General features: G+C 36.2%; 3 protein-coding genes and 2 long non-coding RNA genes across 5 annotated transcripts in view; 3 read left to right on the top strand and 2 right to left on the bottom strand.

Moving 5' to 3' along the window:
• Positions 1-12,884: 12,884 nt before the first annotated feature.
• LOC126719438 (uncharacterized) lies at positions 12,885-13,670 on the top strand. Its single transcript, XM_050421988.1, has one exon. The coding sequence runs from the start codon at positions 12,885-12,887 to the stop codon at positions 13,668-13,670; it is 786 nt and encodes a 261-aa protein (XP_050277945.1).
• A 21,823-nt stretch (positions 13,671-35,493) lies between these two features.
• On the top strand, positions 35,494-36,092 carry LOC126717580 (uncharacterized). Its single transcript, XR_007652657.1, has 2 exons — positions 35,494-35,660; positions 35,718-36,092. It is a non-coding gene; the product is annotated as an uncharacterized LOC126717580 (long non-coding RNA).
• Positions 35,568-37,162, bottom strand: LOC126717579 (uncharacterized). The gene is made up of 2 exons (XR_007652656.1): positions 36,724-37,162; positions 35,568-36,490 (listed from the first exon to the last, which is right to left on the bottom strand). It is a non-coding gene; the product is annotated as an uncharacterized LOC126717579 (long non-coding RNA).
• Positions 37,163-55,569: 18,407 nt separating this feature from the next.
• On the bottom strand, positions 55,570-64,489 carry LOC126717578 (uncharacterized). The gene is made up of 7 exons (XM_050419392.1): positions 64,154-64,489; positions 62,754-62,897; positions 62,419-62,486; positions 62,278-62,328; positions 62,139-62,198; positions 61,600-62,049; positions 55,570-55,899 (listed from the first exon to the last, which is right to left on the bottom strand). Exons 1-7 carry the CDS (start codon positions 64,296-64,298, stop codon positions 55,861-55,863), a joined length of 957 nt encoding a protein of 318 aa, XP_050275349.1. The 5' UTR covers positions 64,299-64,489; the 3' UTR covers positions 55,570-55,860.
• Positions 64,490-68,994: 4,505 nt separating this feature from the next.
• LOC126717577 (serine/threonine-protein phosphatase PP1 isozyme 2-like) overlaps positions 68,995-72,089 on the top strand; it is a 12,789-nt gene continuing 9,694 nt past the window's right edge. Inside the window, exon 1 of the mRNA XM_050419391.1 lies at positions 68,995-69,584. Within this exon, the coding sequence (XP_050275348.1) occupies positions 69,410-69,584 (175 nt within the window). The 5' untranslated portion in view covers positions 68,995-69,409. The remainder of the gene's footprint in view (positions 69,585-72,089) is intronic.

Raw genomic sequence — 72,089 nt, 5'->3', positions numbered from 1 at the left:
TTTTTTTTTTTTTTTTTTTTTTTTTTTTTTTTTTTTTGGTTTACTTACCTTTGAAGCTTCCTTCCAATGGATAAGATATTTAGCATCACGACGATATATTAAATTTCTTATGGACCTAATTCCTTATGAGAAAGATATGATATATAACTATGACAAAATAAGAATTTCTCCCAATGCACCTCAAGTTCTATGCATTTTTTTTTTTTTTTTTTTGTTGGGTAGTATGACTTGCAGTTATTCACTCGGAATAGTGCTTGTTTTGAGTCTAATAACTTTCAATTTCCTTAATAAATTTGATTTTTTTAAGGAGAATATAAATTTGTTTACTTTTTTGTGATGTGAACTTCAATTTTAATTTAAATAATTTTGTAATATAATTTATTTTTTAAGATGATTGAGAGTAAATTGATAAAGTGATTAACCGATGAAACTCAACTGAACCTTGTTTAGCACTCTTAGATCAGCATGAAGTTTTTTTTTTTTTTTAAGAAACAAACACAAACGCACACAAAGAAGATAAAATAAGATTCTAATACAATAATACACCACAACATGGAAATATATGCCAGAGCTTTTATAGACAAGACAAAAAAGTCTTCTACACTTAAAATATCATAATGCTTAAGTGACATTGATTTATGCAATAGCAAGCTTATAGGAGCAATGCTACACTAAAAATTAATTGATGTATTATTCTGATGATAAAAGCAATTATCGTAGATGCCATAAGTGAAAGTCCTATTATAAAAATAAATAAAAATAAAAACTTATTTGAGCAATGGACCATAGTTCCCAATAACTTCTACGTTTCCATTAATCTCTGCTCAAGTCAAGTCGTCTCTGTATACAAACTTTAAAGGATCAGAAGATTCAGAACTTTTAATGAGCGGTCCCATTATGAGATGCTATTATCATTTGATCATTTTTGTCCGATATTTTGGAAATGTAATATGCATGATTATTAAATATGATCAGACGCGTTTCCCATGTAACTAAAATGAGATAGTAGCAGTCCATGGATCAAAACCAACGTGAGCAAGTATGATATAAGTAACACCCATTTCTTACCACGAATTGTGAAACTTTGCTTGGGGTATATATGATTCTAAATATATACACGTATATTGCATGTGATGAATGGTTTTGATTTGTGACTGTTGATAATATGGCAGCCTTAATCGTGGTAGTTAAACTAAAACGTCAAGGTGGTTGGGTGCTAAAGCAATTAGTCTACGGACGAAGCTTCTCACAGAGAGAGAGAGAGAGAGAGAGAGAGAGAGCAAAAAGTTTGAACAGAAGTTTATAAATTTTGGAGACACCTGATTATCTTTTCTTCTGCTTCCTTTCTTAGATTATCCAATTTGTCAATTTTTTCACCTTGTTGTATTTAGAAGAGAAAATATTGTTACATAAAAACTAATCCACACACTCTTACACACATGCCAGAAATTAACTGAAATCAATTTCAGTACATTTCTGGTGTATGTGTAAGAGTATGTGGATTAATGTATATGTAATAAACACTACTTGTAGTCAGAATTTATTGTGACACAAAATTATTTCCTGTACGTAGTCCTGTACATGCACCAAGGAGCAGACCTATGAAATAATTTTTGACCAAAATATCAACATAACCTAATAAAGCGTGCAAGAAACTCCTGACTCATGGAAATCTTTGTAGAAATTATCACCAAACATTTTGCCTGTATTCTTTGCATGTTAGTAGGTTGAATTTCACATTCAAATTTCGATGAAAGGAACAACGAGGAGAAAGAGTTCCAATGGAAGAAGAGTTGCTTTTGTTGACTCTTCTTCCTTTGAATTCAACACAACTTTAGCATAGTTTTCTTCCGTCCTTTACATTATACCTATTTAATGCAATGTATTTCATTTGTCTCCTTTGTGTAGCATAGGTTAGTATTGATCAATTTAATACCCATTCCTTCAAAACACCTAGGTGCGAGACACCACATTATATGGATTTGGTCCTAGATACAATTTAAGGAAAAAGTTATGTGGCTTTGATTCTAGTTACATTTTAAATATTGAAAATTACATAGATAAGTACTAATCTATAAACCATTGATCTAAGTCTAAAGGATAAGTTACAGGGTGTGAAAGGGTTAATCACCCACCTTACCTGGTGAAACTGATCTTCTAGGTTATGTTTGCCAATATATGATTATGTCCACATCTCCCATACAAACAATATGTTATGCATTAGATTGTAATCATTACTTGAGATAGATCAAAAGCAATTGAAATAAGAGAAACAAGTGATTGTGTGTACTTGGTGTCAATCCTAGATCTAACATGTGACTAGATCATGAAATTCAAAAGGTAATCACAGTGGTTGTGTGTGATTAGTGACAATCCAAAATCTAACATGTGACCATTTTATTGAATTTGAAGGATGAACATCATGATTGTGTATGATTGGTGTTAACCCTGAATCTATCTTTTGAGCATGATGAAGGGAATTTGAAAGCTAGCATGTTTTTTCATGGATTTAACAAAATATAGGATCAAAACCTAGTGGGATGCATGAACATGTAAAAAATAACCAAGAACATACGAAGAATAGTCAAGAACATAGCAACAAACTAGCATGCTTTGATCCTAATTATCATCACACAACACAAACAAACATGTTTCTAACAAATATCTAAACTAACCTGTATACAAATCTAATAACAAAAAAAATGGGTTGGGGATTCCTCCAAAATCTTAAAGGGGTGGCATTAAAATAAAGTCGTATTCCGAGACACAAGAAGACTAGATTCATGACAATTTTTTTTTTTTTTTTGGTTCCTCTATAACCCTAAGTTAATTACTATAGAATTCTAAAGAGAAGTACAAAAGTATTCACTCAATACGCTAAATCTCAAGAGGACTATGATATGACAAGCATTCTTTACTCTATTTCTCTTTAGAATTCCAAGGGAGTGAGGTGCTTTGGAAGGAGAATGTCTCCCCTTTTTATAGTAAAGGGAGATTGAGAGTTGACATATGTGGGGATCAAGCAAAGCAAAAAATGAGTAGGGGCCAAGTAAATCTTGGTTATTCTCAAAGCTTCCTATAACAAACAATAGTGCTAACTTTAAAAAATCACATCTCATTTCTTTCTTATTGACAACAATTCTTTCTTAGGCTCACATTGAAACTCGAGATGTCTACTTTCCAGTTAAAAATATATCATTTAAAAATTTGTAGTGGCATAAGAGATATTAACAAAAGAGTGAGTAGAGATTATTTCTTGAGGATGAGTTTTAGCACAATTAACATTAATAGTCTCCAAATTAACTCCATTTTCGTATTAATAGGACTCAATTAACTCCATTTCAGCATTACTAAGCCCCAATTATTATTAAATCAACCCCTTTAAAAGAGTAATTTCACCATAAATTCAAGGATCATATTAGTGCATGACGACCAAATTAATCTAGCATGCTCATTATTGCCATTAGTTTTAGTCCAAGCCAATAGGAAATTATGACACGTCATTGGTTTTAAATTAAATCCTCATGGAACCAATCAAAATCAATTGTGTGGATGCATTTTAGCCATTAAATTTCATTTCATAATGTCTTTTAATTCAATGGTCTGATTAAGGCCTGTGAATTTTTGCTTTGGTCTTAAATACTTCAAGATTAGTTTTACATGAAGCAATGGGAAATCTAATGGCCAAAATTATGACTTTATCCCTAAGGATTGAAATTATCTATTTTAACCCCTGAACAAGCAGGTTAAATACAAGTTGCAAAATATAGTATTTATACTAGATATAAGCCAAAATCAAGAAAGGAACTCCGGCCTTTATGCATGTTAATAAGAATATATATGTTGGTCAAAGGACTCAAGAAACCAGCTCATCAACATAAAATCGCACATCCGTCCATTGGAACTATCCAACATCAAAGCATAACCTCCAACAAAATTATTACATTAATTAATAACTCTTTTTTTTAACTAAAATACAAATTACTTCATTGACTCTTCCCATTAGTAAGTTTCATGCAATCAAAATCAGGTTTTATTTAATTTTAATGTTAAAGTACCCCAACAATCTATGATATTCATCTATATCAATTGATATAGTTGTTCAGGATTGTTGAATATATTTAATGAGCCTGGTTTTTGAAAACAGCCCAGTCAGCCGGGGAGGACCTAAAAGATGTAGACAACATGTCCCGAGCTTAAGGATCAGAACTCATGAAGTTAAGACATATTATACTAGTGACTACCAAAAATTCTTTGTTCTAAACATTTGTTCTTTAAGGAATTTATTTTAGAGTAGCCACTGATATTTTTACAATTCATCTCTTAATAAAAGTCTAAAAATTAATTCTTTATGATTATATAGTACAGAATCGTCTAAATGGCCAATAAACTTGGTAAGTGGAATATTGCAATGGACAAAATTAACAAGCTGAAATTCTTACGCTTTGGGATCTCTTCAGAGCATGTCTTTGACGGACCACAGTATTGTTCCCAAAAGTTGAACGCTTGATAGGGTTAAACTTAAACCCCCTATTAAGGGAGAGATAGAGAGAATTGTAATGAATTATCTTAACATAAAGTACTCGATTAATGAAACACAATAGTAGAATAATATTCAAGGAAATTCAAATTTCCGTACTTCTTTTCTCTTTTTTAATCAACATGAATAGAATACAGGTAGTAGTAAACAAACATGGGAACTTATATTCTTTATAATCAACAGAGATATAAGTAAGCGTGTACTACAGTGATGGTGGCGGTGATCTCGGCCCTGGTGGTGGTGGTGGCGGTGGTGTCACTGGACGAGGAGGAGGACTTTTGAATTGAGTAGGAGTATTGATAGCAGGAGGTGGTGGTGCAGGAGCAGATTCCTTGTGAGACACTACCTTCAATTTATAATAAAAATCGTTGGATCTCACAGAAGCAGCTTGAACGGTGTTGGCCTGGTAACTAAACTGAGATAGTAGCAATCCATGGATCAAAACCAACGTGACCAAGTATGATATGACACCCATTTCTTACCTTCAATTGTGAAACAATTCTTGGGTATCTTCTTTTATATATACGTGTAGTGTGTAGATATTACTAGACGAATAGTCATAATCGTGGTAGTTAAACTAAAGCAATAAGTCTATGGATGAAGCTTCCCAGGGAGGGAGACTTTGAACAGATCCTTATAATTAAATTTCAGATACCTTGATTGTCTTTTCTTTTGCTTCTTTTATTAGGGGAAAAACTTAAGGGACCGTGGCATTTCCATATTTCTAGTCAGAATACATTACTTAATACGTTAGAATTTACTTCCTTCATAGCATGTGCACATCACATACCTACTACAAGGATATTATAGTATAGCGAGAAATTCTTACACGTTTTGGAAATCTTTTTTCTAAGCTAATTAATTAATGGATGTAAACTAGTTTAAAAGAATATCTTGTCTTAATTATGTGTCTTGTGATGAACGCCAACTATAAACTCGATAATGTGAAAACAAAGCTGTTATCCGACATCAAGCTTTCTTTTTAATTAATGGAAATTTATGAAATCTAAACTTAAGACCTATCTCGTCATTAAAAATCCTTTGAAAAAAAAAATTATACTGTATGTATGGACTCCCTTCTCCTTTCCCTCTAGCTCCCTCTATTCCAAACAGACTATATAGCGTTATACATACTTCTGGTAATTAATCAAACCTTATACTTTTAATCATGACCATTTGAACCCCACATTTTCATTAATTTGATAATCAAAACCTCCTAGTCTCATTCCATTAAATTTTATCCAAAGAGAGAGAAATTCGACAACAATACATAGTTATATATACAAAAAGGTAATGTTCTTAATTCCCTTTTTATTTTTCAGTAGGAAAATCTCGTACTAGTATGCAACTTGGAACATTAACACCCTTTGCTCCGTCTCGAATAGAATTTCAGCCCATTCCAGTGTGTTTCAAGCGTTCTAGCCTTCTAGGACTAATTTCGGCCAAAATAGAAGATTCAGCCAGTATTAGAATTTGTCGTTATGGGTCTAAATATGAGAGAGAGAGAGAGAGAGAGAGAGAGAGAGAGACTTTAACACTACAAAAAAACTGGTTCTAAAGCCGCATTTTTTTTCCCAACAGTTTTGAAAACCGCCACTATAGGAGACCTAAAACAGCACTTTTAAAAACTACCATAATAGGTTGACCTATTACGGCAATTTAAAGCCGGTGTTTTTTAAACTGCTGTTATAGATAGCCTATTGCGGCACTTTAAAAAACTGCCACAATAAGTAGAGCTATTACGATGTTTTAAAACTGCCACCATAGGTTTGAATTATTTTTTTTTTAAATGACCTATTACAGCGGTTTTATTTTATTTTATTTTATTTTATTGTGTATTTTAAATGACCTATTGTGCGTCTAACTAAAAAGAGAGTGAGGGGAAGGGGAATAAAAGCAAGAGCTATTGCCAATAGTCCCAATGACTAAAGAGAAAGTGAGCTTGAGCAGACTAGTCTTGGTCCTCTTGGAGGGATTTTTTTTGGCATTTAGCATTATTTTTCGAATATTTTAATTAGTAAGTTTTCAAGTTTGCAAACTATTAGTAAACTAGCATCTCAAAGCTCTGAAACTCAAGATCAGTATGGAACTCAGGTCTCTAAAACTCGAGTTTCAAGTGGTGGTAATATGATGTGGATGAAAAAATCCACGTGGAACTCAAGTATCTAAAACCCGAGTCTATAAAACTCGTGCCTCACGTGGAAACATTGTTCTATGTCTGTTGTGTGCCAATCTTGGAACTCGAGTCTAAAATGATCAAGTTTTGTCACCAAATTTGAATCTCTAAGACTCGAGATGCTAATTTATAAAATAATTTCAAAAACTTGACAACTAATAAAATTGTTAAAAAAAAATTGGTGCTAAATGCCAAAAATTCCCCCCTTGGAGGGTATGCTGAAAGAAGAGAGAAAAAAAGACAAATGAGATTGAGAGAATGATAGACTTTGGAAAGAAAAGGTGATAAGTAATCACGTGGGTACATGGGAATCGTGGGATACTTCTTGGAAGTATCCTATGTTAGAAATGCCGCACATCTCTATTATTTGCCCAAAACAAAACCAAATTATTTTTGCTTTTAATTAACTAATGTTAGTAATCTGATCAGTTTATTGGTAAAAAAAAAATCAGTTTATTAGAAAATTGATTGAAAGTTAAAACTCTACATTAAATTCATTAACTTATATTATTATTTAACCAAATAATAGTAATAAATAATAAATAATAAGTTTATTACAAATAAATAAATCAGTATCGAAATATTACGTAGACAAACCGAAATGAATGCCAAAATGGTATTCATAACTTAGCAAAGAAGCACTGATTTTTTTTTTTTTTTTTTTCTGAAAATAGTGGTGGTTTTTTCGGTTGGAGAGAAAGAAAATGATTTCTCGATGAATTTTTGCCTTTTTGTGAAGTCTCCCCCTCTCAAATGTTCAAATGTAAAGAAATAAAACGATGAGCAATATGGATTGAAACATTGCTTTTTTTATTTTTTATTTATTATTTTTTTTTTTTAGAGCTCTCGCATAGAATTTAACATGGAGGAATGGTAAATGGACACCGCGCAAGTGTTCACACGTATAAAACTAATTGGCTGTTTTTTTTCGGATTTTCCCCAAATCCTTTTTATAAACGCCAAAGTCCAAACGCTGTTAAAATATAAAAAAGAAAAACCTATATATGAACTTGGTTCTTATGCATATGGGAGCTTAATTTATTGAATCAATATATATATGAAACCATGCCCGCAGAGGGTGAGAGAGAGAGAGAGAAAGAGCTTCTTGTATTAGATTCATGACATGGGGAGTAAGCAAAGAAAGTAGGAATTTTAGCCATATCGATCCCTTGCAAGTTACAATCAAGTAAAGGTAGTAGGCACACAACAATCATGTTGATCGAGACCGTGATGAATCTGTTGATGGCATGGTTGTCTTGACCGTGTTGGTGTTGATCATGATGACAGTATTCGTTGTGTGTTGATGAGGAATTTTGAAATAACTCTCAACAACATTGGAACTAGCCGTTGGAGGATGGAGCTGCTGGTGGTGGTGGTGGCGGCTTGGGTTTACGAGATGGTGGTCGAATAGGATGTTTACCCATATTGACTCGAGGTGGTGGGGGTGGAGAAGCACTAACCTTATGGTATACGACCTTAAGTTTATGAGAAAAATCATGAGAGGCATCGCCCATGTAACTAAAATGTGATATATAGTAGGAGTCCATGGATCAAAACCAAAGCGAGCAAAGATGATATTACTCTCATTCTTACTGCCTATATTGTGTTACGGTGTACGTTTGGGTATGCTTTTATACTTGTAGATGCTAGATGGATGGTCTTTGAGACCATTGATATGCTGAAACGTGTAGGTTTGGTTCTAAATCAATTAGTCCATGGATGAAGCTTCCTAGATAGACAAAGAGAGAGACGCATAGGAATATGGATTTAACTATTAAAGTCAAAGCGGTGGCTACAGAATTTTTTTTGGTAAAGAAAAAGGAACTTCAACCTTTATGCAGCTCAATGAGAATACGGTGGTCAAGGACTCAACAGCATCATCAAAGCGTAGTATACAAAAAAATTATTGCATCAATAACTTTTTTTTTTTAACTAACCTACAAATTACTTCATTGACACTCCTCCCTTTAGTAAGTTTCATGCAATCAAAATCAAGTTGTATTTATTTTTAATGTTATACTACCCCCAACAATCTAGCCATGATGTTCAACAATCCTGAACAACCATATCAAACCTGGATCATGAAACAGCAAGTCCAGCATCACGGTCAGATTATTTAAATTTACCTTTCAATAATTGAATATGTTTAACGAGCCTGGTTTTTGAAAACGGCCCCCTCTGCCGCGATAGACTTAAAAAATGTAGACAACATGTCCCGAACTTAAGGATCAGAACCCATGAAATTAAGACTTATTAGTTGTGACTACCAAGAATTCTTTGTTCTAAACATTTTTTTCTTTAAGGAATTTATTTTAGAGCAGCCACTGATATTATCACAATTCATCTCCAATTTAAAATCTGAAAATTCTCTATAATTATAGAGTCCAGAACCGTCCAAATGGCCAATCTCAAACTAGGCACACGGAAAATTGTGGACAAAATCAACAAACTGAAATTCTTAAACTCTGGGATCTGATCAGAGGCAGAGCTCGTCTTTATTTGACCACTTTATTGTTCCCAAAAGTTGAACACTGCCTTATTTGAAGTACCTGATGGGGCTTAGTAGGGTGTGTTTGGTTGGGGTGAAAATAGGGAGGATGGAAAATAGGGAAAGGAAAATATGGTGAAAAATACTATTTCTACTGTTTGGTTAAGGAAAGAAAATAGGAGAGATAGAAAATAGGGGAGAAAGTTTTTCCTCCTAAGCTCACTTTTTTTATCCTCTTAAATTGGGAGGAAAATGAGGGAAAAGTGATGAAAAATGTATTTTACACAAATATCCTCACTTTATTATACTCACCTACCCCTCTCACTTTCCCACTATTATATAACAAGGACATAATAGTCAATTTATATAAACTACATTTTCCATCCTTCCATTTTTCTCTCCAATCAAACAAAAAAGTTTTCCATCCTCCCACTTTTCCACCCCTCCAACCAAACACACATGAGGGAAAACCGAATCTTTTCCATCCTCCCACTAATTTTCCATTCTCCCACTTTTCCACTCCTCCAACCACTTGGACCCTTAAAGAGAGAGGGGACTGTAGTGACTAGTGAATTATCATAACATATAAAGTACTCGATTTATGAAACACAATAGTGGAATCATATTCAAGGAAATTAAACTTTACATATTTGTTTATTCCTTTTTAATCAACATGAATAGAGCATGGTAACTTAACTATAATCTTTACAATCAACTAAAGATATAGTAAAGCATTCACTAGGGTCATGACACTAGTGATGGTGGCGGTGATAGCAGGCCCTGGTCATGGTGGTGGTGACAGGTTGTTCCTGATGTTCGTGGCAATGACCGTGGCGGTGTCACCAGTCGAGGAGGAATTTTGAAATGAGTAGGAATATTGATAACAGGAGGTGGTGGTGCAGAGCTAGCACTAGGTTCCTTCTAAGACACTACCTTTAATTTATAATAAAAATCGTTGGATAACGCAAAAGCAACTTACTGCGATAGTAGCAATCCATGGATCGAAAAACAACGTGACCAAGTATGATGTGACACCCATTTCTTAGAGCATTCACATCTGGACTTCTACAATGCTACAATTGCAAAAATATAGCATAAAAGCTCAAAACAGCCCCTGCATCCAGACTTCTACAATGCTAGAATTGCAAAAAAATTTGGATTTGTGCTACAGTGCAATTCTACCTTTAGAATTGCACTATAGCACAATTCTAAACTTAAATATTATTATTTAATTCCCTCTTTCTCCTACTTTTTATTAAACTATTCCAAATTAGTTCTCTCTCTCTCTCTCTCTCTCTCTCTCTCTCTCTCTCGTGATTTCTCTGCAGCCCTGCTCTCTTCGTTCTTTCTTTAGACCCAAAACCCATAGCCCCCACACCATGGCGAGCCACCACTCTCGTTGCAGATCGGCCTGGCTGACGGCAGCGACGTGGCTTGCGTTCTCTCTCTCTCTGGTTGACGGCAACTACATGGATCGGTGCAGTTGTGGGTTTGGGTTCGGCGTGGATCGGCGGGCTAGGTTTGCTGTTGATGGCTCCGATGAATGGGTTTGCTAGGTTTTGAATGGGTTTTGTTGGGTTCAAACATTTTTTTTTAATGGGTTTTGCTGGGTTCAAACATATTTTTTGAATGTGTTTGCTAGTGATGGCTCCGATGGGTTTGAATGGGTTTGACAAAGGTTTGAATCGGAGCTCCGATGACTCCGATAGTGATTTTTTTTTAATGGGTTTGACCGTGGGTTACTCTTATGTGTGTGTGTGTGTGTGTGTGTGTGTGTGTGTGTGTTGACAGTAGATTATGGGTTGCTGGTGGTGGTGGTGTCAGGTGTGTGTAGTGTAGTGGTGGGCTTGTGGTGATGGTGGTTTTGTATTGTAAATTATGGTGATTGTGGGATATATTATTTTGTTGTGTAGAAATATTATTTTAATGAGTAGAATAGGAAAATAAAAGTTGGGATGCTGGGAGTATTGTAAAATTGTATTGTATAATTGATAAAGTGCCTTTTTGGGATAGTAAAATAGGATAGAGTATTATTCAAATATGTGAATGCTCTTACTATGCAATAGTGAAACAATTCTTGCGTATCTTATTTTCTACATGCATAGTGTGTATGTAGTTAACACTAGATGAATAGTCATGATAGTTATAATTGTGGTAGTTAATTTAAGGGTCCATTTGGATACCACTTATTTTGCTGAAAATTGAAAACACTATAGCAAAATAATTTTCAAATATGTGAATATTGCTGTGAGACCCATTTTTAATAAAAATTTTGTTGAAAAAAAAGATTTGTGGGTCCCGTGAACAGTGTACGGGACCCACTAAAACTCCCACCACAGCCACAAAATGCTAAAAAAAAAAGAAGGAAATGCAGACGTAGATGCATATGGTTTCATCAGTACCCAAACATACTAAAGCAATTAGTCTATGGTTGAAGCTTCCTAAGACGAATACAAATCTCATGTACCACACTTGTATTTTATTTTATGTTCCACCAATTACAATTTGTCATATATTTATTTAACTTTTCTTATAAAATAGCCAAAGTTTAAAATGAAAAAAAAATAATAATGTGGGGCCAAAGAATTTGACAACCTCAACCCATTTTATACTAAGCCCAAGGCCCACGCCGAGGAGGAAGAAATGGCCGAGGACGAACAAAGAAAGCCCAAATAGCCTAGAAATATTACCAAGGATGATCCTGTTCTCGGCATTCCAGATCCCAAAAGGAAAGAACGACACGCTGTCAAAGGCAGCCTCCCAGAGCGCCTCTAGAAAAAGGACAAGTACAGTAGGACACCCATGGGGGTATGGTATAGGAGCAATTCAAGGAGAAACTGTCACCTTCGCATTAAATGCACCCAACTAACATTCTGGCCACATTAATGAGGAAATGACCCCTGAACAGTGCGGTCTTGGTTGCCGTAACTCACAGAGGGTTTGGGAAGGTGGCTGATGGGACAAGCACTTGAGTAAGGACCTGCATGATCAACAGATGGAGGGCCAAGATCGATTGGAATGAGATATATAATGTAAGAGATCCTCCAAGAATGGGGGATCGAAAATCAGGAGGAAGAGAAAAAAAGAGAATACGGGAGCAATTTGCATGATCATGGAAACTTTTGTAACCTAGTATTGAAGAAAGAATAAGAACACTAAGTTCCTTGGACGAAGTGCCCGAGGACAGAATTTCATACTTTAGTCTATATCCTTGTTATTCAATCCATATATAACAGTGTCTAGTTGTGTAATCCTGACTAAGTCTTAGTTCTTAAACTCATTCTCTATAAATTTATTGTATTGGGCTAGTTAGGCTTGAGCCTACACATCCAATAGAAGAAGTGCTCGAACTCAGGCCCTACAATTGGCACCGTCTGTGGGGAGAACTTGTGTGTTAGTAAGAGCAACAATCAAGCATGGTAGGATCAGACCCTCATCAAGCGGACTCCCATTAGCCTAAACCGACTAGATCCCAACAACAGGGCAACTTTCCTAACCTTGAGCATGATCAAAATGAAGAGAATGGAAGGTTCCGAGAGTGAATTGCGCACACCACTCAAACCAGCAAAAGCTATTCTCGTGTGGGCAGTCATGTGCTCCAAAGATGAAATAACAACCAGGTCGTGCAACCAGAAGAAGTTAGGAGTCATGTATCCCAAAGTCAGAATGATAAGCAGGCCATGCAGCAAGAGATAGATGATTTGAAGAGAAGGCTGCGCCATGCACAACGAGGGCGATCTCATTCTAGGCTTAACATACCCTCCAATGATGAAAGTAACGATGACTATAGGCAAAGATCGAGAACTCCCCTAAGTGAGACCTTTTCTCACGAAGAAGAGCACTACCAAAGGCGTAAGCGTAAAAACCCATCTCCTAAGGGCTTGGGAAACAACGCCATGAGCAGGGCACTGGATCAACTCTCCAAGTCACCTTTCACACACCACATAGAAAGGGCTAAACTTCCTCAACGATTCCAGCAGCCAACCTTCACCATTTACAACGGTAAAACAGACCCCGCGGAGCACGTGAGCCAGTTTAACCAGAGGATGGCTGTCCATTCTAAAAACGAGGCGCTGAAGTGCAAGGTTTTCCCGTCTAGTTTGGGACTAGTGGCGATGAGGTGGTTCAATGGCTTAAAGATGAATTCCATAGATTCTTATAGGCAGCTAACCCAAACTTTTGGCTCCCGTTTCGTCACAAACATCAAAGCTCCTCAACCCTTAAGCGCTTTATTGTTGTTACTCATGCATGATGGAGAAACTCTAAAGGCCTACTCTGACAGATATTGGGAGATGTATAATGAAATAGGCGACAATTTTGACGATGTCACCATCAGCACCTTCAAAAACAGTCTCCCAGCCGAGCACGGCTTGAAGAAGTCTCTGACTGGCAAGCCGGCCACCAGTGTGTGCCAACTGATGAATCGGATCAACAAGTATAAACGAGTAGAGGAAGACCAGCTGTAAGGTAAGGGAAAAGAGAAGATTATCCCTCAAGAGAAGAGGGATTTCAGGTCGGACCGATATAACAGCAGTCGCCCGAGGAGAGATTTCATAGGGTAATCCGAAGCAGCCAACACATAGACTGTCAATACTGTATTCCGAGAACAAGTATATCGGGTGTTGGAGAAAATCAAGAACGAGCCCTACTTCAAGTGACCGAATAAAATGGCGGGAGAGTCTATGAGGCGCAATCAGAAATTTTATTACTAATACCACCAAGACCACAGACACACCATGGAGAACTGCAGGAACCTCTGGAACTACCTAAACCAGCTAGTCCGAGAAGGAAAGCTGAAGCACATTCTACATCATTCCGGGGGTCATCAAGGCCAAACCCACTAGGAACCCCAGAAAGATACTGCCCTAAGGCCACTCGTCAGGACGATCAATGTAATCCTAGCCACGCTAGGAAGAACAAGCACGCGCCCTTCACGAGTGTTGTTCGTTACTCAGCTACCTGCCGAGGAGTCCTAGCCAGGGCCGAAGAGGGCTAGAATGAATTTTCGCCCAATCTTGAGTTTTTCAGAAAAGGACAAGATCAGAACCACCTAGCCCCATGATGATGCGCTATTGATCACTCTTAGAATTGGGGACTACGATGTGAAAAGAGTGATGGTGGATGGCGGCAATGCGGCCGAGGTTATGTACCCCGACCTCTATAAGGGGCTGAGGTTAAAACCGGAGGATTTGATGCCCTATAACTCTCCTCTAATGAGCTTCGATGGGAAGCTGGTCATTCCAAAAGGCATGATTAGGTTACCCATCCAGACCGGCCTAGAAATAGTGGAGGTGAACTTGATCGTGGTGGACACCTACTCTCCCTACACAGCCATCGTCGATAGGCCCTGACTCCATACCTTAGGGGTTGTTACTTCCTCATTGCATCAGAAGGTGAAATTCCCGTCAGGGGACTAAATTCTCGAAATCCGTGGCTGCCAATCCACGGCAAGGTAGTGTGTGGTGGCTGCCATCTCACATTGGCTTGATGTAGAGTCCTCGACCTCTGCTGAAAAGAATTTATAGCAATCAAGGGCCTCAGTTTCACCTCCTGATACAGCTGCCGAGGAGGCTAAATGCGAAGATCTAAAGGAGGTGGTTATTGGTGGTGACCCAGAGAAGTTCTTTCAGGTAGGGGCTCAGCTGCCGCTTTAGGAGAAAGAGGAGTTAATTGAGTTTCTCAAAAGGAATATTGACGTATTTGCATGGGATGCCTGCGATGCTCTCGAGATTAATCCAGCCTTCATCTGTCACCATCTCAATGTCAACCCGTCCATCACTCCCAAGAAGTAGCCGCCCCGTCGCCCATCAAAAGAGCACGCCGATGTGATTAGGGACGAAGTGGCGAAGCTTAAGCGTGCGGGTGCTATCAAAGAGGTTTTTTATCTTGAATGATTGGCCAACACCGTGGTGGTCAAGAAGAAAAGTGGGAAATGGCGGGTTTGTGTGGACTTCACAAACCTAAATAAAGCATGCCCAAAAGACTCGTTCCCTATGCCTCAAATAGACCAGCTGGTGGATGCAATAGCAAGCCATCCTCGGATGAGCTTCTTAGATGCCTTTCAAGGCTATTATCAAATACTAGCCCTAGAGGATCAGGAGAAGACAGTCTTCGTAACACCAACTGAGAACTATCACTACAAGGTAATGCCATTCGGACTGAAGAACGCAGGGCCCACTTATCAAAGGATGATGACGACGAGAATGTTTGAGCCGCAGTTAGGCAAGAGCATCGAAATCTATGTCGATGATATGGTGGTGAAGAGTAAAGTGGTGTCCAAGCATTTAGGAGACCTCAGAAGCACCTTTGGTGTCTTAAGGAAGCATAAGCTACGCCTAAATGCTTCCAAATGCTCATTTGGTGTGGGATCAAGCAAGTTTCTAGGCTACATGGTTACTCATAGGGGAATTAAGGTTAACCCCGACCAGATCAAGGCTATAAATGATCTAAAACCACCGCAAAACGCCAAGGAGGTTCAAAAACTTACTGGGATGATCGCAGCCCTGAATTGATTCATTTCCAGGTCGGTGGATAAATGTAGACCATTCTATCTCTTGATCAACAAGTGGAAATGGTTTGAGTGGTCCGAGGACTGTATTGTGGCCTTCCATCAACTCAAAGAATACTTATCCCATCCACCTATCATGTCCAGTCCTAAGGCCAATGAGGTCCTATACGCGTATATTGCTATGGCCCCCCATGCTGTGAACTTGGTGCTAATACGAGATGACAATGGCCTTCAAAAGCCAGTCTATTACGTGAGCAAGTCGCTACATGAAGCTGAGGTCAGATACTTACCCCTAGAGAATGTCATACTGGCTGTGGTCCATGCTACGCGAAAGCTTCCCTATTATTTCCAAGCCCACACAGTGGTTATTCTAACCCAACTACCCTTGAAGTCCGTACTTCAGACCGCTGATTACATTGGAAGGATTGCCATATGGAGCACAATCCTCGGAGTCTTTAACATCAAGTACATGCCTCGGACCGTCATAAAGGGCCAAGTCCTGGCTGACTTGGTGGTCGAATTTACTGAACCACCAGTAGAAACAGTAGCAAAGGAGCGCAACATGTATGGGAAATCGGTTGGGGTAATCTCTATGCCAGGACCCCGATGTTGGAAGGCGTATGTCGATGGCGCAGCAAATCAAAGGGGGTTCGGAGTGGGGCTAGTCCTAATATCCCCTGAGAAGACTATCATAGAGAAATCTCTAAGACTTGGGTTCTCGGCCACGAATAACGAAGCCAAGAATGAGGCCTTGTTGCAAGGAATGGTCATGGTGCAAAAAATGAGGGGGAAAGCAGTGGGGATGTTCTCGGACTAGAGACTAGTAGTGGACCAGGTAAAGGGAGAGTTAGAAGCCAGAGACGCAAGGATGCAAGAGTACTTAAGCCAGGTAAAACACTTGCAGTCAGACTTCAATCTTTTCAACTTGTCACACGTCTCCAAAAGTGGAAACACTCATACAGATTCATTGGCCACGCTTGCTACCTCCTTGGCAAGGGGTCTGCCTCGAATTGTTCTTGTTGAGCATCTAGATAGAGTAAATGAAGTAGCAAAGGGCACGGTCCATATCCATGAGGTTAGAGTGGGTCCTAGCTGGATGGACCCTATAGTGAGGTTCCTTAAAGATGATGTCCTGCCCGAGGAGAAATTAGAAGCTGAAAAAATACGGAGAAACCCCCCTTGGTTCTGGTTGTCCGAGGATCACAAATTGTATAAGCGCTTCTATTCTGGGCTGTATTTACTGTGTATTCACCTAGAAGTATCAGAATTACTACTTGAAGAGCTACATGAAGAGATTTGTGGGAGTCACACAGGAGGAAGATCTCTGTCGCACCGAGCCATTACCCAAGGATATTGGTGACCGGGGATGCAGAAGGAAGCCTTGGAATATGTTAAGAAGTGTGACCAGTACCAAAGGTTCGCCCCAAATATTCATCAGCCAGGAGGGGTCCTCAACCTTTTGTCTAGTCCATGGTCGTTTATCCAGTGGGGCCTGGATATTGTAGGCCCTTTCCCAAAGGTAACAGGAAATAAAAGATATCTGCTGGTCGGCACAAATTACTTCACCAAATGGATTGAAGCTAAGCCATTGGCAAACATCAAAGATGTGGATGCTAAATCTGGAGAAATATTCTTACACGATTCGGGGTCCCTCATACCCTTATTTCAGATAATAGACTCCAATTTGACAACAAGGCCTTCAGAAGATACTACTGCGAGCTGGGGATCACTAACAGGTACTTAACCCCAACTTATCCTCAAGGAAATGGGCAAGCCGAGGTTGTCAACAAGGTTATAGTCAATGGGCTTAAAAAGAGGCTGGATGACGCCAAGGGAAGATGGGTAAAAGAGCTGCCGCACGTCTTATGGACTTATCGAACTACACCACGGCGGTCAATAGGGGAGACACCTTTTGCCATGACCTATGGGGCCGAGGCTATTATCCCTCTGGAGGCAAACTTCCCAACTCTAAGGATGAACTCCTTCACCCCAGACAGTAATGATGAACTACTAGGGAAGAACCTAGATCTGATCGACAAACAAAGAGAAAAGGCAATGATCCAGTTGGCCTATTACCACTAGAAGTTCAAGAAGGGATATAATACCAATGTGAAGCTTAGACCACTAGCACCAGGGGACTTAGTGTTAAGGAATGTTGTGGGTGCTGCCAAGAACCCATCTTGGGGAAAGCTTGGACCCAATTGGGAAGGACCATACCAAATTACTTCGGTAGCAGGAATAAGAACATACTACTGAGAAGACTTAGATGAAAAAGCTGTACCTCATCCATGGAATGTAAATAACCTGAGAAGGTATTATTATTAATAGAAGCATTTCTCTAGTTCAAATTTTAAGTCTATCATGATTATATGTCTTGCATTTTGGCAACCGTCTTAGTACTAGACAGAACCAAGATCTTGCATGGTCCTCGGACTCAAACCTATGAGAAAACTAGCTACTTCAAGAAAAATCTAAGTACTAGACAGAACCAAGGTCTTGCATGGTCTTTGGACTCAAACCTATGGGGAAACTAGCTACTTCAATAAAAATCTAAGTACTAGACAGAACCAAGGTCTTGCATGGTTCTCGGACTCAAACCTGTGGAGAAACTAGCTACTTCAAGAAAAATCTAAGTACTAGATAGAATCAAGGTCTTGCATGGTTCTCGGACTCAAACCTATGGGGAAACTAACTACTTCAAGAAGAATTTAGGTACTAGACAAAACCAAGGCCTCGCATGGTCCTCGGACTCGGACCTATGGGGAAACTAGCTACTTCGAGATTCATAAAAGTTGCGAATATGGCCTAAGTACACACTCGGTACCTCGGATCATATACTCGGCCCCTGCCCCCTAAAAATGTGCGTAGACACAAGCTAAGCGTCCCCTTAGTGCCAGTGAGTTAGAATTTAAAGTTTTAATTTCAAATGTAATACGTACATAGCCATTCTTACCCATTAGAATAACCAATTCATGAGACACAAGGTTCACAGTAATAACAATAGCATTAATGACAATAAACACATAATGCCAAAAAAAAAAAAAAAAAAAAAAAAAAAAAAAAAAAAAGAAGAAGAGAAAAGGAAGAAAGGAATTTCATACATTTAGTCTAAAAATTTAATTACAATGATTCCAATGTCCTTAAAACAAACAAAAAAAAAAAAAAAAACAGTAACTAAAAAAAAAAAACTAAATTAGAACTAATACAAAAGTTAGCCGGGTCGCCTAATTCTTCAACTTTATCTTGACCCCTTCCTTGGAGAGCTGAGCAGGAGTGACCTCAGGACTCTTGGAGATATCACCCGATGGAATAGTCTGAAAGGGCTAAACCAAGAGAGCTGTCTCCTCGGCATGAAGAGCCTGAGCACCGGCTGTAGACTCGACAGCCTCCTGGGGCACTTCAGGATTCAAACTTCCATGTGTTTCTGTCGCCCCAGGAAGCTCACCCTCCTCGACTGGCTCATTAGGAGTGGTTATGGCCAGAGCAGCCTCAGGCCAAGCAGTCTCAGCCTCCTCTAGAGCACTCTCAGCCTCGGAGCTGACAATGGCGGTCTCCCGGATGGCCGGAAGGTAGTATACATTCTCCACCATCCACAGATCGGATGAAGCCTCAACCCCAGATTTTTTGAGGGCTTCATTCCAAACCTGGGAGCAGTAAAGCCTGCATACCCCAAGGGCTTGAGCCTTGAGAATGGCCTGGGTCTCAGCCACTCCCAAGTCGTAAGCCTCCTCCTCGACTTTCTCCTTAGAGCTCTCGGCCTCCATCCTGGCGAATTCCGCCTCTGTCTTAGCCCTCAGAGCTTCGTCCCTGGCCCACTCTGCAACATTCTTGGCTCCCTCTGCCTCAGCCAGCTTCTTCTTTAGATCAACGATTTGCTCCTAAGCAATTTTCAGCTGATCTTCAGTCTCAAGTAGGCGCTTTGTCTGGCTTTCGACTTGTCTCTGAGCACTGGCTAGGCCTGATTTGGCACTGTCCCTGGCCCTGGTCACCTCTTTCAGCTCCTCCCTTGCCTTTGAGAAACCAGCCTCGGAGTTTTGAGGGCCCATACAGCATCCAAGTGCTTGTCACACTGGAGCTCCAGGGACCTGCTCTGCTCCTTAGCATCCTCCTCTAGCCTGTAAGTGGCCTGGACGGCCTGCCAATTGGAACAAACACACGGTAAGTTGGAAACCAAGGAATAAAGATCAACGGAGTCACGTGCGCTAGAAACCTTACCATGCCTAGGTATCTTTTGATGCTGAGAAAGAGCTCCTGCCTCCTTAAATTCCCCAGCTCGGCTATATCAGTGGGGAGCAATAGGGACCTCTCTAGTGCGTCGGCCACATAAGTGCCTTCACCCCTTTGGAAGTCCCTAAGGGAGGCGTTGTCCATCAACGGCTCCCTGTGGAGCATTGGGGCAGGAAGCCAAGCCTGGGGCACGGATTGAGCGTCGACCTCTTTTTCCTAGCCGTGGTGCCCAACCTTTAATTGCTTTGAAGCTCATGGAGCTTCATCTTCCTCCCGAGCGGAGCGAGATTTCCCCCCATCCATGGGCTTCTTGCCTTTGGCAGCCCTCTTCCTTTTTGGGTCGGTGGGCTCGGGCCGAGGAGGCAGAGTCGATTGGGGGGGAGGAGGAAGTCTGGATCGTGGAGACGATGGCTGTAGTTGGGCGGAAGACAACCTGGTCTGGGCAGGCTGAGGCTAGGGTGGAGAAGGAGGAAGCTTGGATTGTGACTTCCCCGGTGCATCCTTCCCTGGTTAGCTCTCAATTAGGTCGAACAAGCTGGTCGGGGGTTTTCTCTTAAAGCCCATTTCAGCCTACGAAGATGTTCCAACTGATAGGAGATCCACTTCAGTCAAATCGGGGTCGCCCAAGTCACCAGAGGGATCCTCGGATAGACTAACTTGGTTAAATACACCAAATTCTTCCTCGGACGGACCCAAATCACCCTCAGCCTCCGTTGCTTGGTGGGATGAAGAAGGGCCTGCCAACGGGATACCTTCCGGGATAAGAGATCCTTCGAGAAGCAAAAACTTGTGCTCTACTACGGTGATTTGTTAAAGTCGAGGATCGTTAGCTCTGATCACGTGCTTCGGAGCGAGGAATGATTTCTGGATTGGATCGTACCCTAGGATCTTGTAAGCGGCCTTAACTTGGTTGTCAACTTCGTTTACAAAAACCGCTGCTTTGAGAATAGTTTCTAAATCTCCCCGGTTGACCAGGTGAAAGTGTCGTTCAAAGGCGTGTGGATCTGCAAAAAGAAAACATGTTCATATTAGTAATCGAACAGCGCGAATTATGATGGCACAAAAGATTAGCCCTCTCCTACTCTCGATACCCCACCTGGTTCCCCCTCCTCTGTTGGGCAATGAAGGCCGTCATGCCACTCCCCAGACATAATGAGAAAGTCCTTGTTTAACCCTTTGCTGATCTCGGGGAGGCACTGAATAAGCCAAACCTTATCATCCCTCGTCTTCATATAGTAGGATTTACCCCTCAAGTGTTGGAGGTTGTAGCACCAGTTTACGTCGTGATGGGTTAACCTTAGTCCCATTTTCTCGTTTAAAGCATCCACACAACCCAAGATCCTAAACACGTTGGCAGCGCACTGGGTGAGAGCTAAACGGAAATGCCTAAGGTAATCCCTCATCACTGGCCCCATAGGGATCCTCACACCACCTTCTATAAAGGTGATTAGGGGAATCACCACTTCACCCTCTTGCCTCCTAAAATGCCACTCCCCTTCCTCACAATACCTCAAACCTACATTAGGGGGTATCCTATAATCGGCAATGAATTTTTCCATTGTCTCTTCAGACTCAACCAACTTTTTGAATTTACCCATCCCTAGAAATGGCTAAAAAGACTCAGGGAAGGACGAAAGAAGGAGAGGAGTAAGAGGAAAAGAAACTTAGAAGAGAGAGAACATGAGTTAGAGAGAGATCAAAAATTACAGAAATGAGGAAAAGCTCCTCGGACAGGCTTTTTATGCTGGAAAGAGACTTGAGTGTGGCTGGAGGTTTGACTGAACTCAAGATATGTGCACAAGAACTCTTAAGTGCAAAAGTAAAGAGACGAATCAGTTCAAATGGGTATTTATACCTCCCATTAAAAGTAACTGTGCAGGTTTTCCCGCCCATAAAGTTAAGGAAATCCCTACCGTTAGATTATCATCGCATCGTTGAACGTGGGGAGCATAGAGCCGCCAGAATTTAATGAAGACACGCTCCGTATACCAAGGCGCCAGGAACGTGCCTTAGATAAGTGAAGAAGCTCTGGCATTGATGGAGGACAAGACTTGATAAGCCATGATAAAGGCCCGAGGACACCAAAACCCTCATCTCCGTCCGAGGAGCCGGACAGCAAGATTTTGAGGGGCTATTGTGGGGCCAAAGAATTTGACAATCCCGGCCCACTTTATACTAAGCCCAAGGCCCATGCCGAGGAGGAAGAAATGGCTGAGGACGAACAAAGAAAGCCTAAATAGCCTAGAAACGTTGCCGAGGATGATCCTGTTCTTAGCATTCCAGATCCCAGAAGGAAAGAATGGCACGCCGTCAAAGGCAGCCTCCCAGAGCGCCCCTAGAAAAAGGACAAGTACAGTAGACACCCATAGGGGTATGGTGTAGGAGCAATTCAAGGAAAAACTATCACCTCTACATTAAATGCACCTAACTAACGTTCTGCCCGCATTAATGAAGAAATGACCCCTGAACAGTGTGGTCTTGGTTGCCGCAACTCACAGAGGGTTTGGGAAGGTGGCTGATGGGATGAGCACTCGAGTAAGGACCTGCATGATCAACAGATGGAGGGCCAAGATTGATTGGAAGGAGATATATAATGTGAGAGATCCTCCAAGAATGGGGGATTGAAAATCAGGAGGAAAAGAAAAAAGGAGAATACGGGAGCAATTTGCATGATCTTGGAAACCTTTGTAACCTAGCATTGAAGAAAGAAGAAGAACGCTAAGTTCCTCGAACGAAGTGTCCGAGGACAGAATTTCATACTTTAGTCTATATCCTTGTTATTCAATCCATATATAACCGTGTCTAGATCCTGACTAAAACCTAGTTCTTAAAACCATTCTCTATAAATTTATTGTATTGGGCTAGTTGGACTTGAGCCTACACATCTAATAGAAGAAGTGCTCGAACCCAGGCCCTACAAATAAATAAACACATGACAAGTTATGATTTGTAGAACATAAAGTGAAACACAAAAAGTGGTACAAAAGATTTTTATTCTCCCGAGACAAAGTATGAACAACAACTTCGTTTAATAAAATTACACGTAATAATATCGTTGATCATTTTAAGAGTAATGCTACAACTAGAAACTTATTTACAATATTTTTACAAACTATTAAGGTAATAAATTCTAACTTGATTATATCAAGACCCACCGCTTACATCACTTTTTTATTTACAAATAACCACACATTACATTAGCAATTTGTAAAAATAAATAAATTAATAAATTAAAAAAAAATTGGAGCTCTTGCATTTTCTAATTAGCCCAAAATATACAAGTCTAAAGAAATTAGCTCAACAATAAAATTTAGCAATAGCAAAATTAGAAGGAAAAAACATTAAGCACAATCAACCAATTTTACCCAAAATAAATAACCCACCCTTTAAAAAATTTTAAACAAAATAATTATAACCCTACCAACAGAAAATGCAAGCTACACACAACAACAACAACCAAAAAAAAAAAAAAGCCCAGAAGCTAAAGCCACCGCACGCTACCAACAGCTAGCAAAATCGCTCCTCCTTAAACTCAAGTCCTGTCTCCAGCCCTGCTATGGATAGATCCTTATCCTTATCAATAATTTCAAAGACCTTGATTGACTTTGGGACTTCTAATAAGTTAGAATACATTACCTAATAAGTTTGAATTTTTTTTTTTTTTTTTTTTTTTTTTTTTTTATACAGGATAGAAATTCTACTCTAGCCTAATCTAAGTATATATGTGTGTGAAACTCCCTACTAAAGACTTGAACCCTGGTCCTTTCCCTCCCTCCCCTACACCCCACAAGTACTTATACTTATGGAGTAACCATCGCACCAAGAGTATACGGTGGTAATAAGTTTGAAAATTGATGACCTCTTGTGTCAAACTATTTCATCATTGTTGTATTAGAATTTACTGCATGCATGGCATTTACACACCGCATACCTAGCAACTACAATGATATTATAATGAGAAATGCTATATTTACAATATTTTCATAACAAATCTTAAGTGATAGGTTATCACAATTTTTTATTGGTGGGGGAAAAAAGTAATTTTAATGATAAATTCAAATTATAATCAATAATAACTAACCACTTATAATTTGTTGAAAAAATGTTGTGAAAATATTGTGAATGTAGCACTTCTCATTTATAATATAGTGAAAAGCTCTTATTATTTTCGGAAATAGTTTCTAAGCTAATTAATTAATGGATGTATACGAGTACAAAATAATATTGTCTTATTAATTTATGTGTCCTTCAAATGCAATAAAGGCCGACTAAACTTGATAGTGAGAAAATGAAGTTGTAAACCGACATAAATTAATATTCACTTTATAGTAATCTTTCTTATTATCTCGATCGTCGTTAAAAATCCTTGGGTGAAAAAAAAAATTAAAAATTAAAAAATAATAATAATAATCCAATGTTTGTACTCCCTTCTCCTCTAACTCTCTTCATCTCCCTTCGTTCCAAATAGACCAATAATGTTTATATATATTTATGGTAAATCAAACCTTATACTTTTAACATGGCTCATTTGAACCCCACGTTTTCATTAGCATGATAACCACAACCTCCCAATCTCACTCAGTTATTCTGCCGTAAGATAGAGAAATTTGGCACCAATACACACACAAAAAAGGCACTAATTTTTCCAAAAATAATGGTGGTTTTTCTGTTGAACTCAAAGAGATAGAGAGAGGCCAATAGTGGTTTCTATATGAGATTTTGCTTTTTTGTGTAGCTTCTCCCTCTCTAAGGCTGTGTTTGTTTCATGTAAAATATTTTCCGGAAAATACTTATTTTCCGAAAATGCCATTTTCAAGAAAGGAAAATATTTTTAAGTGTTTGGTTGCATTTTAGAAAATATTGTGAAAAATATTTTCTGGTGTTTGGTTGTGTTCTTGAAAATACCATAGAAAACACATTTTCTATTTATTGCTCACATTTTCTCAGCTGCCAAACAAATATATAATTTCATTCCTCAATCCAGAAACACAAATAAAACCCAGAAAAAAAAAATTCATAATCCGGTCAAATTGAGAGAAGAAGGAAGAGAGAGAGGCGATTGGGTTCAACGAGAGGCGAGATTACGCGGCGGAGGCGAAGGTGAGATCGCGCGACGCGGTGCTGCAATCGCGATTGGCGCGATGCTGCGATCACAATCGGCGCGAAGGCGAGATCGCGATCGGGGACGACGAATCTAGGTCGAGGACGATCGGTTTTGGGGCGCGACGAGAACAATCGGTTTTGGGTGGATCGGTGCTGGGGTGCGACGATCTCGCCGATGGTGCGATTGACGCGACGAACGAGCTCGGTCTTGGGTTTTCTGGGTTCGTCGGAGTCGGTTTCTGGGTTCGGTCTCTTCTTCCTCTCTCTCTCTCTCTCTCTCTCTGCGCGCAGGCGCGATCTCCCTCTCACTCAGCTCTCTCTCTGTTTTCCGAAAAATGGTATTTGAAGGTAAAATAAAAACGGAAATCAATTTACACCCCAACACAGGTCAACTGAAAAGCATTTTCGAAAAATGCATTTTCCATGCGCAACCAAACACCCGTAAATACGAAAAAGCATTTCCGAAAGTGATTTTCACCCAAAACAAACACAGCCTAAGAGAACTAGCACCAGAAGCACACCAAATAAATATAATAAAAAAAACCCACTAACATTAGATGTGTCAAATGCTAAAAAAAATTGGCACATGTTAGGGCCCATTTGTTACTATTATTTAAACAAAAATTTTCAGTATTTAAAAAGTATTACACGTATTTTCATATACTTTTTTATCCACACGTATTTTCAAAAAATACAAACAACGTTATTATAAATTTTTTACCAAATAGGCCTTTACAATAATATTCTACTTTTAGGAGGGTACAGTTAATGTGCTAAAAAATTTTAGTACTATTTTATTACTTTCTTTCTCTCTCTTCTATTAATAAAGAAAGAATTAAAAATAAAAATTTAATAAAATGGTAAAAGAGTAAAAGATGATCAAAGCATGTTTTGACAACAATATTGTTACCAAAGGTTCAACACTTGATAGGGTTAAACTTAAACCCCTACTTGAGAGAGAGAGAGAAACACGAATAGACTAGAGGAACATGGGAACTTCCAAACTTAACTATATTCTTTATAATCAACTAAAGATATGTATACTGTGCTACAGTGATGGTGGTGGTGATATCATTCCTGAAGATGTACGTAGACGGTGGTGTCACTGGTCGAGGAAGAGGACATTTGAAATGAGTAGGAATATTGATAGCAGTATCAGAAATTTGGTAAAACTGATTTCATTAATAAATTCGTTCACTGACTGATTACAAGGCTTATATATATATATACATAAGCTGTGCAAAGAAGGAAACAGATCGAGTAAACTCACTAACTCACGTGCTATACTAATCCTAATTAACATACACACGTGTAGAACTAATAACAGAAACAACAATAGCAAAACTACAAGTTGTATAGCTAATTCACTAAGGGAAGCTACTGTCGTTTTGTCTCTGGTGTAGAAGCGCTGCTGCTCTTGTCTTCTTGATAAGCTTCACATCTCTCTAATTTCTTCTTATCTTGATAAGGAGGTGGTGGTGCATCAACAGATTTCCGATTAGAGTCGACACTACCTTCAATTTATAATGAAAATCGTTGGATAACACAGAAGCAGCTTGAACGATGTTGGCCTCGGTATCTAAACTGTGACAGTAGCAATCCATAAATCAAAACCAACTTGACCAAGAATGATATGACACCCATTTCTTACCTTCAATTGTGAAACAATTCTTGGGTATCTTCGTGCCGAGACTGTGATGGTGTTAACGTTCATGCCGTTATTCATTGTTGACTAGCAACATGCAGGTGGTTTCTTCCAAGGAATTCTAGGCTGATTGAGTTTTGGTGGTGGGGGTGGAGATGCACTACCCTTATGTGATACAACCTTAAGTTTATGAGAAAAATCATGGGTGGTAACTTTATCCCAGCTGGATAACATAGAAGCATCACGAGAGGCATCGCCCATGTAACCAAAATTTGATACTAGTAGCCCATAGATCAAAACCAAAGAGAGCAAATATGATATGACTCTCATTTCTGACTCCCTATATTGTGGAAAGGGGTTTGGGTATGCTTTTTATGGTTGTAGTCTTGTAGGTGCTAGATATGGATGGTCCTTGAGAGTTGAGACCGTTGATATCCTGAAACGTGTAGATTGGGCATTATAAAGGTCAATTAGTCCGGGGATGAAGCTTCACAGAGAGAGAGTAAGAGGAAATATCATAGTGATTGGTTTTAGAAATATGGATTTAAGTCAAAAGTGGTAGCTCTATGGCCCAGGGCCGGCCCTTCCACTAGGTCAATTAGGCAATTGCCTAAGTCCCAAGTGGAATGAGGCCCTAAAATTTTGGAAAAAAATGGGCTAGCAGGAAAAAAAAATTGGAAAAGAAGTTGGTAGCAGGAAAAAAAATTAAAAATTTTGGCTTGCAAATGAAATTCCAAAAAACCGTTTCATCTTTTTTACCAAAGAACAAAGAAGAAAATTCTTTGGTTTAAACAAAATTAATTATCTAAAAAATAACATCATTAAATCTCTAGACAAACTAAAATTCAACCAGATAAAATACAAATTCATTTTAAAAATATTACACACAAAACAATCACAAATCAAAATAAATCAAAAATCTCAAATCCCTAAAATTTACCCATTATCTCTCTCTCTCTCTCTCTCTCTCTCTCTCTCTCTCTCTCTCTCTCTCTCTCTCTCTCTCTCTATAGTTTGTTTCACTCTTTCCCTCTTTAAAATCTGATTTTTCAGTTTACCTCAATGCATTGTGAATCTTCATGTGTGCTCTTTTTTTTTTTTTTCTTTATGGTGGACTTTTGTGGACTGTGGCTGTGCTGTGGGCTTACTTTACTTATGGGCTTGTGAAGTTTTCGTGATTTTTTTTTTAATCCTGCGTTTTTAGCTTTTTTTATATTATCATATTATGTTTTATTATTGGATCCCGTTCAACTTTTACTATGTATTAGTAGAATAGTAGTACTATACTTAGTATACTATATATACTAGTGTCACATAAAGAAGCAAAGAAATACTTTTAAAAAAAAATCAATCCAAAAAACAAAATATTGTAAGTTATAACTGAGAATAAATATATATAATTTTTATTAGTGTTAATTCATTGAATAATATAATAAGTATGTCTTTATTTATGTAGTTGCTTCTGTAGATTGAAGTTTTTCAAAATCAAAATTAATAAAATCATATCTAAAATAGATAGTCCTAAGAAAGATTAAGTAAATTAGTTTTATTATTGATTAAAAAGATGTTAAAAGAAATTGAATACGAAAATTTAATTAGTCAATTTGCATCTCAAAAGACAAGAAAAATATATTTTAAATAAAATATATTATAATTTAAAAATATTGAATAAATATTAATTTAATTAATACATAAATATAAAAAATGTCTCATTTCAGTTGTTGCTTAAAACCCCAAAATGTGTAGGGCCAACCTCACTATAGCCTATAGAGATGAAATATCCTGGTGATTGGTTTTAGAAATATGGATTTATGTCAAAAGTAGTGGCTATAGCCTATAGGAATTGTTTATAAAGAAACCATTAAAAATTTGAAATTACACAAAATCTAATAGTTTCATAGTTTATCATATATACCAGTTAAAATATACCAAATAATACTCTCTTTTTTTGCTGCAGCTAAAAAAAACACTCTCTTTTTTTTTGGAATAGACGTCTTCTATATATTTAAAAAAAAAAATACACTAATAAAAATTCAAGAGTCAAGCAAAAGCCAAAAGCCAAAAGCCAAAAGTGGTTAAAATTAAAACTAACGAAATGGAAAAAGCAAAAAACGATTGATTGCAAACTGAGCCAAGGAGAACTCATAGCCCTAATATCTCTTTGATACTTTATTTTAGGAAAAATAAATTTAGTGATTTTATGGAATGGATTGAATGAGCTATAAATATGAATGATTAGAGATTTTAACTTTGTGTTTGAACGGGATTTTTGTTAAATGTTTTGTCCATTATAATGCATTGTGTTAAAACGGAGAAAATTGGCCTCTGCCCTTTTTAAAAAAACAATCCAGAGTTTTACCCTCTTTCCCATGCAAACTAATTAGGGAAATACCCTTCTTTTAAAACTCGACTTTCTAAAAATTGAATTTCAATTTAAAACTCGATTTTTGGACAATCGAGTTATAATAAACTGAAATTTAAAATATATATATATATATATATTCTGGAGCCCTATAGTGGTGTTTTAAGGAGCCCTATAGTGACGTTTTAAGACCTTATAGCTACGTTTTGGAACTCGAGCTCGATGAACTCGAGTTCCATGCAATTATTATTATTTTTTTTTTAGTTTAATTGCCCCATACCTATAATGACGTTTTAAGAACCTTATAGTGGAGTTTTGAAACTCGATTTTTGAACAATTGAATTATAACAAAAGCATTTTCCTAATTAGTTTGAAAAATGGAGCAAAGTGCTAGATTTTTTTTTTTGAAAGGGACATTTGCCCATTTTCTCCGTGTTAAAACTAAACATATAGTTATCAAAGGTTTTCCTCTTAGAAATAGGCCATCGTTAAACCAAATCATCTAAATTCCTTCTCTTTCTTTCACCTCACTTTGCCTCTCTATATATTTTTTCTTTTTTCTTTTCTATCAAGATATAATTTGGAAAAATTGAACCCATAAATGATCATTTCGGATGACCACTGCACAAGAGTTAGGAATTTAGCAATGTAAGTGTCGTCCATGAGTCAACTTTCAATCTCCAGGTGACAATTTCCAGGCCAATTCACAGGCCCTCCAGGTAGCCAGATGAAGATTAATGGGGAAGAACTTACCTAGCTAGAAGAGTAAGGATATATTACATTTTCAAAACTTTTATTAAAAGGAAAGTAAAAAAGTGTCAAGAGTCTTGTTAATTCAATAGTACTATTAGTCTTTCTTTATAAAGGGAAATTAGTAACAGACTCGTGTGTCGCACTCTTTTTTTATAATGTTTTTTATAAAGGGAAACTAGTAATAGCTAGGCCCGAAGTTATCTGTAAATTAATTGGTGTTAACGCTATTGATACCAGAACCTTTGTTGCCCCACTTGAGAGACTGAAGCTGGAATATATGGTTCGTGGTGAACAAAAGAATCTGTTTGAACTTGTCAAGACCATTGCAGTTTCTCAGGGTTTGAGGGGATTTTGGAGGGGGAACCTTGTCAATATTCTTCGTAACAGCCACTAGCACCGCAATGAAAACCCATTTCCACAATTTAAGTTATATCCGAAAAAAAAAAAAATCAATGATAGAGCAGCAAATAGACCAAGGAAAAAAAGTAGTTTTGAAATTGAAAAAAAAAAAAAAAAAAACTTTTTTGAAAGGAACTCACCTACACTGCACTTGGATGTTGATTGCCTTAGTTCTCTCAGTTGCAAACAGAAAAGAGAAAAAAAAAAAATAATGTTAGTGTGAAATGTGAGATTGGGGTGGCTCTTTATGGTTGTTGGACCAAGAATTCTTAAGTATTGCAGCGGTGCAGTGGAGGGGGAGGATGAAAGAAAGAAAGCGAGGATAAGCGGTGCGATGGCGTAATTGGGTGGTGCCGGTTTGGAGTGATAAGAAATGTGTGTAAGAGCATGGCGGAGGTTTGAATTGAAAATTTGGGACAAATGGGTTTCAAATTCCAGGGAGAAGAAACTAGAAAGGGAGAAAGAAATTTGATTTTGGAGAAATGGGATTTCAGAGAGAAGAAAGAGAGAGTGTGGCGGGATTTCAAAATTTTTGAGGACAAATTTGTCTTTTGGTTATATAAAAGGCTGAAGTGTTGATGTGTTTTCTTTGTTACACGTCATTTTTTCATTGGACTTAGAAACACCACATGGAGGCTGACTTAGAGCATTCTTATCAAGGTTTGCAAAAAATTTAGCATTTACCCTCTCAAAACCCAATTTTATAACATATAACACACCACTTTACAACATCATTTCCATCAAAACTTCTATTTTTTTTAACATTCCATTTAAATATTCTTTCTTTTATCATTTTTTATTTTTCCTTCTCTCACCTCTGTCTCTCTCTTTCTCAACCCAATTATTCTCAGCACCGCCGGCCACCGCATCCACCCACACATACCACAACCACCACATCCACCCACCATCGCCGCCACCAGCCACCAGCCAGATCCACCGCAACCACAAACAACAGCAGAGAAAAAAGAAGAAGAAAAACCTCCACATCCACATCCACCGTTGGACCAAAAAAAAAAATCAACAGCAACTAGACCAAATCACCACCAACCACAGCAAGAAAAAAAGAAAAAAAACCCACAAACCACGGCCAAATCGGACCACAACCCACAGCCAAAAAAAACCCACAAACCAAATCAACCAAATCGGACCACGACTCCTTCGATCCACACTCCGACCTGTGCTCCATGGTTGACCACCAAGCTCCGTCGCACGATCGGAGCCCAATCGGACCCAAGAAGAACCATGCAGAACCAAAAAAAAAAAAAAAAAGAGAGAAAAAGCAGAAACCTCCATCGTTGCCACCGGACCACAGCCATCGGACCCACGATCCATGACCATAATCACCGGACCACAACCATCGGCATCCCACAATCGCCGGAGCACAATCATCGGCGGAGCCCACTCATCGGTCGAGCAAAGGGAGAGAGAGAGCAGAGCAATGATGAGAGGGAAGAAACGGGAAATGAGAAAGACACAGACAAAGAAGAAAAGAAAATGGGCCCCACTTGAATAAAAAATTAATATAAATTTTACCATTGATGAACAGTGCGGTCTCAAATATGAGACCGCACTGTTCATCAATGCCAAAAATTATAGCTTTTACCACTCTTGATGGGGCAAGCTTTTGGGTCAAAAATGCTAAAAGAAAGCATCTTTTAGCATTTAAAACCCTTAATGGGAATGCTCTTAGCGTTCTCGAAATAGCATATATATACTTTCTCCGATTAAACACCCACAAAAATAATTTTCTTTCCATTTTTATCTCTATTTTTCTGACCACAAAAATCCTTGGAGTGTCCAAAAAAGACTCATGCGCACCTTGGCCTATACATCAAGATCAAGAGCTGTGTGATATTGTATGACACTATGACCTTCAGAATAGGACTATCAGGAAGCTCTATGAGAATATAAATATTAATTGATTTGTAACTGATCGGTTCACCCAGGTTTGTTTTTCACTACAGCAGATCACTTTTTCATATTTAAATAATCACTTTTATAAATTAATATGATACTCTTATTTGTCCAAGGTTATTGTCGTATTGTATGTAGTGACTACTGGGTACTGACTAGTGAGAATTATATCTATGCTTTGTAACATTTTTAATTCAAATATTATCAGAAGAATTATTTGTAGTCATACTGATTTAAGTTTTCAATCGATCCTTTTCTTTTTCTCTTTCTTTTTTTTCTTCTTTTTTTTTTTTTCCTTTGAAGAATCATTTGCAGATATTATATATTTTTCATTCGTGGAAATACTATGGTGCTATGATTAATGAAGTTATTTTATTTTAGACAAAAAATGAAAAAAAAAATAATAATAAGCCCTTATTTAAGCCCAAGTAACATTGATGTAAAGTTGTGATTTACAACTATTTTGTGTTGGCTTTAATTCCGTGACAAATTTGATTGTAATTTTGTTCAATCTTATATACCCTGTATTTTATGTGAGATTTCATTGTATGGATTGTATGTGAGAGAGAGAGTGTAAAGACTCAAGTCATCATTGAAGATCAAAGGAGTTTTCGCGGGTATCTCGCGAGAAGACTTCCCGTGAAGTGAAGCCATGTGCTCAGCATATGACTAGAATGCGAAAAGTCATAAGATATGGTAACAGCTGGTTTTTGCAAGTATTTTGCAGGTAAGGCATTCCCGTGAGATACCCGCGAAACATTCTATTTATTTTGTCATATCTGATACACCATGTCTCTACCCACACTATATATACTCACATTACCCACATATTGAAATGAGTGCTTTTAGAGATAAAACCCTAGCCATAACCCTTGAGAGTTAGAGATTGTCATACCCACGATCCTCTACACAATCTATTGTGATTTTCCTCAACTCCTATATCTCCATATCCAAATCCTAGAGAGATTGATAGCCCAAACACTTACCACACCCATCCTGAGTGTAAAGTGAGGTTTTGGTGCTGTTGGGAAGTATTAGAAAAAGCCATTTGTTTGGTGGATGCAATCAGGCTGAATTGCATGATCCGGAGAGCTAGAAAAGATAAGACTTCATCAAGTCAGTTGATAGCAGGAGCTTGAAGGGCTCAAGTACATGGGGTAGGCTAGGTTTCGAGGGTCTTTTGTTATTCGTGTACTCTAACTTATTTTCTAGTGGATCAATTTACCACTTAGAGGGTAGCGGAGAGGTTTTTCGCCAAGTACTTCGGTTTTCTTTTCGATAACACGTCTCAGTGTTATCTATATTTGCATTTGTGAGGGATTTTACAATTAGCTCCAATACTAATAGGCTTGGTCTGCGATCGAATGCTAAAAAATATTTGTGCTCCCTCATCCTTCACCAATTGGTTGTTAGATGGATCGGTAAGGCACACGGTCATAGGTTCAAATGGTATCAAAGCCCGATCATAGGTTCAAGTCGTTGGAGCCGTATTGTGAGGGAGGGATTGTGAGGGATTTCACAATTCACTCCAATACCAATGGGCTTGGTCTGCGATCGAATGCTATAAAAGATTTGTGTCCCCTCATCCTTCACCAATTGGTTGTTAGATAGATCGGTAAGGCACACGATCTGACAGCATTCTTCTTCCCTACTCTTTTAGCTTTCATTTTATTGTTAATATCTGATGAATATGGTTTAGAGTAATTTATTGTTTGTTCACTCGCATTTACTCTATTCCACACTTAATCTAAGTTAGAGTAAAATCTTTCAAGCCGTAATTTTTAATTTGAGGATCTAAACAGCTTTTGTATTTTCACACAATTTCGAGCTTTCAATTGGTAAATGAAACATGCATGACTACTAATTGTTGGAATCTGTCTAAATTTATTCAAGTTCTTACATGCTTTATTAGTGCCAAGTGGCTATCTTCTTTGTACAATAAGTGTCTATGTTCTTATTAATTATTAAATTAGTTTATCCTTTTTTACAATGTTTATCATATTAATATTAAAAATTTTAAGATAGTTTAAAAAGCCTAATCCTATTAAAATTCTATTTCTCTTGTTAATTTTTAAAAACAATTTAATTTAAGTAAAATTACATTATCTAAATTTCAAGAAATTTAAAATTCTTTTCTAACTAAAATTGTTTTACCAAAAATTGGGTATTAATTGTTAGTATAGTTTAATTTAGCTAAAATTCTATCACCTCAGTTTTGAGAAATTCAAAATTTACTCAAACTAAAATTTTATTTGTCTTAGGAACATGTTTGGGGTCATGGGCTCTAACCAGTAACCACCTATAGGAATATCATGTCTAATGCATATATTCACTGGGTTAACCGGGTTAAGTAAGTCATGTGCAATAATCTCGTCTTCCTATCAGTGGTTGGAGCTCAAGACTCCAAACATATTTAGAGTCAAACTTTATAAAAGAATATAAACAAGTGTAAAAGAATATTTTATCTCAATTATGTGTCCTGCAAATAAAGGCTAACTAAACTCTGTAATATGTAAACAAAAGCTGACATAAATTAATATTCACTTATAGTAATCTTTCTTTTTAATTAATGAAATGAAATCTAAACTTAAAACCTATATATCTTGTCAATAAAAATCCCTAAAAATAAATAAAAATTCCTATACCATATGTTTGGACTCCCCTCTTCTCTAGCTCCCTCCATCTCCCTCTGTTCCAAACAAACTAATAGTGTTATACAACTGGTAAATCAAAACTTTAAACTTTATAATGGTGCCCATCTGAACCCCACATTTTCATTAGTATGATAACCAAAGCCTCCTAGTCTCATCCCGTTAAATTCTGCCTGAAGAGAGAAATTTGGCACCAATACACACACAAAAAAGGCACTAATTTCTTCCAAAAATAATGGTGGTTTTTCTGTTGAACTCAGAGAGAGAGACCAATAATGGTTTCTAGATGAGTTTTTGCCTTTTTGGTGAAGACTCTCCCCTTTCGAATGTGAGGAAATAAAACATTGAGCTATATGAATTGAAACAGTGCCTTTTGTGTTTGTGTTGTGTGTGTATTGGTCGTAGAGCTCTCGCATAGAATTTAACATGGTGTGATGGGGTTTTTGATTGTCAAAGTGATGCAAACTCATGTAAGGTTTAATTAAATTGATGCAATTAAAAGTTTAAAGTTAATTGGTGACGACCTCAATAGGATCTTTTCAATTTCGGATTTTCCCTAATCCTTCATATAAACGCCAAACGCTATTAAAATATAAAAAAGAAAAGCCTATAAAATGATGACCTTCTAACTTCTTTCCAACTATCAGAATTTTATTCTCTAAAAGATTAATGGCAGGTAATTATGGTGAAGGAAAAAATATGTATTTTTATTGATCAATTGATTCAAAGAAAGTCTCAGTTAAACGAACTTGGTTGTTATGCCTATAAGAGCTTTATTGAATCGATATGAAGAGAGAGAGGGAAACAGAGAACTTATAGTATTATAGATTCATGGCATGGAGAGTAAGCAAAGAAACTTGGGATTTTAGCCATATCCCTTATAATCAAGTAAAGGTAGTAAGCAGCAAAGAAACTTGGGATTTTAGCCATATCCCTTATAATCAAGTAAAGGTAGTAAGCACACAACAATCATATTGATCAAGACCATGATGAATCTGATGGTGGAATGGTTGTCGAGACCGTGGTGGTGTTGATGATGACAATATTCGTTGTGTTGTTGAGGAATTTTGAAATAACTCTGGCAACACTGAAACTAGCCGTTGGAGGATGGAGCTTTTGGTGGTGGTGATGGTGGCGGCGGCGGCGGCGGTGGTGGCGGTGGCGGTGGCGGCGGCGGCGACTTCGGTTTAGGATGTGGATGAGGACCCGGATTGGCTCGACGTGGTGGGGGTGGAGAAGCACTAACCTTATGGGATACGACCTTAAGTTCATGAGAAAAATCATGAGAGGCATCGCCCATGTAACTAAAGTGTGATAGTAGTAGTCCATGGATCAAAACCAAAGCGAGCAAACATGATATCACTCTCATTCTTACTGCCTATATTGTGTAACGGTGTTTGGGTATGCTTTTATACTTGTAGATGCTAGATGGATGGTCTTTGAGACCATTGATATGCTGAAACGTGTTAATTTGGTTCTAAATATTTTAGTCCATGGATGAAGCTTCCTAGATAGACAGAGAGAGAGAGAGAGAGAGAGAGAGAGAGAGAAACGTGTATGAATATGGATTTAACTATTAAAGTCAAAGCGGTGGCTATAGAAAAAAAATTTTTGGGGTAAATTATGAATTTGGTCCCTAACATAAAGAAGAAGGAACTTCAACCTTTATGCAGCTCAATTAGAATAGGGTGGTCAAGGACTCAACAGCATCATCAAAGCGTAGTCTACAAAAAAAATTATTACATCAATACTTTTTTTTTTAACTAACCTACAAATTACTTCATTGACACTCCTCCCTTTAGTAAGTTTCATGCAATCAAAATCAGGTTGTATTTATTTTTAATGTTATGCTACCCCCCACAATTTAGCTATGATATTCAAAAATCCTGAACAACTATATCAAACCTGGATCATGAAACAGCTAGTCCAACATCATGGTCAGATTATTTAAATTTACCTTTCAATAATTGAATGTGTTTAACAGCCTGGTTTTTGAAAACGGCCCCCTCTGCCGCGATGGACTCGGAAAATGTAGATAACATGTCCCGAAGATCAGAACCCATGAGATACTACCTTCAATTTATAATTAAAATCGTTGGGTAACACAGAAGCAGCTTGAACGATGTTGGCCTTGTAACTAAACTGTGATAGTACCAATCCGTGGATCAAAATCAACGTGACCAAGTATGATATGACACCCATTTCTTACCTTCAATTTGAAACAATTCTTGGGTATCTTCTTTATATATAGGTGTAGTGTGTAGATATTACTATACGAATGGTCATAATCGTGGTAGTTAAAAACTAAAGCAATTAGTCTGTGGATGAAGCTTCTCAGAGAGAGAGAGACTTTGAACAGAACATTATAATTAAATTTCGGATACCTTGATTGTCTTTTCTTTTGCGTCTTTTATTAGGGGAAAAACTTAAGGGACTGGCATTTCCATATTTATAGTCAGAATACATTACTTAATACGTTAGAATTTATTTCCTTCATGGCATGCGCACATCACATACCTAACTCAAGGATATTATTATATAGCGACAAACCCTTATACGTTTTGGAAATCTTTTTTCTAAGCTAATTAATTAATGGATGTAAAGTTGTAAACTAGTTTAAAAGAATATCTTGTCTTAATTATGAGTCCTGTGATGAAGGCCAACTAAACTCGATAATTTATGTGAAAAACAAAGCTGTTATCCGACATCAAGTAATATTTACTTTATATTAATCTTTCTTTTTAATTAATGGAAATTTATGAAATCTAAACTTAAGACAATCACAGAGCTAGGAATTTAGGTGAGGGGAAAAAGATTAAAAGACAAGATTGAAAGTCAAAATTTAGTGTGTGTTTGGATACCGCTTATTTTGCTAAAAACTGAAAACAATAAAAAAATAATTTATGATTACTGTTCAGCACTGTTCATTGGCCTAAATACATTGTTCATGTCCTATGAACAGTGCATTAAGCGCTGGTTAAAAAAAAAAAAAAAGCCTGAAACGCAAAACGTCCAAAATGTGGACGTGATCCAAACAAACACTTAATCTAAAGAAATTAATCAACATTAACAACAAAATAAATAAACAATTATATGCTAATGTAATTGTCATACAGAATCTAACATAAAATGTAAACTTTAATTTATTTTTTCACACCTAGCTTAATTTACTCAATTGCACTCGACGACTTTTCATATTTTGAAATCGCTGCATGATTTCTTTACACTCAATAGTCTTGAATATATCTTTCTTAATATATGTGACTAAGCAATCATTCATCCACTAATTTCCTATTCGATTGCGCAATCGATTTTTAATTATGTTCATTGCTAAAAAAGCTCTTTCAACAGTAGCTATTGCAACTAGTAAGATTAATGGCAAGGTCACTAATGAGTAAACCAATGAATATGAAACATCATTTTTCATTTCTACCATCATTTCAGCAAGCTATCCAATTCCTTTAAGTGCTAAAAACTCTTCTGTGTACCGCATGTCATGGATGTATGTCTCAAGTTGGTTATCCAAGAAAGAAACTTGAACTGTTGAAAAATAACTTGGATAAAACTGAGCAAGCTGAATCAATTTCTCCTTGTTGAATGCTAAAAATAAGTTATCTGAGTTCAAACATGCAACACAAAGTAATAATTCAGAATTTTCAAAATGACTATTAAGTTCCTGAAGTTGCATATCTATAACAGTATAAAAAAGCTCCACTTGATAATGATGAGAATTTTTCATGTTTTGAGCTTTTCGTCATGGCCGAGGTTGATATAAATCATCCATATCAGGGACATCAATATTATTTTTTTCACAAAATACAGAAACCTCCTCTAGCAAAGAGTTCCACCCATCGTCTCTCATAACCTGTAAACGTTGCTTTGAAATGTCATCCAACTTCATAGCATTCACAATATCTTGATCTTTTCGTTGTAATGCCTATGACAACTCATTACTTATGCCAAGCACACCTTTCATCAAATGTAAATCAAACACGAATTCAAATGTTTAGAGTAAACCAATTAAGATATTTGCTTCTGCTCTCTAATCAGAATCTAAACCATCTTCTATAATAGTTTCAATCACATCAATTACAGAAGAAAACATGTGAATAAGATTAACAAGTGCACCATAATGAGAACTCCAACGTGTATCTCCAGGTCTTTTTAGACTCATTTCTTGATTCAAGCCACGACCAATTGAAATTTCATTATTTTTTAGTGCTACTATAACTTCAGCACTACGTTTTTCGTGAAGAATATCACGACGTTTGCATGATACTCCAACAATATTGAATACCTTTGCAACCAAGTTAAAAAAGGTTGCAATCTGGATGTGATTTTTTGCTACTGCAGCTAATGTTAGTTGAAGTTGATGTGCAAAGCAATGGACATAATAGGCAAAAGGATTATCTTTCAAAATAAGAGTTTTTTTTAGTCCATTTAACTCACCTTGCATGTTGCTTGCCCCGTCATAGTCTTGTCCCCGCAATCTACCAATGCTTAAGCTATGTTTATTAAATACTTCCTCAATTGCACTCTTTAGTGTCACTGCTGCTGTATTATTAACATGTGTAATGCCTAAAAAGCGCTCATTCACATGTCCCAATTTGTTTATATAACGCAAAGCAATTGCCAATTGTTCTTTAGTAGACATATCATGTGGTTCATCAACTATAGAGAAATGATATGTCCACAATATTTTCACAACAAATCTTAAATGTTAGGTTGTTATTAGATGTTATTGTTAGGGCAAAAAAGTAATCTTACTGTTAGATTCAAATTTGAACCAATAACAACTAATCACCTATGATTTGTTGTGAAAATGTTGTAAAAATGTTGTGGATGTAGCATCTCTCATCAACTATATATAATAGCAAATAATGAGTCTCCAATATCCTTAATAATAGCATTTATTGTATCGACGGTTGCAGCATTTGCTATTTCTTTTTGGATATCAAGAGAGGTCATTTGATGATTTGCATGAGCATTTTCAAGGAATGCCTTACCAATTTCTTCATTGTGCTTTGCAAGAAACCAAAATAATTCAAGAAAAATTCCTTGATTATTGGAGTTTTTAGATTCATCATGGCCACGAAATGCTAATCCTTGCCGTTGTAGAAAACAAATACAATCCACTGATGCATTCAAATGAGTTCAATATTCCCTTTTTTCAACATCCAATTGTTTGTTTATAACTGTTTGAATACTTTGTCTCTGGTTTAACAAACCTTCACATTTTCTTTGAGCTATATTATGTGCAATGTTGTGATCCCCAACGTGATTTTATAATTTCTCCTTATTTTTCCAAATTCTGAATCCTTCAGTAACAAATGAGTCTCCCCTTCCTTGATCACCAATATTAGGTCAAAAAAGATAACAATATAGACAATATGCAGCATCTTTTGTCATGCTATATTCCAACCAACGAGTTCATTTAGGATTTGATCCAGACTCATTATTATGATCAAGATTCTCCATAATCTCAATTAACTACAAATATATATGTCATATCATTAAAATAAAGAAAAATAATTACCAATTTATGGTTAAGAACAATCAAATTAATAGATCAATATAAATACAAACAGTTTAAACATATAATTTGAATTATAAATTCATGGTTAAGAATAGTCAAATCAAGAAATCCATCTAAATATAAACAACTTAAATGTATAATTTGATTCTTCAAAAAATTAAATAAATCAAAGAAAAAGTATTAAGAGTATGTATACCTGTGAATATTTGAACGTGTAACTTAAAAACCAAGCTTAAATGCTTTTAAAAACTCCACAGATTCTCTTAGATACAAACCGAAAGAGACTAGTATCAAAAGAAATTTTTATTCTTTTTGATGGGAGGCGCGCTTTGTTTATATTATATATACACCTTTTTTTCTTTTTTAGAGTCATATTAGGCTGCTGGTTCTGATTCCTGTTTTGTGTAGGTGTAGCAGTAGGTTGTTATTTTTTTATTTTATAATCATTATCAGGTGGAACCCATAGTTTTATATTAGAGTTGGAGTACGTTTTTGTTTTCAAAATTCAATTAGGCTGCTGTCTTCTAACTCCTATTCAGTGTAGAGGTTGTTCTTTTTTTTTTTTTTTTTTTAATCATTACTAAGTGTGATCCATTGGTTTTATATATTAGAGTTGTAGTAGGAGCGGAAGTCTATTAAGTAATTTTTATTCTTTTTGATGGGAGGCGCGCTTTGTTTACATTATATATACACCTTATTTTTCTTTTTTAGAGTCATATTAGGCTGCTGGTTCTGATTCCTGTTTTGTGTAGGTGTAGCAGTAGGTTGTTATTTTTTTATTTTATAATCATTACCAGGTGAGATCCATAGTTTTATATTAGAGTTGTAGTACGTTTTTGTTTTCAAAATTCCATTAGGCTGCTGTCTTCTAATTCCTATTCAGTGTAGAGGTTGTTCTTTTTTTTTTTTTTTTTAATCATTACTAAGTGTGATCCATTGGTTTTATATATTAGAGTTGTAGTAGGAGTGGAAGTCTACTAAGAAAAAGCTTACATGAATTGAGAAAAAAAAAATTTTGTCTTTTGCGTCAAGGGCAAGGGCAAATAAGATATTTTAGTTCAATATAATATTAAAATTAGTGAAAATTTTGAAAGTTCAGGGGCAGCTCCCCCCCACCCCGGCCCCCCTCCCTCCGCCCCTGACTTAAGACCTATCTCGTCATTAAAAATCCTTTGAAAAAAAAAAAAGTATACTGTATGTATGGACTCCCTTCTCTTTTCCCTCCAACTCCCTCTATTCCAAACAGACTACATGGCGTTATACATACTTCCGGTAATTAATCAAACCATATACTTTTGATTGTGACCATTTGAACCCCACATTTTCATTAATATGATAAACAAAACCTCCCATTCTCATTCTATTAAATTTTATCCAAAGAGAGAGAAATTCGGCACCAATACGTAATTACATATACAAAAAGGTAATGTTCTTAATTTTGTTTCGTTTTAGTAGGAAAATCTCGTACTAGTACGCAACTTGGAACAATAACACCCTTTGTTCCACCTTAAATAGAATTTCGGCCCATTCCGGTGTGTTTCAAGCATTCCATCTTTCTAGGATGTGTCAATTAATTTCGGTCAATATAGAATATTCAATCAGTATTAGAATTTGACGTTATGGGTTTGAATATGAGAGAGAGAGAGAGAGAGACGTTGAGGTTATGGGTCTAATAATTAGAAAGAGAGTGAGAAGGGGAAATAAAAGTAAGAGCTACTGCCAGTATTCCCAATGACCAAAGAAAAAGTGAGCTTGAGTGGATTGGTCTTGGTCCTCTTGGAGGGATTTTTTTTTGGCATTTAACATTATTTATGGAACATTTTAAATAGTAAGTTGTCAAGTATGCAAATTATTAGCAAACTAGTATCTCGAGACCCTAAAACTCGAGTTCAATATGGAACTCGTGTCTCTAAAACTCGAGTTTCAAGTGGGGTAATTTCTACAAGTATCTAAAACTCGAGTTCTAGCCATTTTCCACATCTTCTTCTTCTTCTTCTATAGAACTCACTTCTCACGTGGAAACATTGTTCCACGTCTGTTGTGTACTAGTATTGGAACTCAAGTCTTAAATGCTTAAGTTTTGTCACCAAATTAGAGTCTCTAAGACTCGAAATGCTAATTTATAAAATAATTTCAAAAACTTGACAATTAATAAAATTGTTAGAAAAAATTGATGCTAAATGCCAAAAATTCCCCACTTGGAGGGTATGCTAAAAGAAGAGAGAGAAGAAGACAGATGAGATTGAGAATAGGGTAGAGACTGAGAGGAGAGTACTAGACTTCCAAAAAAAAAAAAGTGATAAGTAGTCCCGTGAGTGCATGGGAATCATGGGATACTTCTTGGAAGTATCCTATGTTGGAAATTCCGCATATCTCTATCTATTTCTATTAGCTATATAAAAAGGGCCAATGCCTCTTCAATGCCACTTTGGTTTATTCACTTTTTTTTATAAATAAAAAAAAAAAAAATAGTTTTGAACCATTGCTACAGTGCCACTTTGGTTTGTTCAAGTGGCACTGTAGCTACAGTAGCTACAGTTTTTTTTTTTTTTTTTAATTTAAATTTTCAGTCTTCCATTTGTACTTTTTTCTTTTAAATATTTATAAGAACTCACATATATATTGTTATACTAACACAATAAATTTCACAATATTTTCACAATTAATGAGGTGTCAATTTCTTATAAGTTAGAATAAAATAATAAAATATGAAACTTGTGACCAACTACAGCTGAAAATAAATATTTTGTGAAAATGTTGTGACACTTGTTGAGTGAATGTGTAAAAGCTATAGTACTTTTGGTTTGTTCAATATGTACTTTTTTTTTTCAATCATCAATATATGTTCTTTTTTCTATATATAAAAAGAGTGAATAGGCTCATAAATAGTGTTATGAACAGTATTTTTGGTTTAGCGACTTACCATTCCCTCCCCCCTTTTTTTTTTCTTCAAGTTCACCAACTTGGTTTGAGCTTTTTTTCTTTTTTTTTTTTTAATTTTTAAAGGATCTTTATATGTTTACTTTGTACTTGAACTTGTAATGTAAGTTTACATTGTATACACACAAAAAGTAGCAAATATTATATACTTTTAATAAGGTCATGAACAGTATTTTTCATTTAATGAGTTGCCTATTTCCCCTTTTTTTTTTAAATTTTATTTCTTCAAGTTCACCGAGTTGGTTTGAGATTTTTTTTTTTTTTTTTTTTTTTTTTTTTTTTTTTTTTTTTTTTTTTTTTTAAGAATCCTCATATGTTTACTTTCTACTTGTAATGTAAGCTTACATTGTATACACACAAAAAATAACAAATATTATATACCTTTGCAAAAAAGAAAAGAAAAAAAATTGTACAAATTGTGCAAATGTGTACAACATTTGCTAATTTTTATGTGTTTACAATATAAATTTACATTGTAAGTGCAATGTATATTTCTATATATATATATATATATATATTTCTATATATTATAGCAATTTCGCTACAATAGTTTTTGTAGGGACACGATTCTTTAGCGGCCCAACAGTGATGTTGGGCTCGCACGTGAAAGATCCCTCACAATAATATTTGTAGAGAGTGGGCTTGAAAGGCTAGCGTTTGGTCACAAGGCGTGGGCTCAGACCGTGCGTTAGGGAAACCCAGATAGGAAAAGGTTTCAGGCTGGATATTCAGGCCCTACAGCTTTGTAACTTGAGGGATTGGGCTCCTCGGATCATGTCCGAGGAGCACTAATGTTTTCTCCGGTTACCCGCCGGTGGGTTTTTTCATGGTGTTGTACCTATATTGTCCGGGCATTCTCATTCCTGAAGTTTTTCCCAGGAAGTGAGATAGGGGATCCCCAACTTCGTTACCTTACGTTTTCTTTTATACTAGCCTACGTTCGTTGTCCCTCGTCCACGTGTAGGGTCGACTTTTCCAAGACAGATATTTGTCCCATCAGTCTAATCCCGAAATTGTTGGAGATGGTCAATAAAGCCTAAGAATCCGGCTTTGTTAGGTGCGGTGTCATATCAGTGAAGGATATTAAGGACAATTTCCCTGAGATATTTTCTGATTTTCCAAGTTTGCTTGTATACCACTTTCATCAATGAGACTCTGGGTCTGCCGAGGACCAAGCTGTCCTCGGCTGTATTTTTGGGCCACTTTGGGCTTACTATTTTTGGGCTTGGGCCCTGGCCTCCTTCAGTTTGGGGCCTGTGGACTCCCCCTAAGCGAGCAGGCCGAGCCCACAAACTATTGGGCCCCACAGTTTTGGTTTGTTCAACTTTCACTATTTTACTGGCTGGTTTTTTTTTTTTTTTTTTTTTTTTTTTTTTTTTTTTTTGTGATTGCTTAAAGTTGTAGTATATTTGCTATATTATTTTTTATTTATCCAATTCACACTGTTTCACATTATAATAAAATATTAACATCACAAATTGGCACAATATTTTCACAATTGTTGAGGTGTTAATTCATTATAGGTCAAAATAAAATAATAAAATATTATACTAGAACTAGTATCCAAAACAAAACCAAATAATGTTTGCTTTTAATTAACTAATGTTAGTAATCTGATCAGTTTAATGAAAAAAAAAAAAAAACAGTTTATTAGAAAATTGATTGAAAGTTAAAACTCTACATTAAATTCATTAACTTATATTATTATTTAAGTAAATAATAGTAATAACTAATAAATAACAAGTTTATTATAAATAAATAAATCGGTATCGAAACGCTCTAATAGAGAAAATGAAACGAATGCCAAAACGGTATTCATAGCTTTGCAAACAAGCACTGATTTGTTTTCTGAAAATAGTGGTGGCTTTTTTGGTTGGAGAGAGAAAAAATGATTTCTTGATGAATTTTTGCCTTTTTGTGAAGTCTCCCCCTCTCAAATGTAAAGAAATTAAACAATGAGCCGTATGGGTTGAAACATTGCTTCTTCATTTTTATCTTCTTTTTTTTTTTTTAATTTATTTTTTAGTGTGTGTGTTAGAGCTCTCGCATAGAATTTAACATGGTGTAATGGTAAATGGACACCACGCAAGTGTGTATATGTCACAGTCTCATAGATATAAAAAAACATCTACTATATATTTTATAATAAAAAAAATACACTAATAAAAACTCAAGAGTCAAGCAAAAGCCAAAAGACAAAAAGGGTTAAAATTAAAAACTAAAAAAATGAAAAAAAAAATAGTGATTAAGAGAATTCATGGCCACAGTATCTTCTTTTTTTTTTTTTTTTTTTTGAGAGAGAGTTTCAACTTATGGTGTCCGCACCTGATGATAGCTCTCTATCATCAGACTAAGACACCAATCAGTTTTTGGTGTAGGCAGGGTTTGAACCCCAGATCTCTTATACAACTATTAGAGACTTTACCAGTTGAGCTAACTGGAACCCACGGCCACAGTATTTTTTTGATATCTTATTTTAGGAAAAATAAAATTAGTGATTATTTTTATGGAATGGATTGAATAAGTTATAAATACGAATGATTAAAAAAATTTATTTTTTGTGTTTAAATGGCCTTTTTGTTGACTATTTTGTTCATTTACATATTTTGTTCTTTATACAAAACTGTGTTAACACTAAGCATATAGTCATCAAAGGTTTTCCTCTTAGACATAGGTCATTGTTAAACCGAATGATGTAAATTCCTTCTCTTTCTCTTACTTCCACTTTGCCTCTCTATATATTTTTTCCTCTCTTTTTTCCTATCAAGATATAATTTGGAAATATTGCACCCATATGAAAACCATGCACAAGAGTTAGAAATTTAGCAATGTAAGTGTCCATGGGGAAATTATTGTGTACTTTCGGAATACCATAAATGCGTACTCCCTCCTCTCACATGAATGGTGGGTCCCACTAATTAAATTCATGGTGAGACCCACCATTCATGTGAGAGGAAGGAGTACGCATGTAAGTGTCCATGGGGAAATTATTGTGTACTTTCGGAATACCATAAATGTGTAATTCCTCCTCTCATATGAATGGTGGGTCCCACTAATTAAATTCATGGTGGGACCCATCATTCATGTGAGAGGAAGGAGTACGCATTTATGATACTCCGGGAGTACTTAATAATTTTCCGTGTCCATGAGTCAACTATCAATCCCCAAGTGACAATTTCCAAGCCAATTCACAGACCCTCCAAGTAGCAAGATGAAGATTAATGGGGGAAGAACTTATTACCTAGCTAGAAGAGCAAGGATATATTACATCTTCAAAACATTTGTTAAAAGGAGTGTAAAAAAAGTGTCAAAAGCCTTGTAATTTAGTAGTACTATTGGGCTTTCTTTATAAAGGGAATAGGGTTCAAATATCTCTCCTCCAGTTGTTATATCTTAGAACAATTCAGTTAAAAAAATACAGTCTTTCGTCAATACGCCTCCCCCAAAAATTGCATATAGAGATTATTGGGTTACACATGTGAGTAAAGTGCCACGTTGAATAATAATGAGAAAAATGAGTAGTTAATATAACATAATTAAGCACATACACATTGGGTTTAGGCTTTTTGGGTTAAAGTGCGTCTTTATATGTTATATTAATTATTCAAGGAAGCTTCCCAATGTGTTTATCTTCCCAACAAGTGAATCAAAGCCCATGGTGGTGTGGGGCAAAGGTAGCAAGGTTATCAAGGTTCCTTTCACATTTGGAGCTGAAACGAGCTGTGTGTACTTAAAACCCTTTCGCTAAAGGAGTAAGGCAAGTCCCTTTTGTAGTTAGAGTGGGGATGATATATTGCACCAAGTAAGTCCATAAAACCCACACAAACGATCTTGGAAAAAGCCCAACAAAATAGTATTATCTCCAATGGTGCTAGACAACAATGAGGTGTTTATCTTCCCAACAAGTGGTATTAGAGTCCATGGTGGTGTGGGGCAAAGGTAGTAAGGTTATCAAGGTTCCTTTCACAATTGGAGCTGAAACGGGGTGTGTGTACTCGAAACCCTTTCGCAAATGAAGTAGGGTAGGTCCATTTCGTAGTTGGAGTAAGAACAATATATTGTACCAAGTAAGCCCATAAAACCCACACAAACGATCTTGAAAAAGGCCAAACAAAGGAGTATTACTACCAATAATGCTAGACAATGATGAGGTGCGAGGTTCCCATGAAAGATAAAAGACATGCAGTGTATGGATGCACTAGTAGAGTGAAAGGCTCATTAAGCAAGGGGAAGCGAGTAGAACTTGTTCATAGCCCATGGAGAGGTCTTGAATAATGATGAGAAGAATGATGACTTAATATAACATAATTGAATACATACCCATAGGGTTTACACATTTTGGGTTAAAGTATGTCTCTATATATTTGTTAAGGACCATTTTTTCGGCCCACATGGCATTACTTCATTGGCAGCCCATGCCACATTAATGTATTATTGATTTTTTAGGTAAATCTATTTAAAACTCAAAATAAGCTCATATCTCATTCAACTACATGGATTGGGCTCACATGGCCCACGAGATCCTTACTTCAAGAGGTGGATTCATGGTCCACATTTCCTCTTTATCAATTGGGATCATAACCCCACGACATCATCAACATCAACATATGGATTGGGCTTAACCAATGAATCAAAGCTCACGACCCATATCACCTCTCTTACACTCATGGCAAGCAGCTTCTTCAATAAGAGCCCATATTTACACAAAATAACAACGAAACCCGAGGCACGTCCTCTCATTTTCGGCTTATGACCCAAGCTCATTAGTTTCTTTGGGGAAATTTTAGGAGTCATGGTTTGGAGGGCCAAAAGGTATGTTCAGTAAAGCTCTAGCGGTTTAAAGTTGATAAAAGAAACATGTTGCTTGGCGTGTCCCAACTCCCTAAACTCTAATGAGTCTGTATATAGCGGGTAACATATGGTAAACATCTCTTATCACATAGCACTTAAAATGATAGAATTCCCCATTGCTCTTTTTCTAAAACTTAATATTCATCGTATGACAAATACTCAATATCTCCAACCATCTAACTGCTGGAAAGATAACTCTTTATTCAATCCCTAGCTGTTGCTATACAAATTTAGAAATTTCATTATATTATTCTACATAAATCTCATTACTTCTTTTAGCTAAAATCCAACTCAAACACATGGCCTAATCTGATTGGCTATCTTTAATCTCCAACTATATATAAAATATTCATGATATCTCTAATACTTAGCTACTGTCTGCCACAATCAGACCATATATGTCATTGTCAGTTGCCAGAGCAGAGCATTAAATACTCTTCTTACTCGCCAAGATTATGTCACAACACAATGAGACCTTGACTAAATCTTTAAAACTTCCTTAGCCTTTAACCAATCATTCTATTACTTGCTAGAAATGTGTTGTAATGGAGCCTTGGACCAAAAACACAAACACCCAAAAAGGAAACATTTCTAACTGAACCCCAATAGTGCATTCAGCACTTGACACCTGGTTAGAAGTGATATCATCAACCATTTAATGCTGAAATCCAGCAACCAGCTATTATAACCAAAATAGCAAGATACCCTTCAAAGAGATCTTACCATTTTTCAGCCAAATCCATGAAATGACCCCTCCAGCAGTTTGAAATCACCCAACTGACCTCATTTGCTTCTGCCCAAAGCAAACTGCTATCTTATGACAACTGTAACAACTGTCTCAAGATAGCAGTTACAGCTTTTTCCTGACAGCTGGGACAGCTTTTTCAGAACAGTTGTGACAGTTGACCAACAGCTTGATCATTATTGATTTTTCCACATTTGACTAAAACCAAAACCAACTATTGAAACTACCTTTTTCTTACTAAAATACCTTCCTTTGCTGTTGCTCTTTCTCCAGCAGCTCTTACCCGAAACAGCAAGAATACCTTAAAATTAAACATACCTTTTTTGGCCAAATCTTAAGATGGATTCTCTGAAAATTTATTGCTATTTGGGACAGATTTTGGCTGATATTATTTGCTAAAATACCCCTTTAAACTCAGCTAAATGGAACCCTTCATCAACACCTCAAAGGGGACACCAATGGAGAACAACTCTCTCATAAGCTTCCCTATTCTTTCTCCCTCTAATTATCTTTTGAAGTTCTTAATGAAGTTCTAAACTTCTGAGTTTTTTAGTTTCTAAATTAGGAACTAAACTCTTCAGCCCTTAGCTCATAAATGCTATTCATAAGCCTTCATACAATCCCAGCAGTAAATCCTAGTAACATTGTTAAACACACTACAACACCAATACTCTCTTATACTCATTCTCTCACTCTCCATATCTAGAAAATACGTCTATCTTACTGCTCTTATCTCCAAATACCTAAACACATCTCCATACTCTTCTCTTACAAAATCTTTCTTCTTGGAAAGCAATCTCTACAATTTCTCCAGCGATTATAATCTCATATTTTTACTATCTTTAACCTTCATATCTCTCATACTTCCATATATCATACATATTACAAATACTACATCCCACAAAACATTTATATCTTTTACCATCTCCACACTTCTCAAGAGATATCAAACACTTATACTAAAAGCTCTTCTCATGGAAGGCATGAACTTCTATTACTAAAGTCCTTCTCCTAGGAGGCACCAAAATCTCATATCGAAGTCCTTCTCTTAGAAGGCACAACTACTTCTTACAAAAACCCTTTTTTTAGAAGGCACAAATACTCCATGCAAAAGCCCTTCTTATGGAAGGCAACACTATTCATAACTTCACAACAACTAAAAGAACATTGTCAAGGGGAAAACTCATCTAAGTGCATGATAAAAGGGGCAAGCTTAACCAGCCTCTACACACAGCTGGATATATTCTCTCTCCCTTTAGTTGCACCCATTTTTCCCCCTCAATCTTAAAGTTGTCAAGGCAAACTGCCCCTCTACCGCTAGGGTCGCTCTGCTGGGATATTATCAACTCACAGGAGCTGTACAGCTGGGGCTGCAAACCATCAAAGATAAGTGACTTTGCTTCCTTATCTTTAAATTTACATCGTTGAGTATATGATTACTTCACATTTAAATACATATTACTTATTCTAACTACTATTACAACTATTAACCAAGGCTTAAACTCATTTAAATGCATGATAAGAGGGGCAAGCTTAACTAGTCTCTACCGTTGGCATCCTGCTAGAATCCTATTAGCTCACTAATGCTACACTGCTGGAGCTATAAACCATACAGAGGGATAAGCTTAACTAGCCTCTACCGCTGACATTCTGCTGGAATCCTATCAACTCACTGATGCTACACAACTTGAGTTATAAACCATACAAAGATAAGTGACTTTGCTTCCATATCTTTAAATTTACATCATTGAGTACATGATTACTTTACTTTTGAATAAATACTATATTTCAACTACTATTACAACTATTAATCAAAGATATTATATCAAACACATATTATATATTTATTCGACCATTATCATGATTCTTAGACTTTGGCTTTAATGATCTTGTAGGCTTAAAAGTACGCCGGTAGCCATTGGACCACAGGGCCCAATGTTGAGTTCTGGAGGCAACTCCTCAAAAAGAACCCGGGCCTAATAAGGTCATCCCTCTAATGGACCACATGTGACTGGACAACTGAAAAAGGCTCCCAAACAATATTATATTAATTACTTAAGGAGGCTCTCCAATGTATTTATCTCCCCAACAGAGATAGCATTTAACTCTGGTTTTCCCTTGAATAGGCCAAACTTAGTATTGGTAACTATAAAATTATAAATCAGCATACTTTTATCTAATGTATATACTATATGTACAATTATTATCTTTCAAATATATTGGTAAAATATAAATATGAAAATAAAATATTTAAAGAGAGAAAGAGAGAGCAAAAGAAGGATTTACCTAATTCAACCTAATGGCCTACTATTACATTGAATGACCTTTATTGGATATGCTTTTATTATTCTAAGAATAATTGTGTTTACAATAAACCCTAAGCAGGTATATCTATAAATCAAGTTAAATAGGTATATTGACCGTCAAGCGACCCAATATAATTTGGGGTCTATGTTATTATCCTAGTGTCCCATATGAATTAAAATAATTAGCTAGTCAATTCAACATGTGCTCTATGAATTAACCATGTTTTAAATGAGCTACATGTGCTCAAATCATAACTAACTCATCTTAATCTCAACTAACTAACTAAAATGATTACAACAACTATGAGGAGATTACAAGGCATATGACATAATTTGGGGTTTCTATCATTTCCCTCCCCTTTAAAACACCTTGCCCACAAGGTGTTGTTGTGGTTGTCATATTCATCAAAGGGAATCTTCCAATGGACTAATACCTTAGTGACATTTTGATCACCATATTCATGCACCTCTCTTTGACAAGCAGTCTTGTGTGCATAAAGGTTCCTTCTTCATAGATCTTCAACCTTTGCTCAAATTCTTGAGTCTTCAATGGTTCTTCAATCTTCAAGGTCTCATTAATTCGTAGGACCTTGGAATGTTCTTGGATCCTTAAGACCTCATTTAATTCTAGAATCATTAGAATTGTTAGCACTAGCATCTTTGATTCTTGGATCACCGACACTTGGATTGCCAATTCTTGAATCGTGGACTCTTGAGTGGGAGCCTCCATTGGTGCATCAAGAATTGGTTCTTGGTCCTCTAGCATGAAATTTGTGGGCTCTACATCTTAGATTCTTAGAAAGGTAGTCTCCATTGATTCATCAAGGATTGGGGCATCAAATCAATCTTGTTGGGCGCATATGAAATGCACCCTATTTGTGCACAAACCCAATACCTCTGCATCATGGAACCAATCTTACGCTTCTCCTTCCATGTAACAAGAGGCAAGAGCTACTACTGGTACTCCCAATGACCAAAGAAAAAGTGAGCTTTAGTGGACTGGTCTTGGTCCTCTTGGGGGACTTTTTTGGCATTTAGCATTATTTTTGGATCTTTTTAATTAGTAAGTTGTCAAGTTTGCAAACTATTAGCAAATTAGCATCTCAAGGCTCTGAAACTCAAGTTTAATATGGAACTTGTGTCTCTAAAACTCGAGTTTGAAGTGGTGGTAATATGATGTGGAAGAAAAAATCCACTTGGAACTTGAGTATCTAAAACTTGAGTTCTAGCTATTTTCCACATCTTCTTCTACTACAGAACTCACGTCTCACGTGGAAACATTGTTCCATGTTTGTTGTGTGCCACTATTGGAACTCGAGTCTTAAATCTTCAAGTTTTGTCACCAAATTTGAGTCTTTAAGACTCGAGATCAAGGATGTTGATACCGTACCGTACCGGCTGGTACGGCCGGAATTCTTCGTACCGGTCGATGAACCGGTACCGAAACACCTTCAAAATGTACCACTCAAGATACCGGCCTATACCGAACAATACCGGCCATGCCGGAGTATACCGAACGTTTCGGCCGAAAAAGAGAAATTCGGCCGGTACAAAAACTGAAAGGAAAAATAGAAGAAATGCATGATTTGAACAAACCCCAGTGCAGCAAGTTGCCACCACATTGACATCGCCGATTAGATCTTCTTCTTCCTTTTTTTTTTTCTTCTTCTCGTCTATTGTCCTTCTCCATTGCTCTGATTTCTTCTCTTTGTTTGCTGAACAATGAACATTGCTATGTGGTATCTCCTTCTTTGTTTTGTGCTATTTGAAATTTCTTAAGCCCTTTTACACGTGACTAGCCTTGGAAATGTTGAAAACTTATATTTTTTTAATAAAATATGGGCTGAATGGTTCAGCCTTTTAGCTTCTTTTCAGTTTTGAGCCCCACGTTATGTGATATTGTGATGCATTAATTGCATCACATCAATAGAACCTTATAGTTTTTTTTTTTTTTTTTAAGTAGCAACTTTTTAGTTTTGTTTGTATGATTAATAATTAAGTTTTTTGTTTTTTATATTGCGTATTTTTTTTTCTTTATATGCAATGAACAATCGAATTAATGTTTTATGGTTAACAAAGATTTTTAAGGTAATGTTTTATGGTAAATAGAGATTTTGTGTGTGTATATATTTATATATATATTAAATATATAAAATAGCGGTAAACCCGAAACAGTACACCGGTATTGACCGGTATCCGAAATATATTGTACCGCTGGCCAAACCGGTACAACCTCCGGTACGGTATTGACACCCTTGCTCGAGATGCTAATTTATAAAATAGTTTCAAAAACTTGACAACTAATAAAATTATTAGAAAAAATTGATGCTAAATGCCAAAAATTTCCCTCTCGGAGGATATGCTAAAAGAAGGGAGGGGAGAAAGACAGATGAAATTGAGAGAAGGGTAGAGACTGAGAAGAGAGTACTAGACTTTGAAAAGAAAAGGTAATAAGTAATCACGTGGGTGCATGGGAATCGTGGGATACTTCTTGGAAGTATCCTCTGTTAGAAATGCTGCACATCTTTATTTATTTACCCAAAACAAAACCAAATTATTTTTGCTTGTAATTAACTAATGTTAGTAATCTGATCAGTTTATTGGAAAAAAAAAAAATCAGTTTATTAGAAAATTGATTGAAAGTTAAAACTCTACATTAAATTCATTAAGAATGGTGCAATTAATAATTCAACGATAGAGCTTATGGAAAAGAAAGGTTAAAATATTGGTGGCAGAGAGAGATAAGAGAAAGAAGTCAGAGACTCCCAGTAATACTATTATTAGTCTACTATCTCAGATATGTTGAGTTCTTGGAGGTATTGGATAGACATGTTTAGGTCCTTTAATCTCAGTCGAGTCAGTCTAATCTTAATTATGTATAAATAAAATAAAATGAACAATGTATACAATCGGTAACTTGACAAAAACGGAAAACCAAATCATTTTTTTGAAAAGTGATCTCAAAAGCTATGGTATGGTTTCGTTGCCTTTCCAATTTTGGTGAGTTTCCACTCCATCGGATTATTTTTTATTTTGATTCCAATTCATTATTCATCCTTCCATTTTTTCTTTTTTTTTGGTATGGTGGAAGTGACTAAAAATGTGTTATTAATCAAAATACTTTTCTTGAGGGGAAAAATTGGAAGATCATTCAAGAAATTAAACATTATTAATCAATCTCAACCATTTTTTAAGCTTAATTTTTATCCATTTGTACATTGTAGCGTTGTTGTTTGTGTTTGGGATCTGGTATATGACCAAGTATGAACTAGTCAAAATCTCATAATTGTTAATTGGTTACAGGAAGCTTCAAGAAAAAGATGGAAGATTTAGATGAAGACGTAGAATTTTAAAATCAAATAAATACCATATATTGCACTTTTAAGTTCTAACTAAAATTGGAGAGAAATAAAGGATTCAATTGGAGAAGATCCGTAATAAATAATGACAAATCTGGATTTTTTTTTTTTCTTTCTTTTTGTCCTTTTTGAATAAAACTTCAAGGCTTTAGTATTAGGTTTTATACACGCATTTTGAATAAAACTTCTGGGGTTTTGGTATTAGGTTTTATATACGCACAAACACTTAGGTATCTTATCTATAGCTAATTATACAATAAAGGAGTGTTTCATGGTTGACATAATTGCAAATTTAATATGTTTCGGGTTTACAGTGAAGGCTATAAATAACCCAAACTACGCATGAAAAACTTGAGTTATTCAAAAAATACTAATTTATGTTCATTTACTTAACAAACAAGCGAGCTCTATCACAAAGACTTGACTATTGAATGAACTAAACTCCATAATAATATACATTCGTGAACATGATACTCTATTTAAGATAGTATTAGATGTTTAAGGGGAAAAAAATGTGGATATAAAATTCAAAATACAGCCAAAAAAGTTCGCATGCCATTTGTCACCATGTAGTGAATGCTTGGCTAATGAGAAAAACACTTATCTAAATGAAAATATTTAATATTCCTTATAAATTTTTTTATTTTTTATTTAATATAAGATAGAATTTCTATTTTAACCTAATTTAAGTATATATGTATGTATAGCTCTCTCCCCAACCCTTCTCCCCACACCCCACAAACACCCCTACAATTTTGCAAATATACTTGCCATAGGAAAGAAAATTTATATCATTAATGGTTTTAGGATTCTCTAAAAATTTTCGTTTGTTGTGCTTGGAAGTTCAGGTTAGTGCAAACGAGTCCTACCCAAAGCGGTCAACTGGACCGTTCAAACCTTCAAATGGCCATGTTTCAGTTCTCAAATGTTGACTAGATTAAAGAAGTTTATACTGCTGTCACAAACAAAATACAAATACTATAGTAGTTTCTCTGTACGCATATTGATGATGCATAAACTTTTGACAATGTACTCAATTGGTCCATGGACCAGTAATGAAAGAATCAGCAGTCAAAAGAGTTGGATTTTACTAAACCAATTATACCAATTTCATACACAAATGAATCTTAAAGAACCTTACATTGACTAATTTATTATAAGAACAAGAAGAAGTTCTTATTGCCAGAATAGCTGCTAAGGGAAACAAATAAATAAAATCATAACATACAACGCTACAAGATGTATAACCAGTTTAACAGAGCTATACAATGAATCTCGAATGTGATTCATAACTGCCGGGTGGCCACACATTTTGGTTTCAAGATACAGATCTCCTTCCTTAAGGATCTTCAGAAATTCATGACGGCTTGAGCCCTCTCAAGGAGGCAGCGAAAATCTGAAAAAAATCATGTAAAGCAATTTAGTAAAACATGAGGTATACATGGTTTCATTTGGTTCAAAAGACCCATACATAAAACAGAAACGAAAATGGCATCAATCGTGGCATTTTTCACTAATTTTTTCGTGATGCATCATTATTATCATACTGCACCTGATACTTTGCAATGATTTAGCCATGGAGATCCAGTCTATGTTCAATTAAACCTCATAAAACAAATATTAAATTTAGAATCAAACTGTAATGAGAAATGCACTTTAGAGGCATAATTCATGTTCAGTACAGTTTTCTTACTATCAAAACCCAGCATCCATATAAAATGGATGCAAGCAGATGCTGGATGCATCTGGAAATGCACCAAATTTCATACCAAATTTCATAAAAGTCTGGGTGGAACCTCAGAAGGACACAGGATCTAGGAAGCAAGGACACTTCATTTAGGGTGTCATGCCCGTGTTCATGCTTCCTAGCACAAGATGCAGCCACAAAGCCCGAAGCTTGTAATAAATGTAGTTTAAGTGGGCACGTCAGATGGTCTAAAAGCAGGCTTCCTAGACAAAAAAAAAAAAAAAAAAAAAAACTCTTATGAAAATGAAGAGTTTGGCGATTGATTTAGAACTAGCTTTTGTGAAAAGACTTTCATACAAGTCTAATGTGTAAATTTGAAGGTAGTTTTTGATATTACTCTGCAGGAAGCAACTCTGCCCACTTAACCACACGACGTTGTTTGTGATATGTAGACAAATTGGTTGGTATTATTACTAAAATGTCAAAATGCTTCTAAATGATATTGAGAACACTAGAACCTCAAAAATATATTTTGATAAATAATAATACTTATTGAAAAGAGGAAAATCTTATGTACACAATAAACATACACAAATCTCTCCTAAAGAATTATAAAGAGAAATATATATATATATTTATATATATATATATATATATATCAAACTCTAAAACAAAGGTAGCCCATAAAATCTACAAGGCAATGCCTTTCAAGGGATCCAAGGATCCAAGACCACTCAAACAAAGATCTTAAAAAAATAATATTTCAACTCCATAGCTGAATTCACAACAATATAGAAAGGCAGTTATTCATTTCCCTCTATTATGCCCACTGCCCACATGAGACACAGTGGAGCTACCTTCCAAACAATTGAGTTGTCATGATTACAAGCATAAATTGTCCACCCAAATAGAACACAACTTTCCCAAACATCACCCATTGAACCCCAAACATAGGAAATACGAAGGACCATAGCTCTTGAGCAAAAGCAAAGTGAACTAATAAGTGATCCCCAATTTTGCCATTACATTTGTACATATAACACCTATTTGCCAAAGCTATGCCTCTCCAAGATTATCATGGGTTAGGATTTTGCCCCAGATAGCAACCAAGACAAAGAATGCCCCTCTTTTAGGAAATTTTGTGCACCGTACACTCAATGGGAAAACCACTCCGGTGGAGCCTCTTAGGGTTTCATAGTAGGAACAAACATCAAACATATCATTCCTCTTCATCCTCCATCTCAAACAATCAGGACCCCACCTCTTCAGAGATACCAAACAAGGCTCAAATGACTAATTGACTTATTGAATTTCCCAATCACTGAATGCTCATGTAAAAAACATATTCCAAGAACGTGTCTCCCTCTTAACTGCTATAAAGTACAGCTAACACCATCAAAGTTTGAAACCCATTCCAAACATCATGCTAGAAAATCGTTTTATGCCCATCTTGAACTAAAAACTAATTGTGACAGAAAAACCTTTTTTTACCCTGTCCTGATACTCTAAAAAGACTGCATGCATGATTAATTCTAACTACCTTCATAATCCAGTGTCCCCACTATTCTGCATATCCCAAACAAATGACTGGTCTCAAAAATGATCCCCTCCCCCCCCAAAAAAAAAAAAAAAAATCCATCAAACTTTTGTTTTTGTTTCTTGTGTACACCATCCATTATTCAGATTGTGAATGTTGTTCAATATGGTGGAATATTAGGTCTCTGACACTGATGTAATCAAGCAACCACCTGTCCCCCACAGAAAGATTTAGTTATACTAGAAATATATTCAGAGATAGGTGAAATCTTTGTCTTAGAACTTTTCTAATACATAATTCACTAAATTATTTGGAAGGCTTTCTCCAATATGAGATTTACATTTGTTTAATGGAGATGTTTTCTCTTATATGTTACTAAGCAATTGGTGTAATCTTTATTTGAGATCTCTAATATCTCCCTAACACTCCTGGAATGGTCAAACTCAGTCTGTCATAGAACCCAAATGATAAATATTCTTCCCGAAATGGTGAAAGAGTTAGTAGCAAACGCAAATGGGTAATTATTCAATGTCAAGAAGCTGATAGTCAATAACTAATTCTCACTAACCCACCTATGCTGGATCTATAATCAGAAATTGCTAGCAAAGAAACTCCAAAAGGAATCATTGATAGGTATTTCAAAATTTTAGGTTTCAGATGATACCACATACTACAAGCAGCTCAAAGAGATACAAAGCAATGGTAAAACTGAGTCTATTTACACTAGTACAGAGTGGGAGACATGTAAGGGGTTTTGAATTTTTTATGCTACTCTCAATAGAAATAAACATCCTCCTAAGGGTACATGTCACCACGAATTTTGATGCTACTCTCAATATAAAGAAACACTCTCCCATGAGCTTTCTGCTTCTTGTCTGGCTGAAGCCTTTTTGGGAAGGGCAGTCTTTGACTTTGTGGCCCACCTTGCCACACCCAAAACAGGCTCACCAGTAACAGGGTTGGCCCCCATGATTCTTGCCACAAAAATAGGCAAGCTTCAACAGTTTTCAGAAGTGGTGCTCTCAGCTCAGACCCCACTGAAGTTTATCTCTTGAATAATTCCCACATTTGCCTTCCCTTTTTGTGGTCCTAGTCTACAAAAAATTATATCTTGTACCCGGCATATATGCCGGGTACACAATATACCACCTCTTGGTCTACACCGTCTTTTCTGTTATTGTACTTTCTGATATTTTTCAATGTCCCTCTCTACCATCAAAGCCACGTTCCATACCTCAACACAAGTTCTCAGTTTCACAGGGGAGATATGGCCTGATGCTAGGTTTTAACCCCCTCGGAAACATTCTGGCTATGGGACCCGCCTGTGTGTGAGAGACTCGGCATATATGTTGGGTACACGATATGTCACCTCCTAGTCTACACCGTCTCTTCTGTTATTGTACTTTCTGATATTTTTCAATGTCCCTCTCCACCATCAAAGCCACGCTCCATACCTCAACACAAGTTACAGTTTCACAGGGGAGATATGGCTTGATGCTAGGTTTTAACCCCCTCTCAAACATTCTGGCTAACCATTCATCATCCATCACCTTGTGATCAACAAATTGGACCAAATTTATAATTTTGGCGTCAAACTGATGTACCTTCATGCAGTGGCGGAGGTAGGATTTCAAGTCAGGAGAGGCAAGATTAAAAGACAAGATTGAAAGTAAAATTAATCTAAGAAATATTAATCGATACTATAAACAAAATAAATAAACGACTATATGCCAAAGTCATTGTCATACATAATCTAATATAAAATTTTACTTTAATTCATTTTTTTCATTTCTAATTAAATTTACTCAATTGCAAAATCTACTTTGATACGAGCTATGAAGCTGTCTGTGTTCCTCAATGTCATGAATGCTTTTAAAATGTTATGTAGACATTTGAGTTTATAGCAAAAACTTTGGTTTTTTTTTTTTTTTTTTTTCTTTAGATTAGCAAAAACTCAGGTTGAGACTGAAAATGGTAAATTACAAGAGAAAAAAATTGTAAATAAGAGGCGGACTAGTGAGGTGCTACAGTTTGGAATCACTATATTTTTTTCCCAGTCATATTCAGCGAAAGTTGTGTGCAAAACCAATGTACTAGTAGGTGGGACCCATTATTTAATAAAAGTGCTGCTTCAATGCTTTGTAAATGTAAAATTGTCTTCTTGTTGACAAGTTAGCTATACATATATAGTAAAAACCAAAAGTTGTTTCTATTAGGAGGGGCAATTGATCTTTTACTACATTTATTAATAGTTTACAACTAATACATAGAGAATTTTTGAGAAGGTCAGGGGGGGCAGCCGCCCCCCCTTGACCCCCCCCTTCCCTCCGCCCCTGCCTTCATGATCCCCTGTACTAGCTCCATGAACTCAGCCTTTTTCTGCTCTTGCACAGTCTGAGGAAAGTGCCTATCATAGAAAGCATCCACAAATAAGGCCCAAGACATAGGCTCATCATCCTTAAAGGTCATAACCCCCTCGGTCATATTCCACAAACAATCAGCTTCAGCTTTCAGCATGAAAGTGGCAAAAAAGATTTTCTGCTCATCAGTACACCTCAGCACTTAAAATATTTTCTCCATCTTTTGAATCCATTCATAAGCCTCCAAAGGATCAGGGGCACCATTAAAAGCAGGAGGGCTTACATCCATGAACTATTCTGACTGTTCAATGCTTCGGCCTCTTTCCTGCTAAGGTTTCTCCTAACCCTAATAAAATGTTTAATGGCTTCCGTTAGGCTCTCAATGACCTTATAAGCTTCCTCAATGACTACAGGCTGAGCGGTAGAAGTTGCAGACCTAACAAGTGGCTCCTATAACCTAAATAAATAAAATGCCTTAAAACATTTTCTCCATCTTTTGAATCCATTCATAAGCCTCCAAAGGATCAGGGGCACCCTTAAAAGCAGGAGGGCTTACATCCATGAACTATTCTGACTGTTCAATGCTTCGGCCTCTTCCCTGCTAAGGTTTCTCCTAACCCTAATAAAATGTTTAATGGCTTCCGATAGGCTCTCAATGACCTTTTAAGCTTCCTCAATGACTACAGGCTGAGCGGTAGAAGTTGCAGACCTAACAAGTGGCTCCTATAACCAAAATAAATAAATAAAATGCCTTAAAACATTCAACAAAATACAATAGATCTAACCTTTGACTTACTATGCAACACCATACAACAGTACATAACGCTCTAACCAAATTCCATAATCATAAGCCTAACACAGATAATCTGCAGAATCATAGCCTACAGAATCATAAACCTAAGCTCAATTGGTCTCAAGAATTGAACCCATGCTTTCGTATCACTACTGTCATGAACCAGACCCAATTCAAGTGAATTTAGGTACAAAGCTTTTTGAAAGCATATCTTCTCCACAAAAGACTTCCTAATTCAACTAGAAACAAACACAACCTAACTATCCTCAGTCCCCGGCCTAAAACTCAATGGTATGGATACCCACTAAGTCAGAAACAGAATCTAGACATATGTTCCATCTGATTCTGTATTGTACTTGAACTGAACATATTCTTACACGGTACATATCAAATCCTCAAATGTCACACATGGACTACTGGTTTCATCAGTGGATAAAATGCAGATCAGTAATGCTTCACTATCTACTCAAGGATCTAGACCTAGGATCCAAAATGTTTAATCAGAATCACACACAGGATCCCAATCAAATTGGACACAGACCTGGCAATAAGAATTATATAAACAATACTTGTTTAACTAGTTTTTGTGGTTAACTATCGATAGCCATGTTTTCATACATGTTCATCTTTTTCCTAGTCACGCAGTTTAATGCTCATATTTTATAGCAACATAGAAAAGAAAACCCCATAATGACAGCCAAAGAGAAGAAACTGCAGACCTTATGAGGTCCCCCATGTTCCACACCTGCAGGTGTCTTATTACGGCTACTACTTGCCTCACACTTAGGGAGGAAACTTTGCTCCTTGTCATTTGACACCAAAGTCCCATCATTAGATGATCTTTCATTAATATTAGTGTCTAGCATTGCATCCTCTTTCAATGATTTGCTTGTTGATTGATCAGTCCTTACAGTATCAGGTGTACTGTTCATGATCACCATTGAGAGATTTTCATCTTTTTTTGTGAACTGTGTAGCTGCTGCTCGTGCACCAGCTATGGCAGCACTGAGGCTTGATAATTTTTCTATGTCAGATACTTTAGATTTAGGGAATTGCACAGAGATAGATCCTGGCTTCAGGGAAAATGGATCTTGTGGATTTGGAAGTGGAAATTTCACTGGCAGTGGACCTTCAACTGAAACAAGACCTCTAACTGCAGCCTCATATATCTATAACAGGTAATATAAGTTAGCTAATAGTCTCTCTTACAAAAGAAACCCACAGAGAGAGAACATAGACAGTATCTGCAAAAATATACCTTCTTTTCCAAGTTATATACACGTTGGTATCCTCGCATCTCAAAAGGAATCAGCAATTTCTGCATTGTTTGTATAACAAAATCATTACTAAATATCATCAAAACAATCATAAATGTGTAGCGCTGTTAATGTTCACACCTGTGGCTGTTCACAAAGCCAACAAAAATCAGTCTGTCCTTCTAGCCTCACCTGTATGCAAACAAAAATGAATAAACTTAAGTCAACAAAGTCCAGGAAGCCATATATGAAGTAAAAACTGAGAAAAAGTGGGTTGCCCACCCCTTCGGGTACCATCTCCCAGCGTGCTAGTTCTTCACCTCTAACACATCCAACCACTTCGATGCACCCTGAACCAAAGATGAAACCATTGAGTTTGTCAAAATATGTATTCTCAAGTGAAATTTTCAACTTTATAGAAATCCAAGATGTTCTACTCAGAAATTCTAATTAGAAATATCTTGATAATGCCAAAACAAAAACAAAACAAAAAATGTGGAAAAGAAGAAGCAAAAAAAACAGCTTAGAGAAAAGGTATTCAAAATGCAGTTGTGAAAATAATTGTATCCCATAGAAACATAGAAGCATGTATTACAAAAATCTCAAATTCCGAATACCTAATAATCTTGAAATTGGATAATGCTCTGGAAACTTAAGATCAGTAATTCCATTCACTGCATAAATTTCCCGGTAGAAATCCTCCATTGCTTTGATTGTAGCCTCATCTGGAACCTTACTTGCAGCATGAATCCAAAGGCGGCCTTCAAAAATCAAGATTCTGAACTATTAGAAACATCATCAGAAAGTATAGAATGAAAGAAGACAAAATAATAATTAGAACTAGTAAATCAAATCAACATTAAGCATTTTTCTCCTCAGTAAAACAGTATGATAAATTGATAATTAAAACAGAAAAATTAGAACATATGACAGTATCAATTGCTTCTCCTAAGAATGAATTATAGTAATATTATGGTGTTCAGATCCAACGCCGTTTTCTTATTTAAAATATAAATAATAGAAATTTGCATTACCAAAATGAGACAATTGAGTACACAAATATAAAAAAGAGTCCTATAAAGATTTACAATCTGAAATTCGTACAATCAATAAAATCAAACAAAGAATAGAAGTGAAAGAATTATGAACAGAACAGATCCAATCATACAGCCCTCTCATAAAAGAACATTCAATGGGAAATCCATATGCTCCATCCCCTCAAAACTCCAACTGTTGTGTTCCTTTCAAATAGTTCAAATAAGGCACAATGGAATAGCCATCTTTTCTTTTCTTTTTTGATAAATAAAATATTTATCCAAATATTAACATTACTTTATTGACCAAACTTCCCATTCCAATATTCAAACAGCTCATAAACTGACTTAGCCATCACTCAGCCTCAAAATGGTGAAGCACAAAATATTTAAGGAAAACTTAACCTCAAAAAGAACTTTGCTTTAAGCAGCGTTTCTATTTTTGCTATATTATAAGCACCTTTTTTGTTTTGGCTAAATTAAGTAGCGTTTAGAAAATAATACGCATGACTTATACTGGTCACAGACTCACACTCACACCACACACCATCACAATGAAAATCAGTATGTCTTAACCATTCAAGAGATCTAAACAACAATACAAGCTACACTCCACTTCACCTTACACTTAGTTTTCAAGCAAATACACTAGAATACTACTTTTTCCATAAATTTCAAAACTCATCCATAATTCAACAAAAACCCAAAAGAAAAAAAAAAAAAAACTCAAAGAAAGGGAGCCCAGCTGAGCAAAATCACTTTTCTTATCACTTCCCAAATGAAAATAGATAGAGAGAAAGAAAACACCATAACCAAGGTTTACTCTTTTTTAATCTAAGCAGCCAAAACCAAACTTGAAAAAACAATAACTCAACTCCCAGAGCAAAAAAAAAAAAAAAAAAAACAACAACAACAACAAAAGGCGAAGTGGGTATGAAATTTTTCGACTGAATTCATTCAAAGATTAAAGCTTAGGGTATTACCTCTGATTGGAGAAGGCCATGACCTGCCTTCAATGCGTTTGATGCCATGAACAAGCAGTGAAGCCCAGGGCTGGTGCATTGTAAGACATGGGTTTCTGTAGTTCCCAGAAGGGTTTCCTCCTCCTCCTCCTCCTCCCCCTCTCATCTTGCTGAAACCAATAACTCAAAATTCCAAAAGCTTGTTTGTTTCTCGAGAATCAGAGAGAAAACCGGGAGGTAGAGAGAGAACTAGAATTATGAAAAGGGTTAAGGCGGTGCAGTTCTTTGATAGAAGACTATAGCAGTTATTTACCGTTTGATCTATGATTTATGAAATTGATTATCGGATTAACTCGTAGGGAAACTCCTAATCCATTATTAAAAAGTTTTTTTTTTTAGCTTAGAGTACTAAAAAGTTCTTGACTTGACTTGGGTTCCAGGTTTTTTCGAATCAACACGTGGTTCGCGAGGTTGTGTTTTTTTTTTTTTTTTTTTTTTAACTATTTTAACTTAACAAGTAAAAAATCAAAAACAAAAACAAAAGAGTTCATAACCATCAGGATTCAGACAACTAGAAATTTTGCTATGTTAATTTACTATTCATCATATGTTTCAGGACCATCATCTGAAAGTCAAAAGACCATCTGACAGAGCCTATTATTGAATCAAAGATTCTATGCTAAAGTAAAAAGAATTTATACTGACAAATAAAAATTTAAAAAAAAAATCTATGATTGTTTAGGCTCAGGGGGCTATCTTTTTTTTTTTAATAGATTTAAGTGGTAACTCTCTAGCATTTTGGACATATGCCACGGTTAGTTTTTTTTAAGACCATATCCTTTTTCTTTGTGTGTATTAAAAATATTTACTATTTAAAAAAAAAAAAGGTGGTAGGAGAGAAATTGAGCCTGCCAAGTTGAACAAAGATGTCCATTGGCCTAAAAGATGGGCAATGATATTTTCCCTCCTTGTACATAAAAGAAAAAAAAAAAAAAGATTCAAAAGAATTTATTAGCTCCATGATATATATTATGACTGCTGCTATGCTACAATGGGGGGTTGAATTAGGGTTAATCAATGGTTCATTGATATTCCAAGCATCACTCTCCACTATAATTCTCACTGTTTTAAAAACTGGACCGAATTGACTGATTCAACCAAAAATCAATATCAAAATCAGTCCAATAAAAACTAGTAGGGGTGTGCATGGTCAGGTTGGGTCGGGCTGAAGAGTTTTTTCAACTAACCCACCATGGTGGGTTAAAAAAAACAATCCTAACCAACCTAATCCATCACAGGGGTCCAATCCAATCTTATTCAATCCACGTGGATCGGGTTGAGTTAGATTTAAACCATGGGTTGGACAATATTTTTAATTATTATTATTATTATTAAATTGAACATTAGAACAACATCACTACAAATAAAAAACAATTTTTTTTTTTTAAAGAATCAATAAAAACAAATTTATAACCACGTAATCATGAATATAACACCAAACAAACACAAACTATATGAAAACTTAGGATTTAGGTTTTATTTAGGAAGAGGTTTTTGATAAACAGTTGCTCCGGATAAAACTGAAAACCAATTCCTTTTTCGATTCTTTGACCATTCTAGTTTTTAAAATCATGATAATTCTAAATTGCTCTCCCAATTACACATAAAGATGCCTTCACTTCCCAAGCAAAGGACTACCAGGATTGGTTTGCTCCGCCCAAGCCATCAAAATATTTCCTTTATCATTCCTACTCACCAGTGTTATTGTTGTTTTCTCATCTCTTATGATTGCATCAAAGTTTAAATTACTCCAGCCTATAGGTGGGGCTTGGCATTTGATCTTCTTTCTTAGGACATTTTGATTCGGTATTCCAGACTTGTTTTTGTTCTCCGAAGGATGGGAGAACATGTCTTGATAGCTCCACTAGGTTGTCCTTCAATTCTGACCTTAGTTCTAATCATTTATATATGGCCACAAAGAATCATGGCATAGAGTTGGAAATTTCTTGCTTCATCATCTTTAAAACTCTTTGGTTTCAGAATCAGTTTGATCCATTCATGGATAGACACATTGTTCATATTATTCAAGTTTAGGGGCCATGGGGGGTAGGAGCCGAAGTTGATATACCCAGTCATATTTCAGAAAAATATGCTCCAACGATTTTGGGGCATATTTGCGCAAAATACAATCAAGAGAAGGTATGGAAAATCTATTGTTTATGGTTACAAATGTTGGGAGAATATCCCATGCCATTTTCCACAATAGATGTTTGTGCCTAGCATGGATTTTGAGTTTCCAAATATCCTTCCAGTCTTCGCTGTTTAAGTATTGATTAAGGGAGAAGTAGCTGCTCTTAAATATTATGGATTTTCACTTCTTTTTTTTTTTTTTGATGAATAGAAAAATTATAAGTTGACAAGACTGAGAATTCATCTATTATAGATAGACATGGAATCAAATATGTGAAAAGGCAAAAAGCTAAAGAATCCTTTATCCGTCTATGGCTCTGCCAGTTAATAAGAAAATTTTCCTACTTTTGGGCGGGGGGAATTCACAATCTTCTTAATTGTCTTCATAGTGCATAATGATATTTCCAAGATCTGAAATCCAAGAAAATAAAAATAAAGCACATATATATTTATAACAAAAGACGTTTTTTAGTTTTTTTTTTTTGTGCAATGTTTGTAATTGTTAGTCTCCAATGTTTTAACCTTTTCAAGATAGTTTTTGAGTTATATTTTTGTGAACTTTATATTGGTATAAAGAACAATCGTAACCACCTTTATTCTTCTTCTTTTGGGAGAATGTTAATATTCTCATTCTTGAAATCACGTGTTTGAGAATAGCTTTTTTCTATAAGAAAAAAAATCCAATCACTTGCTCATATTGTTTGGGATAATCTCGGATAGCAAAAAATATATTATGTGTATGATATATGATCACACTCACGAATGGTAGGTCCTAATGGAATATATAATTTCTTCAACGACCTTATAGATGTTTGATGTCTCCACCATATTCTTCATTTTTTATATTTGCTAATTCCACTGTATGCTTCATTATTAAGGGCACGTTTGGTATATGAATATAGAAAATGTTAGAAATAATGTAGTAGCATTTTAATATTATCTAATTAAAATGAATAAACATGACAACATAAATATAAAAATATGAGAATTAATATGGAAAATAAGGAATTAATGAAATGTTTAATTCCACATTGAAAAAGAGAGAGACACTTTTATTGTTTTTAAGTATGGTGACTAATGGGTTGAAATGTATTGGAGTGGATATTGGACTAAATATGTGTGTAAGGGAAAGGTGAAGGGAAGATGTGTCAAAGTTGGAAATGAATTAGCCTCAATTGAGGGTTTGAATCCCCTTAAAGAGAACAAGTGTCACGCCTCAGTTTAAATAGTATTGTGCAAAAGTTGTTCAAAAGTTAGTGTGATGGTCACTCCACAAGTATAAATGCTTGTGGGGTGTGGAGGGTAAGAGCCGGAGTTCAAGTCTCTAAGAGAAAGTTTCACACACATATATACTTAGATTAGACTAGAGTATAAATTCTATCTTGTATCAAAAAACCATACAACATTTGTTGAGCTATGTTAAAATTGGGTGAGCTGTTGAGTTATGCCTAGCACTTTCCAAATCGTAGTTCACAATAGTTTCTTAGTGCAACTATGGTCTTGGGCCCTTGTTAAGTGTCTTTATTGCACTTTTTTGTCATTGATAAATTCCATAGTTATAACAAATGTGATGGGATTTGAATTATAAATGTCTCTATTGCATTTGTGAGTTAAATTATAAGACTTTTGGCATCTTTTTTTTTTTTTTTTTTTTTTTGAGGGAAACTTTGGGCATCTTAGTTAGAGCATTTGCATTAAACAACATCTAAACCCCAAATCACTAATATTGGTCAAGTTAAAAATGTGTAAATTTGCAAAGTTGCTATAGTGCCTGTGTAAATATATACAGTCATTAGCATTAGCTTATGCAAATTTTTTTGTCTATTTTAGCATAAGAACTTTTTTTTTTTGGGGTTCTATTTTACACAACCACATTAAATTATTTATTCTACATTCTATTTAGCTACAATAATCAGGTATATTTATACTGTTACTTTAGCAACTTTACAAATATACCATTTTTAGCTTGATTAATGTGAGTGATTTTGAGGTTTGGATGTGTAAAATTGAACCATTTTTATATTTTTCATTGTTTGATGCAAATGCTTAACTTATGTTTTGTATTTCATTATTTTGTTTATTTTTTCTCTCATCTCTTCCTCTCATCAATTATGTTTCTCTCTCTTTATGAAGTTCTTTTTTGCTGAATTCTCTCTTTATGTAGTTAATGATAATAAACAAAGAATGAAAAATGATTATTTAAATAAAATATAATATAGAATAGATAATCTAATATATGTGTTTTTGAAAGTGACACTATAAAATAGAAAAAATGGGGTTTTATATAAACATTTTTGTAGGTTTATGTGAGATGGGCCGCACCCAAGGTTTTATACTGAAAACAAGCAGATGGGCTAATAATGTTGGGAATAGGTTGACCATGACTCTCAATTCACAAGACTATGGAATCATCATGTAAGGCCTTATTGACCATGTCCAAATCACAGGCCATAGCTGCTGTTTAGGGGGCCAAATTTAATCCACCAATAACACTGGGTCATTGGATGCTAGTAGTTTCTTATTATATGGACTTGTCTAGTAGTCACAGAATCCATTAAAATAAACTACAGAAAAATTCACTCAAATATTCTAGAAAGAGAAACTTGCATTGAACTTTCTGACTCATTTGTTTTTTTTAGGTCAGCCCTGGCTGTAGTAGTGTACACGCCTACATACCCACCCACACATCTTCGCATCTTTTTTTTTTATCTCTCCATCTCTCTCTCTCTCTGTTTAAAAGGGAACATCTCAAATTCTCTCAAATCTTCAAACACACCACCAACACCAACATCAAGCCTTTTCTTTTCTGATTCTTCTATCCACAATTTATATATAAAAGAAAAGTAGACCAAACCAAAGGCATGTTGATACTATTCCCTACTCACTACTCCCTCTATTCCTTTCCTTCTTCTTCTTCTTCTTCTTCTTCACTGCTCTCTGTCTCTGTCTCAGTTTTTCACTCTGTCTTCAACCACATCCAATAGAACTCTTACAGTACTAGAACTAGAACCCCCCACAATCCAAACCCAACCCCACAAAGCGTTGACTTTTGTTTTGTTATTCTGTGTCTGACCAAACAGTGGTTAAATGGAGCAACCAGTTCTGGACGACATCATCAATCGTCTTCTGGAAGTCCGAGGTCGACCGGGCAAGCAGGTCCAGCTCTCCGAGTCCGAGATCCGACAACTCTGTAGCGCTTCCAGAGAGATTTTCTTGCAACAGCCTAACCTGTTGGACCTTCAAGCGCCTATCAAGATTTGTGGTACTACTTTTTTCCAATACCCACTTTTTGTTTTTCGGTTTTATTTTCAAAATTTTGCTTTTTTTGATTTGTAGTTTGGGAAATTTGATGTGGGTTTGTTTTGATTGGTTCGTTTCTGGGATATTTGTGTGGAAATTTCTAACAAACCAAGCTGTGTTTTTGTTTTTGTTTTTAATTTTTGGTTCAGTCTCTGTCTTAGGTGTGTTTCATTTGATTCTGTGTGTGTGTGTCTATTGTTGGACCCCATGAAGAATTTTGGTTGTCGAAGTTTAAAGCCCACTTGGGGTTTTGGGTGGTTTTGATTTAAGGTAGTCTGATGGAATCATTCAGATGTCAGAGTTTTGGTGTTAATTGCAGTTATTGGTTGTGATTCATTTGTTCTTTGTATAATGATTGATTGACAGTGAAATTATACTGTAATTTTGTGATTCATGTTTTGGACAGTGTTATTTTATGTGTCTGAATATGAATATAATTGGTTGCAGAAGCTATATATTCTGGATGATATGTTTTTGGGTTTGGATTTTCCCTGTTAGTAATGCAATGCGAGTGGTAGTTTAGGTTTTATTTGTTATGAGTATGTGTAATGATTGCAGCCTGGGTTGAGTTGCTAAACCTGGAAGGGCTTTGTGAATTCGCATTTGCATTTTGATATTCTTATCAATTTTTTGTTGTATTACTAGATACTTGAATTCTTTATTGTTTTCCATTTGCATTGTGTATCAGATCTTGTATGGTGGGTTTTATTTCCATCTGTGATGATGACCTGTTAACAATGAAAAGTTGCTTGGACCTGCCTGCCTTATGGGCCCTTAATTGCATGCCTATAATTGGCATGGTATGGAGTTTTAGGAGCTATTATTCATGGGAAGTTTGTTCTTTTTTCTGTTTTGTTGTTCTTTTAATTTTCAACAGTAGTCAACAACTAGAGACTTTTTGATGATCTGCAGGGTGTGATTGTTTTTTTTCCTTTTAGTTATTTACCTTGGTGTTCACATATTATTCGCAACAGCATTATGCATTCGTGACCTTCCTAGAAGCCTATGCCCTTAAGTGCCCCTGGCACTCTTAACAACACTGGATGTGAGTCTGGGTTCATGTTGTTTGGTTGTGTTACCCCCAAAAGATGTTCTCTAATGATTGTGTGGCTTTGGCTCTACAAGACTTATTTGTATATTGTGCTCCAATTGTATGGTATTTTTGAAATTGAGAAAATGCAATACTCTTGAGGCTAATGCAGTACCTATCAAAAATACTCTTGAGGATGCTTTTTGTTTTATTGGTGGCCGTATCCTTTGAGGTCCAAAAAAAGTCTTATTATCTTGCCTTCTGTGTTTGATGCTCTAATGGCCTCAACTAATCTTTATATTGGAATATGTCATCAGTATTGGTTTCAATTTATGAGATACCAGGTAATAGTAAGAAATAGTTCAACTTTAAAAATACATTTGAATATTAACAGTAGTATTGCTTAATCCATTTGACATGAGTATTTGAATGCTATAGATGATTATATATGAATGGAGGTGAGAAAGATAACAAAATCAAGGAAATAGATAAATTGATGAGTTTTTAATGAAAATAATAGCCCTCTGTTACAAACCTGATTATGAAAAGAGAAGATTCTGGTTTGTTTTTTGCTGATCCTTGTAATGAAATCTGAAAAGGAAAAGAGTGATTGTTATTTTTTTGATAGATAAGGTAGTATTTTAAACCTATGACATCCGCTCCATGGTGATTGCTCTTTATCATTAGGCCAAGACATCAATTGATTTTTGATGTAGGTGGAGATTGAACCCCCCCTAGATCTCTTATTTATCAGGGAAAGAGTGAGTTAAAATATAGACATGAATATATAAGTCCATTGTAAATAGAAAATAAAGAGTAACATTAGATGTGCTGAAGTAGTTATCTACTTTGTGCCATAGTTGTTAGAACTTAAGATTACAATACATACAATCTAGAATGCACGGACGCAGCTGGGAGGGTGCCGCACCCGAGTCCGACATGGGACGTGGCGTCCGACGCGGTTGACCGCGTGTCGGTGCCGCGTCTGCGTTTTTTTTTTTTTTTTTTTCTCAGATTCGCGCTGACTTGGCTCGATTCGCGCCGAATCGGCTTCGATTCGCGCCGAACCGGGCTGATTCGGCCAGAATCGGGCCGTATCGGCCATATCGGTCAATATCGGCCGGCGACCGATACGACCGAAACAGGCCGGAATCGGCTGTGGAAATCGCCGGAGAGGTTGAAATTCTGACCTCAGATGCGTTTCTTGCCTTATTCTTTCTTTGTTTTGTGAATCAAGTATATTAATGTGTTTTTTAAGAATATTTTAATAGTAAAAATATATAGAAAATATAAATAAAAATATTTTTAATAATTTTTTAATCGCCGAGTCCGGCCGCACCCGCACCCTACTTTTTCAAAAATTGCCGAGTCCCACACCAGCACCCGCACCCGCACCCGAGTCCCGAAACGCACCCGTGCTTCATAGCATACAATTGA

This window comes from Quercus robur, chromosome 3 (genome assembly GCF_932294415.1).
Source record: "Quercus robur chromosome 3, dhQueRobu3.1, whole genome shotgun sequence".
NCBI classification, from domain to species: Eukaryota; Viridiplantae; Streptophyta; class Magnoliopsida; order Fagales; family Fagaceae; genus Quercus; species Quercus robur.
Note: the sequence above shows the minus strand (reverse complement) of the source record. Positions and strands in the feature narration are given on the sequence as shown.

What these genes read in the sequence shown, in the direction of transcription:
- LOC126717578 (XM_050419392.1), bottom strand. Translation starts at nt 64,298, where the DNA reads ATGAGAGGGGGAGGAGGAGGAGGAGGAGGAAACCCTTCTGGGAACTAC. An exon ending in GGGAGATGGTACCCGAAGGG is followed by an intron (nt 62,329 to 62,418) that starts GTGGGCAACCCA and finishes GTTTGCATACAG; the next exon opens with GTGAGGCTAGAAGGACAGAC. An exon ending in TATATAACTTGGAAAAGAAG is followed by an intron (nt 62,050 to 62,138) that starts GTATATTTTTGC and finishes TACCTGTTATAG; the next exon opens with ATATATGAGGCTGCAGTTAG.
- LOC126719438 (XM_050421988.1), top strand. Translation starts at nt 12,885, where the DNA reads ATGCAGCAAGAGATAGATGATTTGAAGAGAAGGCTGCGCCATGCACAA.